Raw genomic sequence first — 72,089 nt, forward strand, 5'->3', positions numbered from 1 at the left:
GACTCGCTGGTGCGCGCAGTTTTTAACACGGCCGCCGTAATCTGAACCAGTCTCGCTCGTACTGTTGTTACGCATTGTCAACCCGGACCATATTATATTTCGTAGGCGCGAATCGCCACTTATTTCATTATTATATTGTGTACGCGCGCGAACCGCCGTATTAATTGTGTTTATGTTAAGACGCTAATCGTCCCAATTATTTATTTGGATTTTATTTTATATTTTATTATTTTCGTGTCGTGTGTGTCAATTTTTCTATAGGCATAGGTAGCGGCTGGCCAGCAGTGCTCCGACAAAACTGTGAGTTATATTTATTTATTTAGTATTATATCATTGTTAGACTTACTCTATTGAGCCAAAGCGGCTATACTTTATTGATGTTTAAATTATATTAATGCAATTGTATACGAGTACAGCTCTAATAGCTGCACTTAATATTATATTTAAATATTCTATTCTGTTGGGCCAAAAAGTCCGCATTTTATTACCTTTGTGATTTATTTATTATTCACATTTTTATTGTTGGGCCAAAAGGGCCGTAATTGTTTATTACTATATTATATTTTGTTTTTTACCAATTCTATACTGCGTTACCATTTTCTTAGAGTTACCTTGTCAATTAGCATTAAGTTTACACACATACACACGCCACCCACATACTAGCACTCACAGGTTTTGCTCGGCGACCCTGTCCAACTCCTGTTGGGTGCAATTTACATTATACACACTTTAAACAGGTCGGCCGGTGTATGCGTGCCGTTACGCGAAGTAGTTAGGTAACCCGGCCCGTACAATATTTATAAATCAAAATGATTGGTTATTACTTATTATAATTGCTCATAATAATTGTTGAATCATTTTATTACAACATTTTTATTTTTATTTTTTATTTGGTTGATAAATATATTAACTTATTTTCATTATATGATGTTAAAAACAGAGAACTTTTTATTTTAAACTTACTTAATTTGTTAAATTATGTTAACCAGTTATCACTTACCTATTTTCTTTTTATATCATTACAAAACAGTGGATTATTTATTTTATGTATATTTAAGTTGTTAGAGTTTCTTTAATCATATTTGTTAAATGGACTAATTATTTTATACTTCCTAAGTTTGTTGAAGTTCCTTTTATTATGTTCATTATTAAATATTTATTTTACAATGTTATAATTTGTACGCAATAAAATATATCATTTATTTTGACATAATGACATACTGTTTTTATTTATTATCACTATTAATATTGTGTTTAGGTAAGTTTTTCGACAAGAAGTCTATGAAGTATTGTGAAAGCAGTTATACTTATTATATCTGATATTGTTGATAGTTTAAAGCGTCTTGTACAATAAAATTTAAAGAATTTGCAAAATAGATATAAAATACTTTAATACTTACGTGGATTCTTCTTTATTATTAATATGATTCGGGCTCGTAACGCCAATGTCAACTCATACAATAACAATAACTTACGTGGCCACACGATACAGTATAAATCACAAGCAATTAAAGATAGCTAACAAAAAATACCACTTTTATCGTCAATGCTGATCCAGTAGACACAAGGTGCCAGAATTATTTGTATACTTATAAATTGACAACCCTTAACTAATAATACAAAATAATTAATAAATACATTAATATACAAGTTAGAGTTGCCGAACCATAATTACCAGACGATATAATACGAGTAAAATAAAAAACCATTGCCGATCACAGCACACAATAAAAGGCTATAACAATTACGCACATGGTCTTATAACAAAGAAAAAAAAACTGCCAACGGTGTCGTCTAGAAAAAATAAGTATTGTCTTTAGAGACTAGTTTTTATACATATAATGCTCTATCGTTGCTGCCCTACTACGTGCTACAAACAGGAGAACAGTGGTGATAGAAACTTAGTACATAATGTGCCAAACACACAAAATATAACATACAGCAAAATATATACAAACCCCGCTATAGTTCAATACAAATCAATATATTACATAACAACAATACATTTTGTATTTAATTGTAACAAACGGATTTTATAATTGTATCATTCATTTGAAATGCTGGCTCTTGTAGTACCTATCCTGACTTAACCGATTTAGATTTTTGTTACTTGTGTTATAATATTTGACTTGTTTATCACAACACTAAAACTGAAGTAATTCATCTTTCAATGTTCTCCTTGCGTTTGTGATTTTTAACGCTTATTAATTTTGTTAATCGTCGACTTTTCGTGAAACTCCATTTTTATCACCCCGTCATTCTAAACCACCATCTCTATGTAGGTTTAACATTTTTTGTCTATTACAAGGATTTTTTGATCCAATACAACAAGGTAAATTCAATTTGGGACCATATTTATTTTTTTTCATTTCGGTCTTCTTTGTCTTTTTCAATGCGCAAACACTTTTATTAACATTTTTCCTGGTCGAAATTCGTTTTTTCTTCGTTAATGTTTGAGATATTTCTACTTTATTGTCCAACTCAGAAAACATTTCATTCATATTGTTATTGCCATCGCTAAAACATAATTATTTTTTTATAGCTTACATACATAGCTTACGCGTTTAATCTGTGTTTACGTGAGTAATTGGAGATTTTCAGCAGACGAATGTTTGTTTAATTTTTCTAATTCCGTTGGTTTTTGATGACTTAATAATTGTTCTTCATAATCTTTCTTACTATTACTTGCAGAAACTACTTGTTTTTGTTCATATTCGATTTTTTTATCCTTGTTTTGTATCGTTTCATTAAGTTTCTCCATTTCCATTTTGAATTGATGTTCTTTTAAATAATTTTAAAATTGTTCATATTATTAAAATTATATTTAAATAAATATTATTTTACCTCGTATTTGAAAGTTTTTCAATTCATATTCTTTATACAGAATTGCTGTTTCATATGTTTCTAATTGAGCGTTAGCGTCATCCAATTGTTGTTGGTATTGCTTCCTTGTGTCATCTAGACATTTTTTTATTATCATATCCTTATTGTAATAAATCTGTTCTGTGTCACATAATTCTTTCTTTGCTGCCTTTTCTTTTTTTTTTAACAGTAGTTTCATTTCATTCAGTTGACATTGAAGATTTTCTTTATCAAATAAAAAACCAAAACATTGTGTTGAGACTTTTGATTTACCAAAACAAGAACAATTATCAGAAGCGCTAACAAGAGATGTTTTCTTGAAATCCATCTGGCATGGATTATTGCCAATTTTATCGGAATCACATGAATTAATACAACTATTACAGTTGTCACACTGTTTAGATTTGCAAGGATTGGAATTATTTGTAATAGAGTGAAATGTTGATGTTATAGGCTGACATATGATCGGACACATATGTGTCTGTGAACCAGCGTCGACTAGGTTTAAATGTATTATTTGTTCACCATCATTAGCATTTCTCGCAATCTTACATGACATCAAATTTGGATTACTGAGTCTGTAATCATAATGTATACCATTATATCATAAATATAGAATAATATAATAAAAATATCATCACAATCCTTATTTTTAATTTCTTAAGTTAAATAAATTAAAGTAAACCTACATTTTACAAAATATTTCGTAGGTTTAATTTTACGACTGTATCGTTGAGAATAATAAGCCAATTTTATTCAGTGATTTTTGAGAAATGATATAAATTTAAAATCACGTATACAGTAAAAACAAATATTTTAAATATATTAAGGAACAAAGCCTAAATAATAAAAAATAACCATTTTCATAAAATCTATAAATTAATAGATACTATGATTTACGAAACCAATAACCTGTTATTATCGACAATCAGACACTTTTCTTGAGGACACGAATAATCATACATTATACTACAATATTTTTCATTTATTTTATCTTTAAGATGCGTTTCATTATTTAATTTTAACTTTATCTCTTCTAGTTCTCGTTCAGTGCGTGTTAGTTTTTCAGTCGTTGTTTCCAATTTCGTGTTAATACATTTTACCTCTAGATCAAAATTACTTATTTCATCATTTGCAATCAATAGTTTCTCGTTGCATGCAGCTAAATCTTTTCGTACGTGATTCTCCGCTTTGTTGACACATATTATGGATTCATTTAATTCGTTGATTTTTTCCAAGAATTTACAGTTTTCACTTTTCAGTTGATCACATTCCTGAGTTAAACTATGGAGTGTCATTTTATATTCTCTCTCGATTTCGTTAATTTTAGTTTCTAACATTTTAATTATCTTTTGAGATTCTGATAGATCTTTATTACTTAACATACATTGATTTGTTAAAATATCATGTTGTACTTTATAACATTGCATTTCTTTTTCATAGTTTTCAATGTTATGTTCTAATTGTTGAATTTTTTGAATCTGGCAATCGTTTTTATTTTTTAGAGATTCTTTAGTATAAGCTAGTTCAGATATGGTAATAGCTAATTTATTTTTTTGTGTATTAATCATACTATTAAATTCCTTTAGTTTTAGTTCTGCTTCATATTTGTCGGTTTTAAGTATAGAAATTTCCTCTGTATACAACACTTTGTGGTCTTCAATACCTTTTATTATAGTTTCCAAATTATATATTTTTTTGCATAAATCATCAATATAAATAGCTTTCTTGCAATTATAATTTTTTTCATTTTGTAAATTATTTTCAAGATTTAAATTTAGTAAAATTAAATCGTTACATTTATTGTTACAAATATTATTTAATTTTTTTGATTCTCCTAACTTTTTTTCCAAATTTCTTAATTTAAATTCCATCTCCTGTTTAATTATTATTCCAGCTTCAATAATTTGACATTTTTCACTTAATTCTCTTTTAATACATTTACTTTCGTCAATCCTCAAGTTTAAACAGTATTCCACGTTGTTTAACTGTTCTTTTAGCTCATCTGATTTTTTCAACAACTCTTTATATTCTATTATTTTAGACAATAAATCTTTTGAAACTTTGTCTATATTACAACTCAAAAAATTATTATGTTTAATGATTTCTTTGAGTTTGTCTGCGAGAATAGATAAATCTGTTTTCATTCTGCATAACTCAGAATCTTTATTCTTAGATATTTCTCGTTCTTCGTTTAATGTTTTAAAACAACATTCAAATTTCTTTTGGTTATATTTTAACGCTGAACTATATATTTCAATTTCCTCGATTAAAGAATAAATATTAATACTTGATTGTTTCAATAGTTTGTTATTTGGATTGCATGGTTCTTTTGAACAAAATTCCTCAATTTCACAAAACAATTGTTGTGCTTTACAAGTAATATTATTTTTATTTATACAGTCTGGTAGTGGTTTGTTTTCATATGAGCATTTAGTAATACAAGAATTTGAACAATAACTTGGCCTTTCCTAAACATTTACAAATTATATCTGAGTTATTTACAATATTTATTAAAAATACACATACCAATTTAATAACTTCATTGTTTTTTTCAGACAACAAAGAACTTAACAAATTTATTTTTTCTAAATCATTTTTTTCGTGGTCATTCCGCATTAGAATTTCATCAATAAAACTATTTATGGTTTAACATGTTTAAATAATAAATAATTTAATATTTTTTAGTTTTAATATTTACTGGTTTCCATTTCCTAAGACTTGTTCATCATTTTTTAAATGTTGGTTTTCCGTTTTTAGATTCGTTTTTTTATTAAATATGGTACAGCTATCAATCAAGTAATTAGAATTATGTATACACTCTGCTCCAATACAATTATCCATACCTTGAATTTGAATAGATATTATTATTATTTTTTTTTTTTATCATGTACGAAATTACTAAAATAATTGAACTTAAACAATTTGTTGTTCATATATTATAATTATAATATCGTTTGTTTCTATGGAAATTATAATTCTAAGAAGTAATCAATTTCTTAAATTATTATGGCTCAGAGATTATAACGAAGAAAAATTAAATTGTAAGAAAATAATTTGAACAATTTAATAATGACTTAGATAAAAATAATGGAATACTTGACATAATCATAGATATAATTTTATTTGAAATTTATAAACTAGGTAATACAACTTTAGCTCTAGAAAATTGAATACAATTTTTTTTTTAAATTTACGATCATAGTTTTAGACCTGTTCAAATTTTGGTAACTAAGGGTCGCTGCAACTCGTTTGCGTACATTTAACATATTTTACCTGAACATCGATGACTGGCTTGCTCATAACGAAGTCGGTCGTTTATCTGTGGATCCGGACATTTCGGCTTGGAGCCATTTCAACATAGCGACTTTAGATTTTTTCATAAAATAAATTTAATCGCGTTTAGATAATATAGGTAATGTTAGCATTAAATCTGTTGTAAGTACTTATATAATTTATCAGTTTTTATCTTACTCTCATCGGTTGCATGCAGGTATACTGTATTAACTGTATATAAGCTTATAAAAGTGGAATTATATATTCTATAATATAGAAATTACTGATTCCCGTTTTCTATTATACCTACTCGTCAAAGAAATCTCGTAGTGTTTGTTTTCAAGTCAATTGACATAATTATTTAATACAAATCAATTTATTGTTCTACTCTTATACTGGATATTTATTGAAATTATAAAAAAATCGTATAATAACCGGATGTTATTCGTGCTGACTTTTATCACTCGTCTCATCAGCAATTATTGATATTTTTTGTTTTCTTATTTTTTCTCTAAACTGATTTATAATGACATTAATAATTAATATATTAGGTAATTTTGGATTAAACTGCTACATTAAGAAGAATTTATTGGTACTGCATCATACTTTGATAAAAGTGTTCCAATATCTTTAAATATTAGTTAAAATTAATATTGTTATAATTTTTACGCAATATTGACGTCCTTCAATATCTAAGCCAAAAGTTATGTTTATTAATTGATTCATTAATTGTCTATTTTTTAATCTTTGTAGTTCTTTCTTTGGTCATATTTGTTATTCTTTTTCATCTAACCTTACGTTATTGGTAAATTTTAAATATGAACTCGTATTACCATGAAACAAATTTTTATATTACTTAGGTATGTTTTGAATGATTATTGAAAAACATGCAAACTCTTAGAAGTCCCTAGCCCTAATTATTATAAATAAAACAATTAATAATAAAACCCTTTATTATGTTGTATTTTAATTAATTGTATAGACTATTAAAGTATTAAGCAATTAAAATAAATTAGAAGAAACTCACAAAACTGGAGACACAACAACAAAATATTACAAGAGCGTCACACGTTAAATGATAAAAATATTAAAATCGTATCGATAATAATAATATTATTACAACGTACGACGTATATAGACATACAATAAATATTTTACCCTGGTCTAAATATTAAGTGGACAAATAGGACTTGTTAGTTTGGTCAAAAACAATTATTTCAATTTTGGACGTGTAATGTTTTAGATAATATTAAATTTGTTAATCTATTAATTATAAAAAATGAATATGTTCGGACGTATTATTTTTTAAAAGAACTATTTTTAATACTTGCCGATTTAATTACTGATGATACTTCGAGACCAGGGTAAAATATTTATTGTATGTCTCATTAATTTAGGACTTTTATAACTAAAGTTAAAGTATTTTACCGATTCAAAAGACGACCCAGTTTAACCCAATAGAATTATTAAACTATTTTGAGAAAAATTGGACATAAAACTTTTGGAATCTTAGCCATCATAATATACAATATGTTCCGGGAAGAAGTGACCGACCGACGTCATATGAAAGTATACCTAAAATGATGAAGAAATGCCCTTTAAAGATGGGATCTATCTTTTTTATTTTTTAAGTTATGGGCAAATCAACTTTTTTAAACAAAACCAAACCTACCACCCATTTTTTTATATTTTCAATATTTTAACATAATTTTTTTTTGTTTTAAAGCAATTTAATTATACTATCAACCAACTTACATAATTAAACCAGAAATTAATTATTATTATTAAGTTGAAAAAGTAAACATTTTTTTATCAAAAGTTAGAATTTTTTTAAATAAATCTCGTATTACTCCAAATAATTCAATATTTAGTATGGATTTTTTTGTTTGTGTATTATTTTACTAAAAAATACCTAGAATACCTTATAATTTTGGTTTTCATATCTTCCATAATTGCAGAGTTATCTTGTCCAGAATTATTACAGTTACTTAACTTTTATATTCCGAAATATCAATCACGTAACTGTCCCACGTTTTAAATTCCTTTTTTATCGTACGTCCTATGGTTTTAAAATCCACTTGACCGTATGGTCAGAGAATGTAGTAAGTTAATACATTTTGATGTGACTAATATGAACAATTTATATCCATCTAACCCTTAAATTTATCCAAATTCTTTTTGTATAATATATCGTTTATTCTACTTAATTGTAATTTACTAATTTGTTGTTTGCAATTCATATTGTATCTGTATTTTTATTTTGTATTTTATTAATGTTATGATAAGAGATATTACCTACTGTACTTGAGCCCTCATGGGCGTTTATGCTAATAAATAAATAAAAATCAGTCCCGAGTGAAGGATCTTATCAAAAGCTGGCTACACCATTTCCGAAAGACGTAATTGATTGTCAACAAAAAACACGGAAATGTTAATATTTTAAACAGTGATTATTAAATAATATTATTTAATTTTTATCCATATAATTATTGTAGGCTTAGCAAGTACTTACCTAAGTTAATTTTGGAAGTTTCAGTTAATTTACTTTATTGTTATTATTATTATTATTATTTTTTTTTTTGATGGTAAAGTAAAGTGATAGTTTTTATACTTGTATTTGTATAATTGCCTATTTCTGCTGAAAATAAATATGTTTTTTTGAATCGGTACTTTTATTATAATTGTACCGATTGGAATAATATTTAACTGTTGTCATTTTTTATTAGGCATTTCAAATGTATATTTATGTTGTAACGTATAATATTGTAAACATAGTGTTTCTGATACATATTTAATTATTTAGAGCTAATTTTTTTCCGAATACAGTCAAATAGGGTTGTATGATGGGCCTAAATATATCGAGTAATTTATAGAGTACAGTGTTAATTCTTATCTAATAGGTCATTCACCGTGATATCAAAATTGCATTTATGATATGTTTTATATTTCTTTACTTTTAATTTAAATATCAATATCAATTTCTGTAATTTTATTAACCATTATTATTATTGTATTATATGGCATATGATTTGTTTTTATATGACCTAAGTTGTATGCTATCTTCTTTTTAAATGTTGACCTTAAACCTTTCTCTACTATCAGTCCATTTCATTATAGGTCCATGGTTTCTAAAACATTTAAATATTATGTAAAAAAACCTTCTTTTTTTTTACTAAATATGAGTTCACCTAACGTTGGATTAACTTTTTATATTTTTTATGTTTTCTATGGTTACAAAACAAGCGGATTTTGTCATATTTTATAATTATTGTTTATGTTAATAAACTTTATTAACTTATTTAAAATGGCTAAAATGCAGTTGTATCCACTAGTTCCGTGTAACTTTGCCATGTTTTGCGGAATTATATACATAATCATCATTATGGTCGGCACATTTTATTTTTCAAGCATTATGTCATCGCAGCAACAATCATGTGAGTGTCCACTATGATACTTTTATATAATAAAATAAATATAATAGTGTAACATAATGTAAACACTAGTTGTTTACTGTTTTACAAGTTTTATCTTTTTATTAATATTAATACTATATCATAACAAAATTGTACAGTTTAATTTTTTACATCATATATATATATATACCATGAATAGGTCTACATTAAAAAATAACATATAAATGATCCAGTTCATAAATAAAATATAATTTTACAAATATAAATATAAATATTATAAACCTGTCCGGCGACTGCTAAGTTGTGGGTCCTCTTGATGGTGATGCGCGAAATAACTCGAAGGGGCCGACACCGTCACCTATACTTGAGAACAATTTAATTACCGTATTGCAACGTACGAGAACGTTGCTGGAACGTTAAGTATTTTAAATATAGGAATTGTGTAAAGATTAGAAACAAACGACGTAAACACTATATTATGATTCGCAATGTTTTAGTGATTCCTGTATTGCAATGAGCTACGACTGCGTTCACGAAAATAATAAACGATAACTGAGTATATGATTTAATTAAACTGTAAAAAAGAATAAAAATAAGCTGGATACACGTTAAAATCAGTGGAAGCGTCGTATTACTTGTATTGCAAAGTGCTAATATTACGTTGCCAACAACTTACGCTTGTGACCTCACCGTATCGCTAGCTTCTAAGTCTAAGAAGGCTGTGATGGTTTACTGGTTTGCAAGATCGTATCGATCTGTACTTCTATACTTGCCGGCGATCGGCTCTCGTTCAGCTGCATTACGGAAGGTTTTAACCTTTAGACTATTTATCGGCTTTTATTTATGAAAGTGGCGGAGATTTGATTGTTGTGTGTATTCATTGATGTGACCGAGGTTATTCTATTGGATGTATATTAATAAGTTTAATGTCTTAACTTGATTTTATTATATGTCCTGCATGATTTTTAACGTGGATGTTCGCCCGCGTGATCTATTGCCCATTTATTCTGATATGTTAGGGTGAGTATTTGGACTATAGAGGGCGGCACTATCATTATGATGTTGAGGTGTAACGGTGTTCCGTTACAATAGGTACCTACAAAAGCTGAAAAAATATATCAGTTTCTATAAAGTATATAATATGGTATAACAACTCATAATATTTTTAAACTGTACATACCATGAAAAAAAAAATATATTTAGTTAAATATTGTAGGTATTTCGTTTATAGATACACATCTACAGCGGGACAACACATTAGTTTATTTCGTGGGGAATCGACGCTTATCCAATGGTCTTAACGAAAATGCAAAAGAGAAGCACTATCACGTTACTGTTGGTCATCCCGGAGGACAGATAAGAAAAATAGAAAACTATTCATGGTTGGTACCCTTATGCTATGTACAATGGCTTTTACCTATATTGCCGTTTTGTGATAATCATCAACAAAAAGACCATTCGTTATTAATGGTACCGGCGAAATCAACGAACAAAATGCAATCAGAAAACGATACATCAACTGGGTCTGACCAGAAAGGTACGTTCATACCTTAAAGGATAATCACATATTATATAATAAAAAATAATAATACAGGCATGACGAACAATAACAATCAATACCTCGCAAGATCCACGGGAAAATACAATATCATAGATCTTCCATTCTCGAGGATGGTGCCTTATGTCTACGTAAGCACTGCGTTGATTTTCGGAATTGGACTTATTATCATATTAGTATTCTCATTATGTGCTTGTGTACGATCATAGAGCACTGATTATAATTGTTAGTGTTTACTTAGCTTTTAATTTCAAATACTAAAATATAATTTAACAAGATGGACTGGCGTATATTACAAAAAAAAAAAATGTTCAGAATAAGCAAATAACTGAATACGGTTCATTGGAAGTGGTATATATACATAATTAGTACCTGATATTGTTCGTTGGAACAGATATTATTATGTTTCCTCAAATAATTACGTCTCTTTAATAAAAATAACAGCTGTATAACAAAAGTACATTCATCGATGTAATAAGAGACGTTGAATAAATAGGGTTCGGCAGAAATACCTCCCGTATTTAGAATAGTGGTACAACAGTAGAAGGGTATCGATGGATAGAAGTATACGTGCCATTTTAGTAGATGTAATGAGAAGAAACAAAAAAAAAATTAAATTTTTTAACATGATCACCTTGTGATTGCATTCTTTGGGGATATTTAAAAGCGCAGTGTATAATCATCGCTCCGAATTTCTGTAAGCACTTAAGAAGGCAATCACCAGTCATTGGCCACCATTACACCAGTAATGACACTAAGAGTTATGGACAACTATCGGGAAAGGCTTCGTGAACGTGTTAACAGCGGAGAACCCTTATTGTTGGGTCTGGCATGTATTACATTGACATTCAACATTATCATCACCAAAACAATCACACCCATAATATACCCAGACCTTGTATACGTGAGTATGTAAGTATACATAATAAAACATGGTGTACAGTTTTGCAATAAAATGCTGTACATTTGATGTACCAGATATTAATTTGTAAGTATAAACATTCACGTTAAATATAATTTTCAACATACTCATTGGTTAAGAATGGAAAACCTATAGATAAAATACATATTATATGCGCATTATTTATACATTTGTACATATAGTATTTGTATAGAATTTGAATAAAAAATACATATTATTTATTATTTATATTTTAATTTATGTTCAAATTGTTTTTCATTTTCAGCTAAACAATAATGTAATCGCTTAAATACTACAATGGATGTAGCTTTTTTTAATATTGAATTTTGAATTTTGTTACAACAATATTTTATTCTTTGTTTAAGTTGCTTTAAACTATTACATTTTTCTTTATACACTTAATTTTTAAGATGACCCAAAAAAAAGAAGTCAAGAACACTTAAATCAGGAAAACGAGGTGGCCATTGAATTATGGGGCTCTAAGTTCCAAACCAGGTATTGTCTCCATACATCTCATTAAAGTATGTACGTACAGCTTAAGTATTATGTGCTGGTGGCACCATCTTGCTATCAAATCAAATTCAAACACTGTTTCAAGTGAAATATTTTCCAATAGCATTGGTATATCATTTTTAGGAAACCAAGATACTTATTGCCACCAAAATTTTCATCAAAAAAATATGGACCAATTAAATGGTCATAATAAATCCCACACCAAACATTCACACTCCAATGAACTTGCTTGTTGGTCTCATTACTCCAGTGGGGATTTTAACCATTCCAATAGTGATTGTTGTAGTGTTGTTTCACTTGTTCATTATTGTGGAATTTCGCTTCATCAGTCCAACGAATATGTGTTAAAATTGAGAATCAATGTGCAATAAAATTTAGTCACCTTTCATTGTCATTAGCTTGACATTGCTGAACAGACTTTGCCAGGTATGCGTGGTACTTGTGTTTTTTGGAAATTCTTTGAACCGAAGAATATGTCATGTTTAATTCATCTAAAATTTAAAAATCAAAATACTTATTTTTTTATTTTTGATGTTTATTTAATAGGATAACCAAATACAATCAATTTGGCCAACACTCAAAAAGAATTATTGACATTGATGACTGTTGAAACTCTACTTTTTGGTTTTGTAAAACATCCATATTCTTGTAAATTTTTGTGCAAAATATAAAATCTTGTATATTCTGGACAAGAACCATGGAAATCGGGTTTTATATAATCTATATTTAATATAATAGATGTATATGTAATATAATTACTCATATTTATTAGTTTTTTTGTAACTGCCCATTTAAAAGAAATCGTATTTTCTGTTTTCGTATATCACATTAGACAAACTTTTTCTTCACCAAGATGCAGAAATATGCAGGGTTGATACATAATTTAATTTTTATTATTTTATAAATCATAGCAACAATGATTACATTTAGTTTACATAATGATTTTAACTTATAGTTTTAAACATCTCAACCCTGGATATTCGTTTAATTTAATAAATCATTTCAAACCTTGCTGCAGCTCTAGTATTTTTTGCCATTTCATTATAGCAATTAAGCATATCAGTTTTTCTTTATTTGAATAATACATAATGTATTAATGTACAACTTTTAAATGTAACTTAACAACAAAACGTTAAAAATAGTCTCGTTCACAATAACCAGAATCGCGGCGGTCGCATAGAAAAAAGGTCTATGTGCTATGTCATAGAGCAGTGGTCGGCAACCGGCAACCGGAAGTCCAAAAAGGTTGCCGACCACTGTCATAGAGTAATGTTATTACTCTAGATATGGTACGGTCGATTATATTGATTATTATTATTGTTATATTATTATTTCTACTGACGTGAGTTTTTGTATATTTTCCACTTTTCACAGGACTTTAAGACAGAGTTTTTCCAACCCGTTCTTTTCGTATGCATCTTTTGAAAGCCGTACGTATACGGCTTTTCCGCCGTTTGCGTTCGTAGCGGTCACGATCACGGTAACGAGTACGACCGCCAATGACGGTCCTCCGAACGTGTTTTCCTTCGTTCTTTTTATTTTCGCACATAAAATCTCGGACACCGATATTCTATGGTTTTTGCTTAAATTTACACTACCTATATTTGATTCGAAGCCCATTTATCGATATACAAAGCTGTTTTATTTTATTGTATTTATATTGGTTTGTTGTTCTCTGTAGCTTTAACGGGTTGTGCTGTATATCATAAAAGTGTTTCTTGACGACGCGCGACGTTTGTGTCGCACAGACGCACAGTACTGTATTCATGTACTTGGGTGTATATTTAATAGTACATGATAGGTTTTTTGTTTGAGAATTGGAAAATTAATAATATTTAATATATATTTGCCGACATTCAAATGAACATTTGAGAAACGTAGGTACACAGTGTATTTTATATAATTTATAATAAATAAATATTTCAAAAAAATATGCTCCCACTAGGTACCATAACAGTATAATGTGACCATAGTCCATACGTATGTATGACAATAATATTTTATGTTTTTGTATACCAAATAATGCAGATGTTCTTACAACATTGATACTGCTGTCAACATTGGGATATTTTTCTTTTTGGAACATTTACCATCACGAATGGAGATAAATTTGTTGATTTCAAGTATTATATTTCACTCATAGTATTATAATATGGAGATTAAGTGCAGATAAATACATTTTGTATGTACATTGCTATGCACACTGCTTAAATTTGTCATTAATTGATTCAATCACAAGTAATACAAGTAACAAAAATCAAGTAGTATTTAACTTTTTAGGATCTGTTCAATTTTTATACTCTTTCATTGAAGGCAGCCCTACTCGACATGCTATTTTTGAAAATATAGCTAAAGAACATGGGTCTAATCTTCAAACGTTAAAGTCATGCTCAACAACAAGGTGGGCATGTCGCTCAGAGGCAGTAAATGCTATTAAACATAACTATAGAGCATTATTAAAAGCGTTAGACGAAATAACAAAAAAGAGTTTGCTGCCAGATGTAAAAATGAAGGGCTTAGGACTTAAAAGTCAAATCAAATCATTCAATTTTATTTTTTGTATGAATATGATGCAACCTATTTTACAACTAGTTTTAAAAGTGAGTTCTTCATTACAAACTCCAAAGTTAGATCTTTTATCTGCAGTTAAACATATTCAATCTCTTAAGTCTTCACTAATTTCAATCAGAGATTCATATGATGAATTTGAATTAATTTTTAAAAATACAGAAAATGTTTGTATTAATCATAATATTATTATACCTCCTATTAAAAATAGGAAAATATCTAAAAAAATAGATAATGCTACCCAAACACAGCATATTTTTAAAACTAAGTTTGATGAAATGAGAGTGAATGTTTACAATACAACTTTAGATACATTAATAAATGGACTGGACTTAAGATTTAAGCAAGAAACATTAGACATAATAAATATAATAGGTAATCTTGTGAATTTGGATATTAAAATGGAAAATTATAACACAGAATTTGACCTATTGAATAAATATTTCCATATTTCTAAAGAATCATTAATTTCTGAGATAACCCTTTTGAAACAATTAGAAGATACTCCTAAAGGTACTTGCTCTGGTTCTGTTTATAAGTGGCTTGATTGGTTAAACAAATGTGATCGATCAAATATTTTTAATAATTTTTTTCTGTGTTTAAAAATGTTTGTTATTATCCCCGTCACGAGTTGTGGTTGCGAGAGGAGTTTTTCTAAACTTACCATTGTTAAAAGCAAACTTAGATCTACCATGACACAAGATAGACTAAATGCATTATTGTTTCTATTTGTTGAACAAGAATTAACTTCTTCTGTAAATATTGAGAGTGTAATTGATGAATTTAAAAATGTATTACCTATAGAGCGTAGATTAGTATTATAAGTTTGTGAAAAAAATGTATATTTATATAAATATATATAAATTAATAAGAGGTTTTATTGTTTTCTTTACAACCATATGTTATTACTTTAATTATTATTTTTTAAATATATACTTTATATTATTATTAATGTTTGTTTATTTTATCATATTATAAATAATATTATTAACTATAGGCTTGTGGAAAAGTTACACCTTAAGTGGCTTAGTACCTTACTGTACAACTGTTTATCCAAATAAACAATGCAACTTTAATTTTGATACCCAATAGCAAGAATAGTAAAACTATGGGCTGGGTTTAATAATGAATTTGAAGAATGGGCCGAATTAATCTCTTGCTGCCCCTGAAACCGGAGTCTGCGCACGCCTATGTTAAGGATATCCAAGACGCTCAGAGTCAGGTCGTAACACCACTCATTGTCTTTTATATCAGTATTAGGAATCAGGTCGTAACACCGCTCACTAACACTTATATTTACTTACATCGTAATTTTGGATCAAATTTAAAACGTATAATAAAGATATTTGTATACTTATACATCAGTATTTCCATTCCTACGTTGATGTATGAATCGACGTCAGTCGGGACGTAACATATTGTTGAAAAAATACTAAATAGGTACCGACCTAATGAAACTCAATATATGCATTAATAATTAAAATATGTATTGAAATTATTTATCAAAGTATGAAATATACTGAATTCTTTGAATACATTGGGTACATTCAAATAGTATATTATAATATATTAGATATTGATATTAGGAATAATACACATAAATCGGTAATTATTGACATATGTATTAAAAAGACAATTAATAAGAATATTCGAGTTTCATTACACACGAATTATACGAATCATGTGAGTGAGACAGTGCTGAACGCAAAATTCGTCGCGACTCAGAAACGATTAAAGTTCTCGAGATTTAGCACTGCAAATTCATACTAATTCAACTATCAAATATTATAATATCAATATGTACGATGTTTTATACACTCCAACAGGTGTTTTTATAGGAACTATCTAGGTACTATTCGCAGTTCGAGTTTATACAAATTTTGATTTCACTTGCTACGCGTACATCATCCGCGATCCGACATAATCTGATTGCCTACCTGATGCGAGGTTTAATTTCGTTTAAATAGTTTTTCCCCGATAATATCTGATAACTGAATTTAAGTCTTAACACGTAATTCGAACATTTTCTCCTACAAAATAGCATCAGACTTTCGACGTCGGGAAGTATAACAATCTGCCGTAGGTGCATTGCCCAGCACAGGTGTCGATTTGCATCGGTTAAGAACTGATAGCTAGACACCCTATTACCATTTTTAGTATTTATTTATTTTTTTATTTATTCAAAAAAGAACCGGGTATGCGACATAATATATAATAGAAATACAATTTCATCCGTGTACCACCCACATCGTCCGCAAAAAATATACATTTTTATTGAGGAATTATTTTAAGTTCGTTCTTCACTTTGTTCTTGATCACAACACCCAATGCAAATATATTTATTATAATATATTTCAAATGGTCTAGATACACTAATTTGAAACAACGTACACATGATTTCCTCGTACTTTTGTTTTAATAAATAATACTAAGTGGGCACCTAAACAATTCACATAATAGTAATAATTAATATAAATAAATATCAACAGTGATCGATAATAGTATAATACGTGATAATAGATACACATGATAGTGTAAATACCACGTAAAATATACAAAATTCACAGAGAATATAAACGTTGAAACATTATTACGTATAATACATTATAAATATTATTGTCAAAATTCAAAAAACCCATTTTATTATTATTTTTACGTTGTTTGATTATGTAATAACTTTAAACTTTTAAGTATACAATCTTAAAACTGTAAAATCAACTTCTACAACGAGATTGATGAACTATTGAAATCATTTGATGCATTTTCATTTTTCAAATAGTCACATTATTATTGTATACATACATTTTGTAAGTGATTATAATTTTACTTTTTTGATATTAGAAATTAATACGTTAGAATATTAGATCATACTGTAAGGGGCAAAACAAAAATTGATCAACTGACTGTAGAAGAAAAACGAAAGGGATAATATTATTATTGCAGATAAATTAACAGATTTCTGATAGTATTGTTCTTGATGTACAGAAAAAAAAATGGTCAACTATAACCTGGACAAAAAATTTAAATAAAAATAAATATGGAAGGTAAACTTTATTTAGATTATAGAAAAACTAAAGAAAAGAAAATATATCACGATATGGATACATCAGCTAAAAAAAATGGTCCTACATGTAATAGCAAGAGTTATGAAAAGTCTTCCAAACGAATGTGTAATACAAATATTTACAAATTTAAATTGGGATGAGAAATAAATTTATGTGTCTTTTTTGTCAAAGAAAATTCCTGTAGAAAGAACTCAAAAGAACTTATACATACAATTTCACCATGAAGTTTTAAATAATAAAGGTATGTATAAGTGTATGTAAAAATATGTTTTTAAACACCAAGTGTGGGTGAATGTCAAATACAGGTTGGTGTCAAGATAGGTATAAGTGAAGAAAAAACTGCATCTAGTGAAAACTTAATTTTACAAATTTTTTGTTAGAATTTTTCTAGATACATTGCCTAAAATGTAGTCTTGATATTGTAGAAAATCTTCATCAAAATTATATCTTGAGCCTCTATTACAATCTCACTTAACAACTGTATAATATGTACACAGAAAAATGTAAGGAAGAGGGTAAACATTGGTATCAAGAACCTAAACACTATTAATGAGAAGAACTTGTCGTTATTTTCACTAAAAAAATGTAAGTTATGTGTTCATAATTTTACTATGTAAAATCTTTCTTCCCGTGAATGTATGTGCTATTGGTGGGATGAAACACAATTTGATCTTTCATCGTCTACATTTACAAGCTGTACAATTGATCAGCTAACCAAGTGTGACTCACTTCACTCAGCCATTGAGAGGAAACTAAAAAATGCAGATATATATATATATATATATGTATATATGTGTATACCTGTAATTATATTATTATTTTTTTACCTATTTCTCTTCCAGAGTTGTATACCTGTCGACTATCTCGGCAATAAATTAAAACCATACAGCAGTGTCATACGCTCTAATATCACGGTTTTTGTCATTTTTACTACTAATTTTACTAGTTTAAAATAGGATAGTAAATTGTTTGTACAATAATTTAACTGGAAGCACTTTCAGCTGTTTATAGTTTTATGCTGTAAAATGTATATATAATAGTCTTCAAACGTTTTACTAAAATATTAATATGAAAATCCCAGCGGAAATTACTATCAATAAATATACCTAAATACTTAACTCTATTTACTCTTAATATCTTTTGGCAATTACAGTTCAAAAGGTCATTATTACTAGAATGAATTTTATTTTCACGGTTGCGATAAGGTGATGTGATTAGATGGGGAATGGCTATCAAAATGATAAAGAAAATGTGGGGGTAGAAGGGCACTCGCAGCTATAAAATTTATATCGTTCAGTTTTACGGTAAAAATAACGATATTGTCGAGTAACATAATATCTATCCAATTTCACATCATGCATCGAACTAAAACTGACGTCAGTAAGTATTGACGCCAATTTGGCATAGTTCGGGTTTTATATGTAGGTACCTACCCAATAAACCAAGGAAATAATAGATTTAGCAAAATGGCGTCGGATTAATTATGGACTCGTGTAGACTTCTTAATTAATATGAAATAAGAATTAATAAAAATTGCACGAATAATAAAACGACGAAAAATGGTAAAATGTTCATATGACGAACGAACGTAGGGCGAGAGAGTGGGTACATATGATAAGAAAGGCCGGTGGAAAAAAATTAGCTGTTAGTATCGGTAGAATTTATGCACGTTAAAAATACTAATGATAACGATAATACTTTCTTACCTATCATCTGCTGCAATGTAATACCATTCCGTCACCATTGGTTTTTTTTACTTGTTTACACTAGGATGTGTATATTTATAATAAATTATTATTTATTTATTTATAAAAAGTATATAACCATGCTATAAAATTTTAAAAATAAAAAAATTGTTTTAACATGAATAACATTACCAACAGCGCAACCCTGACATCCAGAACTATACTGTTTGCGGGGGAGCTATTGGTATGCACGTCGATGGTTACCGGGATAACCGTACTTTTATATTTCTTACTAGCTAGACATCCACGTGCAATTCGGATGGTGACAGCTAACGGTTGGTCATTCGCTGTGTACGTAGCGCCCTATGCAATGAATTTTATGGTGTGTTGGCATCTCCTGTTAGCGTTCGAAAGACTGATCCTGTCCACGCGAATCATAGATTTCACGTCCAGATACTATGTAACATCCAAAGTAACATTGAACGTCACCGCATTCGTCACCAAGCACCATCTTTTCTGGACACGGTCCAACTACTTCTACAAAGCTATGTTGTTTGTCGGCCACTTGGTTCTAGTAGCAACATCAGAAGCTATGTGCTACGAAAAATATGAAAAGACGACAATACACGTAGCTATGCTACTTTTGCTCTGCCTGACCGTACTCATATTGGTGGGTCGCGAATTTATATTTGACATGATTACCTAATTTGTTTCGTTATTGAGATAAGCATGGGGAGTTGTAGAACTGTTACGGTTATATCAGGTTTCGTTTAAACAAAATAACCAGTCATGTTATGTTTTTTTTTTCATCAAAATTAAAGTGTCGTGCAATATATATATTTCGTTTAATACAATTATTAAAATTCTTAACAGTATGATCTATATAAAGTTTTTATAATAAACATATTCAAGTTTTTGACAATGATATACCTATAAAAAAAACTAATTAAATACATTTTTGAGAAAGGTAGGTATATCATATTGTATCATTATCGTATTATCGTATTTAAACAAGTTACGATAATTAAATGAAAAGCTATTTAATTTTTAGTATATATATTATATATATAAGCACGAATGAAATAAGAATAATTAATACTTTAAAGGTTATAAATTGTAAATAATAATTAATTCAGGTGTCGATTTATTTAAAAATTTTATTTTATACTTTAGTTTAACACTTTTCCACTAATCTGCTGCTCTGCTCTTCTCAATCCAAATCACTTAATATCACGATTTAAGATAGTATGGTTGCCCGACGAATTATTATAAAGTATCTACCGAAATCACTATTAAAAACAGCTGGAAATTGCACTACTAGCGCTTGAATGTAATAGTGGCTAATATAGCCTATAAGCTCAAATACCGTGCTGGCGGGCTACTATTCTTAAATTATGATCGGTACACATCATTTTGCAAGCGCTAGTGTACAATATTCCAGCTGTTCTAGTTATTGAATTTGGTTGACGTTTAAAACGTTCTTATCATAGGCAACCATACTATCTCAAATCGTACTTAACATTAAGCGTACCTTTATCAGTTTTGTATTTATTGTTATAACTAATTCTATCCCTTTCGTTGTCATATCATTACATACATATCCTCAACACGTGGTATTGATCTAATATCCCATACGCAGATAGCGCCGGCAAATACATATCAAAGGTTGGTGTTAACTGACCTTCTCACTTGGAAGCGATTCTCACTGGTTTACGGACTAGTGACAAGCGCGTGTCACAATTGGCTTAATTCTGGCAGCAGAGGAGCCGTCGACACATTACTGCTGGTACTTGTGGTGCATGTACAGCTAGTGTTCCTGTGTATCACGTACTTTTCAGACGGCCAGCAAATATTACGCAACATTGTCGGTCTGGGCACGTACAATCCAATGGCAGATTCGCTGGACATATATTTCACAATGGACTCGATAGTGTCAAGAACTGGAGCATATATCGACAACCGAAATTAAGACTATTTAACACAATGATACATCATGGCAGTAAGTTCATGACTACATGAAATCTAATGTGGAAACGTGAAATGTCGTATACTGTTAACACACAAATTAGTTTCACGGCATATAAAATAAATAGAGAGCGTTTTGATAATTTTATCATCAGTTATCAGTTTTGTTTATTTGATACTTTTGCTATTAAATTATTCACTAGGTATATTAGGTAAGGTAAAAATATTTTAGTCAAGTTTTAATTTAAAAACAAATCTATATTCATATGTAATTGCATTATCCATGTTTTTATTTTATTACAAAATGTTATGTTGAGGTACACATTACACGCGTGGCACATGCAATAGTGGCTCGGCGTTTCCGGGTGTCGTAGAGTGTGCGGGTTGATGATGTTGAGGAAGGGCACAAAGAAAAATTAATTGTGGAAAAAAAATCCCCAGTAGCATTATACAGAGAATTGACTAAATATTATTTTATTTTATATTTATAGGAATTATGATATTATTTTATAAATTATAATATATTAAAAATATAATAAATCTATACTAATATATAAAATGATAGCGTTTGTTTGTATGTCGGGAAACTCCGAAACTACTTATTCAATCGTCGTACAGTTTTTTTAAATTAAAGAGGACATCACAGAGAAGGTTTTAGGCATAAATTTAGTCCAATAAAGTTAATAAATAATTAGTTATAATCAGTGGCGTACATTCAAATTTGCTTTGGGGGGGGATTAAAAAAAAAACTAACATAATAACCTTCCCTTTAAAACTATCCATTTCTCTAACAATCAAATACATATAAATATTAATATTTAATATAATGAAACAAATACAAAGGTTAATATAACTTATGGTAGGTTAGTATGCAAAGAATATTATATACAGAATATTATACATTTTATATTATTAGTTATTTATAATAAAAATTCTAGTCTCCTTTTTTTATTGGATAGTTCAACCAGCACTTCATCAGGAGTAATTGAATCGGTTTTGTTGATCGAGAGCATAGCTAGACCATTAAGTCTTCCCTATTAAAATTAATTACAACATTAAATTAAGTTAATTAATACTATTATTTAAATTAAACATACCTCAGAAGTAGAGTTGCGCAAGTAAGTTTTTATTCTTTTAAGAGTTGAAAATGTCCTTTCATTAGTGGCAGAAGAAACCGGTAGAGTTGCTAATATCTTAAGTAACTTAAAAATATTTGGGTACATGGCTTCATTACATATGTAAATAGCTTCCATTGCATTTTTTGGCTTATCTATTTCTAATAGTGATTTAAGTTTTCGTTGCCAAAGTTTGAACTCATTTTTAAATACCTCATCGCGATTTCCAACATCTTCCAGATCTTCACTGTACTGTTTTGTAAGAGATATTAAATCTTCTTCATAACCACTTTCTTTAAATAAGGAATGAAAGTTTGTCAATGTACTTTGGTGATTTGTAAATCTTTCTTCCAATTCATTTATGAATTTGTCAATGTATGGAATAAATACTGATACTCGATAAAATATTTCTGGATCGTCTGTTTGAATGTTACACCTGTTGGTTTGTCTTTTTGATATTCTTGGCATGTTTATCTCAATGTCAATTTTCTCAGCCAATGATTTTACACGTTCAAATATATCTCCAAATTCTTTTTCAGCATTCAATCTAATCTCTTGAAGTTCTTGTCTTGTGTTTTGTGCCAATGACATAGCTTCTTTGAGATCTATACTTGTTTGTTGTAGAACTTTTGATAAGATTAAACCTAATGCAAATACTTTATTCAAAACAAACAAACAAACAATAAATTCTGAATTTAACATACAGAATCTAAGCCGTCTTGCTTTTTCAGATGTATCATTGTCATTCCATTCAGAAATATCTTCCAACGCTTCTTCAACATACTCAAAGAGTTCCAAAAAGTCATGAACGGCATGGTATCTTTCAATCCAGCGAGTCTCGCAACTTCTTTTTAGCGTCTTTTTAGATGATGTTTCTGACGAGTTTTCTATTTTTTGAATTAAAACTGATTTCCTCTTTGGATAAATAAAAAAATCTCTAATTTGACTTATTGTTCCAAGACAATCACGTATGGCTGGTACACTACAGGATTTAGAAACAGCTAAATTTAGCGAGTGAGCTGAACAATGAACATATAGTGCATTTGGGTGAATTTCGTTAATGTGAGCCTGGACACCATTAAATTTTCCGGCCATCGCAGCTGCCCCGTCATATCCTTGCCCACGTAAATATTGAGTATTAATACCAAATTTTTGAAGATTTTCTAGGATTAAATTTGCTATTCCTTTACCAGTCATATCATTAGTTGGTACAAATTGTAAAAATTCTTCAGTAAGTTTTAATGTGTTTGAGTTGATATATCTAACACATAGCGATACTTGTTCCACTCCTGAAATATCCGCCGTTTCATCAGCAAGAATGGAAAAACATTTTGCTGCATTTACTCTAGAAACAACTTTGTTTAATAAAATGTTGTTACAAGCATCAATCATATCATTTTGACTTCTGTGACTAGTATATTTCATTTTTCCCGAGCTTTCCAGATAGGTTTTCATTTCAATATCTCCTTGAGCTCGATATCGTATAATTTCTCTGAAGTTACCTTCGCTCTTATCATTTATAACTTTTGAATCATTGATTTCAATTTTTCCTGAATCACGGTGTCCTCTTAATGCCAAGTTTTGACGGCCACACAATATAACTGCTTCAATTATTGGAATAATGTTTTTTCGATTTTGCAATATTTGTTTAGTTTTTTCGTTATCAATTATTTTATCGATTGCCCTTGACGGATTTTTAAGCATGTTTAAGAAATTATCGGCATCTAGTAAACTTTTTTTGTGATATTCTAAGTTTGAATGATTTTTAAAGTCTTCCAATGCATGTTTCCAATCATCATATTTTTTTAATACAAAGGCCCCCAATTTTTGGTTATTAACACCAGCTTCATTTTTAGTAAAAGCAACACAATATTTGCAATACGCACCATTATTTACTTCTGAATAGGCCAACCAGGGAAAGTTTATTAGCCATTTATATTGAAATTTCAACTTCAAAACTTTTTTTTGTTTACCGACCATTAATATTTTGATAGGAAAATTATAATTAATATTAGGTACCCAAATTTTGGTCAAAATTTCTTCTATTTCACTTTGCGTTAACAATTTATTTGTGTAATGTGCAATATCAAAAATATTATAACTGGTAGATGTACAATTAATATTTGTAGTCGAAGATGTGAGCTGAGTGATAGGCGTATCAGAAGAACTGATAACTATTGAAGTTGGATTCAATGAATTTGACAATGAATTCATTACTGAGGAAGGTTTTGAAAAAAAAGATTGAATTTTCGATTGTTTTTTTTCAGCCATGACTACCTACTATTTATTTTACCTTCAAAACCTAAAATATATCAAATGATAATGATTATGATGTGAAAACAATAATCAAATAATTGTTAGTTAGTAAGCCACTACATTTTGCTCTTCGTTAAAACTAGTGATGGGAATAAAAATATCCGAATAAAAGCAATGTTACTATACCCAAAAAATTATTATAAACATGTATATGAGAGATAAAAAAAAATAAAAAGTAAATTAAATATTGTATAATATTATATAATATTATGTATTTTTAATTCATTTTTATATACATAGTGTTGGTTAATATATTGTAATAATATTCTTGTTCGGTGTTCCGACAAGCACACTCACAACAAAGTTTTGAACCGGCGTTTTACCAGCGTAATAAACAATTTATGAATTTAAAAATTTAAAAATTTACATTTTTTAATTAATTAATTTAAAAATGTTATAAATTCTAACTAATTTTATCTCAATACTTACCAATGGAGTTTAGTAAATAGTTTTGACTTTCTCCAGCCGCAGAATAAAACAGAATGAACAAAAATTTTAACATGGTCATTTACGATAGACGATAATGCTATAAAAATAGAATCTTTTTCGCTGTATTATTGTCGTTCACACGAAATTAAACGATTATATCGTAATCGGTTTTTCTCCATTGTCCAGTCGAGATAATAAAAATTGACAAATGACAATATTATGTATTTATGTCTACAAACAACTGATTGTACAATCGACCGTCTATTCTGATTGATAATATATTGTATACGGCAACCATAATTTCGTTATATTTTTTTTCATTGTTGGTAAAGTATAGTGTATAATCACAGAATAGAATAATCAGAAAGGACACTGATAAGAAATAACACAGTAACCATAGGCTGGTGTGAAAATCAGTCCACCATGTTTTTGGAGGAAAACTCAGTGTGACCAGAAGGAAAAAATAAATTATGCTACTTCATATATGTTCAATTTTAACTGTATTTCAAGTTAGATAATTAATAGTTTTTAAAAGTTCATAATACAAACACAGAATAGTCAATAGAATAATAGATACAAATTTCAAAGTGACATGATTAATAATAATCTTATATTTATAATAATACCACAGAATAGGATAATTCTAATATAAAATTAATACTATGATATAATACATAATAGATAATACTAATATCAAAATATAATAATAATTGTCAAATATAATTTTTACAAAATACTAATATCAAAATATAATAATAATTGTCAAATATAATTTTTACAAAATACTAATATCAAAATATAATAATAATTGTCAAATATAATTTTTACATAATACTAATATGAAAATATAATAATAATTGTCAAATATAATTTTTACAAAATACTAATATCAAAATATAATAATAATTGTCAAATATAATTTTTACATAATTCTAATATGAAAATATAATAATAATTGTCAAATATAATTTTTACATAATACTAATATGAAAATAAAATAATAATTACAATAACAAATGCCAATGTAACGTCCCCTTATATAAAGTTAATAGGTTTTTGATTATAAATGAGAAAGAATGTCCAATTTTCTGTATTTTCTAGGAGCTGATAGTAAATTTTTATTTAATTTTTTAATAGCATGATAGATTCTCAATCGTACAAAAAGGCTTTTAAGAAATTCTATATCAAAATTTGGACATGGATGTGTAAATGGTATATTATCTATTAAATTTTTTATTTTCCATCCTACTTTATCCTCTATAGCAAGTGTAGAAAAGTTTTCTGTAAAAATGTTATCTAATTCATTAATATAATTAAGAAAAGTGTGTGGCGGTACATTTAACTGTCCATAATCTGTTATTATTTCATTTTGATAAGCCTTGAAATGTGTAAATAAAAATGACTCATCAATGTTATTTTGACTTTTGGCAAAATTCAAGCAAGTATAACAAGAATGTTTATCTAGACATTTTTTTATAAAATAACCACTTACATACGAAAGAGCATTTCTATTAGTAAACTCTAGCTCTCTATAATCTGAAGTTCCAACTCTCAAATTATTACAAGAATCCTCATTATTCTCCGGAAATAATAAATTTGAATCGAGTGAAGGTGTTGTTGTATCTCCAATGCTGGCAAATATTTCATCCAAATCTTCCAAACAATTTGCTCCATCAGAGTGTTTAAAATAATTTAAGAAAAAAATTTTCTTAAATGCCCAGTAAAATTGAATTGGGGTTGGATTTACGTTGTTACCGTTTTGATTTCTAAAATTTCCAAAAAGATTTTCCAAGTCATCTTGATTTACTCTGTATGTGCATAATGTATATCCAGGTGTTTGAATATCATCCCATAGCTGCAGCAATGAGTTGATTGTAATTTTCCATCCACTTATAAACTTCATGCGTTTAGAAACATCAATATATGTAATATTTCCATCAACAATTTTTGTACCAAGAACACGCATATTATTAAAAATATCTAACATCATGATTAAATGGTCTCTCTGGTCAGTAGTATTTTTGAATGGTAGGTTTAATTTTTTACTTGCTGCTTTTGTTTTGGAGTTAAGTATATCAAATAGTTTGTCCATATACTCTATGAAATTTACAGTAGTCTCAGCAGCACGAGGTAACGTACCATACTCCACACAGCTACGCATACCTGCTGCAACTGTTGCACTGAAAACTTGAGATGCATAGGATACTTTCATCTTTTGAAAGGGACCTGGATTAATATGTGCATCAGTAAGCTTAGGTGCACAGCGATTAATACCTTGGTCAGCATGGTAAAAATCATTCAAGTATTTTTTATCTGTCAAATTATTTAAAACTTCAAGATTGTATTTAAAAAAATTGTTTCTTGTCGACTTCAATAAATGCGGTGGATCAAACACATAGTAAATTTTATAACCATTCACAAAGAAATATGGTCGTTCACTAGTAACATACACTTTATTAGCAAAACTATAAAAATTTGCTCCCTGGTCAGTAGTAAAAACTCTAATATTAACAGAAATACTTTGTAGACGTGAAATTACAGCAAAAATTGTATTCTGTAAAGGAAGTCCTGTACAACTGTTATTAATGAAATAATATGCCACTGGTTGTTTCCACTTATAATTTAAGCTTTTGACCATAAAACAAAGAACATGTTTTGCTGGTTCGTAAGTTTTTGTTTCATTTGATTGATTGAATCCAATAATAGTGTCCTTTGATAAATTATAAAAAAGATTGGTTTTGATGGACATTTCGTCTACACATAGAACGCAGTCTCTTGCATCTTCTTTTAAATTTTTGAATTTAAGTTCCATAGAATTAAATAAAACATCATTTAATCCTGTCCCAATTTCAATTTTCTGTGTGATTCTTCGCAATGTTCTAGGGGTAGGTAGTTGTAAAATGTTTTTTAAAAATCTGTATGCGATGGGTCCAAAAAAATAAATTGTAAGAGCTAACTGTTTTAGTTTGCTATTATAACGATAACCTTGAGGTTTTCTGTTGGCTAGTTTCACATAATTCTTCATCAACATTCCCAAGTTGGGTGGCAAATGTGTATCAACAACTTCATTGAAATGATCTACAGATGTAATCATTTCTGAAATACGTTTTGTATTTGCATTCAAATTTTCTTCTAACTGCTTGCATTTTATCTCCAATTCACGAACGTGGGTCCTTAAATTTTTCTTCCTTGGAGTATTCACTGATAGCAGCTGAGTTGTTTGGGTGCACATTGAAGTAGAAGAAGAAGTTTGACTACTAAATACTGCCTGTAAAAAACAATTTATTTTACATTTAATGGGTTTCAATAAATACTTCATAATAATATAAACAAAAAATAATAAATAGAACATAGTATTGTATTAAAATATAATATCTAATAGTAATTAATAACCCAGATACTTACAAGTTTCTGATATTGTAGAGTTTGATTTCAATGGTGTGCTTGAACTAACAGGTTTTTCAAGAATAACATAATTTTGACTAGTATTAATTAATTCAGTACTTTGATCCAATTCATTGGCTTCATTATTTGTAGCTGGCTCAAAATGAACAACGGTTGATTCTAAATAAATATTATCAAAGTATGAATAATTGAAAAATAAACAATTCTGACAATAATTATTTGTTTACTAACCAAACTTGGTAGGAACAGCGGTTGGCAATAAAACAGTTTCTTGAGGATTAGCATACATTTTGGAAATAAAATGTTTGCTACAGACACGATAGTTACTAAAAGTTTTTTTCAGAAGATCTAATCGATTACAGTTTGCTAACCATTCTTTACAACTAAAAATATAAATATAACAACCATTTAATTATGATTGATCGACAAGTGAAAACGAAGCAAATTTACTTACAGATATATATCCTTAGGGAACCGGTGCATTTTGTTGCATTTTTCTTTGGTCTTACTTTTGCTATTCACACACGATTTAACGATACACACGAGTACCATGATTACGTACACTAACTATATTCTTATATTAGAAAATAAACGATTAAATTAAACTGAATCAACTGTGAATCAACAAAGCGAAAACACGTGAAAAGATGTGTAATCTGTTAGAAATGTTTGAATATTATTATCACTAAATTGTAAACAAATTTACAAATATGATAACAGTTTCCTCCAAAAACATGGCCGCCTTAATTCGACAATATTATCAAAGTGTCCGACCCCTGGTATAATATTCAATACTGTATATTATTATAACGTGTGTCCGTGTATACACGAATAATTAATAATTGCTATAAATAGATATTATTTTGTTCAAGTTTTTTAACAATTTACAGTTTACTTTTACAATACAGTAAATTAGTAGCTAAATAGGAATATAAAAACAGCATAATTAACAAAACTTTTCAAACACCTATACTTATATCAATATAATTATTTCAATATTATAATATTTGTATAGTATACTTTAAGTTCAAAGCATAACTATGAAACTACGAATATACTACAATTCATCAATAATATCACAATTTTTTTTTGGCCCTGGGGGGGGTTTGAACCCGAAAACCCCCCCCGTATGTACGCCACTGGTTATAATTAGAGCACGGATTTTTATGCTCTTAAAAATATCGAAATATGCCATATAATATGCAGTAAAAATCCTGAAAATATGCAATTTTATTTATTTAAAATTTACAATAAAAGTTATAATAATTAATTACTTAATACTTAGTAAAAAAAATTTAGGGGATTTTCTGAACTTAGTTTATTTTTAAAATGTTATTTATTATTAAAATGAATGATCATAAGCTTTGTTTTCTTCTGTGTAGCTGTGTCGTTTATCGATTAACATATTTTTAAAGACTGAGTTAGTGATGGGAATAATCGAATGAAATAATCGTTCGAATAATAAAATAATCGAATAAAACATTCAAATGAGAGAATTAGTTGTAAAAAATAAAAATCATGATAAAATCTTATCTAAGGATAAAAATATAAAATAAACATGTTATGGTAAAAATAATCGAATGCTTTTCTTATCTCACTTTTACATTTAGTTCTCTTACCCGTATACTACTGACTACTGTATAAAAAATATATATATTATATTATAATATGGTTTATTTGTAAGAAATGCAATACATTTTTTTTTTATTTAAGGAACGTTCAGTATATAACTATTTAGCTCGAAAATTGTAAAGCAATAAAATATCTAAATAATGATAAATACAAACTTATAAATAGTTTGTTATTACAATTCGAATTGTATAAGTATCATGCAATACGATTATTTCCAAAAATAGTTTTGGACTAATAGTAAGTGCTGGATCAGACTAGCGTTTATTCGGCTGCCGATAATACGCAACCGATCGGCAAACGACCGAGACATCTATAATTAACATACAAACCGCGTTGTCGCGTCTAGACTAGACCGTTTCTCCGAACCGTCCGAAATCGGTCTGGAATAATCAGCGCGCTGTTGCGGTTTGGTGGCGACAATGCGTTTCCGCCGTACACAACATTACATTCATTTATACGGGTCGTCTACACTGAGCGTTTTTCGGTTACTGTTATTTTTTGAATAGAGTACTTAGCAGTTTTTTTAAATATTAAAAAATATTTTTTATTAAAAAACAATAAACATGTATTCAACCGAAAAACTTATAACTAAGGTTCAAAACTATCCGTGTATTTGAGATATGACCTCAAATGATTATATGAATAGGGACCTAAAAATCGCATCTTGGTTGAAAGTAGCGGTATTCGTTTAGTATGTGACCTACTAGATGAAAATCGAATTTAGTATGTGACCTACCTGTATTACTGGGTTGAGTGTGTGACCTACCTAGACGATTATCTATATTATAGGTATAGACAATCTATGCTTGCTTATCTTTATAGTTATATTATATTATATTTACTGGTTTTTACCAATAGATATTTTGTCATTCTAACATTATCGACAATATTGTCAGTACCTGTTCTGTCGTCAATCCGATATCGCGTGTTTAAAACTTTAAAATATTGGCAGTCGAATTGTATGCGATTATTTCTTCTGAAAAAACAGTATTAGAATTTTTACAAAAGAATAAACTATTACCACAAAATAACGAAACTAATTTATGCCATAAATGTCATGGTGAAACAAAGATGTACATGAGGAAAAAAAGATTGGCTACGGATGAAATTCGAGAGATCAGCACTATACGATGTATCACAAAAGGATGTCAGACATATAAATCAATTCGATCAACAAATGGATTTTTTACATACACTGATCTTAATGCACGATGCAATTCTAATCTCAGTTTGGGCCAAATACTAGAACTTATTTATTATTGGTCACAAGATTTACCCATAAAAACTGTTTCTGATTTGACGGGCCGTTCAAATGCAACCATTGTTGACTGGTTTAATTTGTGTAGAGACGTGTGTTGTTCATTATTTGAAAAACGTGAAAAGATGGGAGGACAAAATATAGTGGTACAAATTGATGAATCGTTATTGAGAGGAAGAAGAAAGTATAACCGAGAAAGACTGCTGCTAGGTGATCTGCGTCATGAACAAGTACAATATAACTCAGCAGACTTCCATTCTGACAGTGATCAAGAAAATCAAATAAACCTAGCTAATTCACCTACATCAAACAGAAATTATGGTCGTCGACTAGAAGGACCCTAGGTATCCGGATTATGTAGTAAAATCGGAGATAATTTGGAACGAAGATTTTTTGTTGTAGAAAAACGTGATAGAGAAACTTTAATTCCGATTATCGAAAAAGAAATATTACCTGGTTCTATTATAATGTCAGATGAATGGAGAGCATATTCTTGTTTAAAAAATATAGGCTATGATCATAGAACAGTAAACCATTCAAAAAATTTTGTTGATCCAACTACTGGAGCTCACACACAAGCAATTGAATGTTCATGGGGAGTATTAAAAACTAAAATCCTTCGAAAAATGCATGGAACATCAGCTGAAATGTTGCCACGTCATTTAATTGAGGCATAGTATCGATCTATCAACAGGCAAGATACAATTTTTTTTAAATTTTTAAGCGATGTACAAAAAGTGTATTGCCAAACATAATTTAATTTTATGCATTTTTTTTTATACTGATATTCTGTAATAGTGAAATAACCTAATTATATAATTTTTAATTGTAACTATTATTAAATTAATTTTGACTGATATTAAATATAATCCGTAATTTGTAATAATAATATATTTTGACTGATATTGAATATAATCCGTTATTTGTAATAATAAAATAACGCCTAATTATATAATTTTTAGTTTGTATGTTTTTAAATTAATTACCGGACCAATAGGTCACGCATACAAAACGATCACCCTATACGGTAGGTCACATACTAAACGAATACCAAAGTAGCCGAAGCAGTATACAATTTGGAATGGGATAACTTAGAAGCTGCTGAAAAAAAAGAAAAAGGTAAGACAAGACAATTAATCATATGATTATAAATAGATTAAATAGGTATAAATAAATAAATTAAGTAATACTATTGAACAAATTAGTAAAAGTAAGTATTCAAAATTCAAATAAATAATAAAAGATCGTAAGTAATAATAGTATTATTATTATTTATATATTTTTATACAACTAAACTAATATACTATACCTTATGTTATAATGTATCATGTACTGTATAATATAATATAAATAATATAATATAATACTGTGGTATAATATGACATTTTATTAGACAAAATATAATAATATTATTTAATGCATATTATAATGTATACAATTAAATTCAAATAAATGGTGATATTATAAGTACAAAAAAAAAATAATATGTATAGGTTAAAATAAAATAAATTATGTCATTATTTTTTTAAAGAATTCTGTATTGGAAAGGTACCGCTCCATCAGCCATAAAATAATCAGCAAAATTATCCCTTACGTCTATTCCACTTCTATTAATATTTCTTCCACGTGTTGTCAAATTTTCCAAATTATGCACATCAGTTTCTTCATCGTAATTATACCCATCTCTCTTTCGGACAAAATTATGGAGAACACAACATGCTTTTATAATATCATCACAAAAATCTGGTTCCACTAAAATGGTCGTGTGCAAAACTCGCCATTTATTGGCCAAAACTCCAAAAGCACATTCCACGGTACGTCTAGCTCTTGATAAGCTGTAGTTAAACACCTGACGAGTGCTATTAAGTCCACGACCTGGAAATGGTCGTAATAAATTTGCGTGCAGACCAAACGCTTCATCAGCGACAAAAACATAAGGCTGAATATTGTTTTCAGTTAAAGACAATACGTCTGAGGCCGGAATTTGAAGTTGTCGCGAGTATAACATTTTTCCAAACACACTCTGACGAAAAACGCTAGAATCGGCTTCACGACCGTATGCACCTACGTCAATGTATATGAAGTTTAAATTAGCATCGACCACTGCCATTAATATTATTGAAAAATATTTTTTATAATTATATAACAGAGAACCAGAGTTTTCTGGATTTTTGCATCTGACGTGCTTTCCATCAATAGCTCCAAGACAGTTTGGGAAATTTGTTTTTGAAATATCTATCCACCTTCCTTTATTTGGTTTTGGTATTTCTGTGGGTTGTAGAACTGACCATAAAGCCTGACATGTTTCTCTTACAATTCCGTTAAACGTACTTTTTCCAATACGAAAGTCAAAATGCAACACAGCGAAATGCGTCCCAGTTGCCAAGTATCTGTTAAAGTTTAACAAAAACCTATTTTTAGTAGGTCATAAAATGTTTAGATATTATTCAATTAATTATATAATATGCATTATGCAATAATTATTGGAATGGTTGTATTAAGATTTTAAGGTATTTTTGCAAAACATATTTTTTTTTAAACATTTATTGGAATATATAATTATATAAATCTATAGTATATTTACGTAATATATTATACAAAGGTCAGGGCCTACAATCAGGGTAAGTTATATTTTATCTATTTAACTTTTAAGTGTAATTTTTGGTATTTTTTAGTACTACAACATCCGTGTTCTACTAATTAATAATTTTCAGTAATCAATATTGAATATTAATCATATAAAAATTTATAAAATCTAAAAAAATACTGCACATTTATTATTAGCTACTGCACTATGACTTCAGTGCTACTCGTCATTCATTAGGCAGTGGATATGCTAAATTTGAATTCTATGATAAATAACGATAAAAAGAACTAACATATCATTGTAAAATCAGAATCTAAAAATTACATTATAATTCATGATAGCGTTAATACGTAATATAAAATAAAATTCACAATAATAATTGCTGAATACTATTTTTTATTTAGTAAATGAGTTAAAGAATAAAAAATGGAAACATGTTCGTGATGCATATTTAAAATATATGTCCGAGGAAAAAAATGTTAGAAGTGGTTCAGAAGGAACACAAAAAAAACCGTACGCATACGCACAAATTATGTCATTTTTAAATACAACTACTAAAAAAAGGAAGTAAGTGAATGTATTACTTTTAATTTTTTATTATAACTACTTACTTACAATAATTAAAAATTAAATATTCATCTACTCACATTAACCATAATAAAACACCAAAAAAACCAAAAAAAAATTCAAATTACTCCATTTCAAAGCAATTTACTTGAACAATTAAAAAAAAATCAAGAAATGACATCAAGTCCAGACATAAGCATTGTAATGTCGTTTCTTCCCTATTTGAAATTATTAAATGACGAGCAAAAATTAGAATTTCACCTTAACAGCCTTCAATACTTAAAAAATATTATAAAATATCAATATCCACCCGTACAGCAAAATGTACTCCATGAACCACAACATCAGTATCCCGTTCCAACTACTCCTATACATCTTAATAATTATAATACAATGAACCAAAACCTATCGTCTAACATGAATTACAATTCCAGTTCTTATTCAAGTACTCAGATTTTCCCATATTCATATCCAGCTTATACACAACCTAACTATACTCATCATCCATCATCCTCTACTCATTCAGACAACAATATTTCAACCACACTTACGCCCACGTCACAACCATTACCATCAAACCATAAACATTAAAATTTGTTTTGATTGACTATTTATAATAAATAATATAATTATAAGGTATAAAACACAACCAGGTAGGTTATAATATATTAATATATGCATGGTTTTTATTTTTCTTATTTTCTTGTTATTAATTTTTTGCATATTGAAAGTTATACAATAATGTTTTGTATTATGTTCTTGTTATTATTTTTATAAATTTAAAGATATTGTGATTGTAAGAAAAGATGATCTCAATTTTGTAATGATATTTAAAATAAATAATAAACTTTTATTTCAAATAACTGTTTTATTATAAGTACCTAGGTATCCAATAATAATAAGTATCGCTGTCCATTTTTATAATATTATAACATGGTTTTGGGTACATATCGTCACCGAGCGAAGCAAAGTTTTATTAGTTTTACAACTGAGTGTTTTAAAAAAAAAAAACATTTGTTAAAATTACGAAAACCTATTGCGTTACAACCAGGTTCTATGTTTGGAATTGAATTATTCGTCTGTAAACTCAAAAGACAAATCCGCGCTGTATTATCTACTTCTATAGGTGGAAAAATATCGCATGACAATTCACTAGAGTTTCCGTTTAACGTTATCGTGTACATGATAAAAATTTTAAACACAAGTGTCCACAGTTTATAGTGTTATATTTTTGCTCTCTACTGTAATTGAAATGTACGTCGCATCCTTGAAAATATTGTTGTACTTCTAGTGGAGGTGGTAAATTTCCAAAACTATCGTAATAGTCGACTTTTTTTCCGATTTTTCTATACGCTACCCAATGCGTTCCTGTACCGTTTTCCGCGTCCAAGTTAATTATCGCTGATTCTTGACGCTTAGGACGTGTAGATAACCTATCTCTGGTAAACACGCCGATGAAATGAGGTATTTTCATTAAGCGAGCGATTTTTATAAGTTCGAAATCGTACAACGCTCTTCTGGGTAACGTAGATATTAGTTTTTTTTCGCTTTTACACCTCCACCACTTTTAAATGGCGCTATACCAATTTTGTATGAGTTGCCTTTATATGGTGCGAGATATAACCCGTTGCCCAAATGCGATGGTGTGTTTCTATTAAATTCATTAGCAACCTTCACAACGTTGGCCACACCACCAGTCAGGGCTCCCAGAGCTGACAACCCGGCGAAAATTGGTATAAGTGGGAGCACACCGCCTTTTTTCGGAATCAATATTGTTCTTGGAACTTTTGTCTTCTTAGTTTTGAATGTTTTTCGCGCGACGGCTAAACATTTTTTAGTCAATTTCATCAAGTTTTTTTCACCGACATTTTTGTTTAAAACTTTATTAGTGGCTTTAAGTGCCGCTTTAAACCCACAGCCACCGCCAACTTTACGTTTTGCTTTCATGGCAGTAGTCACACCCCAAGCCACAGCTTTTTCTTTTAAACTCGAATCTTTTGACTTGAACCTATCCCAGGCTCGCTGCTCTAATATAAAATCGGCTTTGTTACGATCTGCGATAGAGTTGCTATTCTCGTACGCAATATCGTGGTCTCTACAAGCAGAGTCTAGTGGGTTTATACCTTTATCGCCACGAGCTAATCGTTTTCCTAAATTTGTACCAGGTCCACAGTATTGATAACCTGCAAAGAAATATTATTATTATTATTATGGATAATATCGGATTTATTATTTTAGACTTACCAGGCACGTGAAGCTCGATTGGCAATTTGTTTATAAGCGTGTTGATAAGCCCAGCGCCCTTATTCTTGCTGCTTCTTCGAACGAGTGACATTGTGTACTGATAACTTTATTATCGTTCCTCTGTTATTTATACAAAAATGAAATTTATCAAACAAGAAATAAGACTATCAGTTGAAAATGTGGACCCGTCTACATCGTTTAAGAAGCAAAGACACGGATCGCTTCTACCAAATACGATTAGAGCACTTATCGTTGGCCCTTCCGGCTATGGAAAAACTAATTTAATATTTACCTTATTAACACACATAAACGGGATACGATTTCACAACGTTTACATATATTCAAAAACATTGGATCAACCGAAATATAAAATGTTGAGTGATATTTTATCGGACACTGATGTTGGATTATTTAAATTCTATGAAAACGAACAAGTTATTGAATCTGAAAAAGCTTTACCAAACTCCGTGTTTGTTTTTGACGATATTACTTCGGAAAACCAAAAGATTGCAAGAACTTACTTCTCCAGAGGTCGACATAATTTAATAGATGTATGTTACCTGGCTCAGAGTTATTCAAAAGTACCAAAACAACTTTTACGTGATAACGCTAATTTTATTGTATTATTTAAACAAGATGAAACCAATTTAAAGCACGTATATAATGAGCATTGCTCCGGTGATATGACATACTTTGAGTTTAAAAATGTTTGCACATCGTGTTGGCGTAAGGGGAGATTCGAGTTTATCGTAATAAACAAAGACTGTGAACGTGACAACGGGCGATATTGTCATGGATTCGATACATTTGTCGTTATATAAGTAGCTGTTTTTATGAAAATCCATCATTTGCAAACATGTATGCTGATGGTGAAGTACTCGGCGATCTGATTAAAGCCAAAGAAAATATTAAACACAAGTATATAGCATTAAAACACGGAAAAGCAGATATTCATTCACTAGTATCGGAAACTCTAGGTCCGATAATCGAACCATTGAACGAAATAAAAAAATATAAGCCTTTGCCATTGCCGCCCTCAGAGGACAAGTTTATTCAAGATTTTCAAGATTTTGAAATAAACGACTGGTTTAAATCTTACGATATAGACAAGACGTACGGCCCCAAAATACACACAAGTGGGAATGTACATTTAGGTAAAAAAGAAATTAAATTCATCGATAATACGTTGAATATTGAGGATACTTCATACCCACTAACACAAGGACTAGGTAATTTAATATTTTCGAAATCTCCAAAATTATACACCAAAAACGATTTAGAAGCATATAAGTCTATATCAATTCAAACATCGGCCCACCTAACAGCAAACGAGAAAAAAATTAAAAAAGGTGGAAATAAATATCATGATATAATACAAAATCTGTTTCCATCTGGAAGTGGGCTATCTATGAAATTACAAAAACATAATTTAGTTTACTGGAACGACCCCAACGAGTTATTCGAGCGATTGCAGTTACTACTGGCGTCAAAAGCAGCTGATAATACAGGCGTTTCCAACGAAATACTCTCGATTTTTTAAGAACTGCGTGAAGCAGGGTTAATAAAACATATTCCAAATGTCTAAACGTGAAATCGCTATCGAACTACACAAACCGGCTAGAAAAAATTATACACGGCGTAGAGTTAATGTTTATGGCAAAAACGACCTATGGCAAGCTGACTTGGTCGAAATGATACCATATTCGAAAAAAAATAAAGGCTATAAATATATTCTATTTGTCATTGATTGTTTTACAATGTTTGCTTGGGCGATACCGTTAAAGTCTAAAACTGCTAAAGAAGTTTCCAGCTCAATGTCTAAAATACTGCATAAACGCACACCAAAGCTATTACAGCTCGATAATGGTAAAGAATTTTACAATTCTACATTTGACGCGTTGATGAAGAAGCACAACATACATAAATATTCGACTTATAGTACTATGAAAGCGTGTATTGTGGAACGTTTCAACCGCACATTGAAAGAAAAAATGTTTAGAGAATTTACGGCACGAGGTTCGCATGAATGGATTTCTATTTTACCTTCATTGATTAACGAATACAATAATTCAAAACATAGGACAATAGGAATGACACCAGTGCAAGCTGATGCTAATCCTACGTCAGTGGAAATAAAGCAACGAAAAATTATTGATGGAAAAAATAAATTTAACATAGGCGATAACGTCCGTAATAGCACATATAAAGGTGTGTTTACAAAAGGTTATTTACCGAGCTGGTCTACAGAAATATTTAAAATTGTTAAAATCAACAACACATTACCTGCTACTTATCAGCTACAAGATTATAGTGGAAAACCGATTGCTGGCTGCTTCTATTCAGAGGAAATATCGAAAACAAATTATCCAAATGACTTTTTAGTAGAGAAAATTATACGCAAGAAGGGGAAGCAAATTTTTGTGAAATGGCTCGGGTTCGATAATACACACAATAGTTGGATAAATACATGTGACATTAGAAAATAGTGTCAGTCGAGTTATAGACATGAACGTGTTTGGTAGTTCTCAGTCTAGTGAAACAAACAAAATTATTTCAAACCCCGAACAGTCGAACAAATCGTTTTTGTCTAAATTAGATAAAATCGAGCATTTACTCGAAGAAAACCATAAATCTGTACAAATTCAAGAAGAACAAGTAGAAGCGATACAATTGGCATGTATACAAATAACTGAGCATATGACAAGAGGTGAAGTATCATTAAAATCAATCAAAGAAAGTATAGAAGGATTGAAAAACATAATACCAGCTATACTCAGTCAACTAAATACTATTGAAACTTATTATAAAGACAAGCCATAATGTCTTCGGCCATCTTGGACATGCAATGTGTACTTGGCGTCAACAATAAATACATGATTAAAGAAATGTCTATAGTAGACACAGAAACATGGGCGACCCAGCACTGGATTTTTAAACATTCAAACTCAATGCAGGACAATAAGAGTCAAAAAACCAACAAGTGGCTGGAGCGTAATTACCATCAACTAACTATAGAATACGGTGATATCGAGTATGAAGAACTCGGAAAAATATTAAATTCATTAAAGTTTGGCTGCATTTACATCAAAGGCGAACAGAAAAAACAAATTCTTATGGAGTATATACCACACGTCGCACTCATCAACATTGAAGACTTGGGCTGCCCTCGTTTGGATCAAATATGTGATGACGAAACTTTACCTTGTTGTATTTTTCATATGGAATTTAATCCAAAACAATGTACATTTTACAAAATATTTGCTATAAGAAAATGGTTTATAAATAATTCTTAATTGTGCTTACGCAAATAAATTTAATAAACATAATAATATTTTAACAAAGAGTTTTCTTTATACATGCTAACATTTACAAGGTAAACATTTTAATACAAAGTATATACAAATATCTGGTATAAAATTTAAACTATTTATGTCAAAGTATTTACAAATTAAAATATATACAATTATATGTCATGAAATTGTTTTCATTTTACACTATTTATGTACAGAGTATTTTAAAAATTTTACACAAGGCCTAAAATTCGTTTTCGACCATAATTTCAGCCAACTCTGCGTCCCTGTAAAATTTATAAATAATATAATTTTGATAATTTAAAAACAATTTAAAAAACTTACTCTATTCTAAAATGACCGTGAGCTAGGGTATGGATTTTATCTTCTAGTATCACCCTCTTATCATCATAATTGTTGTATATTATTTTATTGGTCTGGACAGTCGTCAATTGATGTTTGAATGAACGTATACACATATTCAGCTGTCTATTATTGACACCCGGCTCCATACCTTCAAACAAACATGCCCGATGACCCTCAAATGTCATATGGTTCTTAACCACATGACCCCTCACGCCTTTTGCACGGATCTGCTCCTTCACATTCATATCATCCAATCCTTGGATTTTATAAGCGTAGGATTTAGCACGGAGTGCGCAAAACTCCGTCATAATATGGCCGTCAGTCTCATCTGAAAATAGACCCGGGATCTTTTTCCTCTCAGCAATATAACACGGATGGTTTCGTGGTAAATTAGAAGTATCCATACGGTCGAGTAGATTGGCGTTCCTTGCAAGATCTTCGTAAAAGTCATCAGTGTGGATATAATATACCAGTGAATCTATAATAACAATTATTTAATTATGTATGAAACAAATATATATTAATTTATTAATTTACCGGTGTCAGTGTACATCAGCTCGATTTGATCACCATAATGCCTCTTCATCACGTTGTAGTGATAGTCGTACATTTTTGTCTTTGATATATCCAACACTGCTAAGCCTGTAGGAAGAATTATTAAATATCTATAAGAATGTAATATACATGCTATGATACATACCAATATAAATAGGTTTGTCGAATTTTATAATTTTTTTCTCCATTGTTACAGCACTCAGGTTTTCGTTGTATGGTGTCGCATATTTAAATGTGGTCAAGTTGATAAGTTTCTGCACTCTATCTTCGTTTGAAACAAGCTCCATTAGTATCCTTCGTCTAACTTGTTCCATAGTCTTACCTATCGATTTTAAAAAGGATTAGTATAAAATTGAATAAACACAAAAATTATAAAAAATACCAAAAATACTATTATTCATAAGCTTGAAGAAGTCTTTCTCAAAATCGTTCAAAGCTTTTTTTCTCATTTCGGTGTTTAAATTTATAAATTCGGCAAGCCAGGGATTGGTTGAATTGTAGGACCCCCTATGCACCTAGAATAAAATTAATCATGTCAAAAATAAATAAATTTACATTTTATTTTAAATAAATTTACTTTTTCAACTATCAACCCGTTTTTAATGGCTTGCTGGAGATTACGGTAATGTACGACATAATTTTTTTTTGACTCGAAGGTCGCCATCAGTTTTTTTACTTTCGAGCCATCGGGTATTCCGTTTTGAGGCAGAAATGGTAGATCATTATGCTGATCATGCAGTTCTGCTGGATACGTTACATCAACCTCATACATCCGTCCGATCGGCGAGTTGTGGTCCAAGTCGTTAAGACCATCGAGCTTGGCTTCAACCCACTTAAAACCTCCATAGGGCATACATTCTGCCATAGCCCAGCCATAAAGGTTATTACAGTCTTGATAGACAAGCCATGATTTCGGTTTAGTTTCGTCATAATCAGGCACCTTATGGTTATTAGCCTTAGCATACCGCATGCTAGCCTGCACCAATCCACCGCGTATACCTGTAATATAATTATTTCTATAACATTTAAAAAATTAATTTTTCATCAGTTACAAACCTTTTTCTATACATAGTAGCATGTCATAATCGGTCAACAGTTCCAATTTCACCGATGTATATTTCAACATCGAATCGAAGCTGAATCCTGAGGCCGTATAATAAAATGCCGGATCTAAATTGTACGTTTTCATGCATAGATCGCGGAAATTTTCAAAAACATCCGCGAGCAACAAAACGTCAATTTTGAAATACAAATCGCTGTATTCGCCCAGCGTTCTGCATTCAAAGTGCCTCCATACCTCCATAGCATGTTCGTAGTGTACATCCTTAATACCCTCCTCCTTGAGCGTGCTATAAAATTCTTCTTTTGGTGGTAGACTCGGCTCGTCCAACTTATCCCAGCCATCCGTATACTCGTATGGATATACACCCTTACGGGTGACTAGTGGCATATCCCGGGCATCAAAAAATTTTGCTGTCTCGCGGAATTTCGAAAAATCTCGAGTTAAAAGGTTTTTGGATAGAGTATCCAACTTTGATGCCATAAACCTGCATGTGTCTACGAATCGTATAGTAAACGTCCTACTGATATATTTTGAAAATGAAATACATTTTTCTTCGCTATTAGCAATAACTTTTATACTATTAGCGTCATAGCCTAATTCAGTTACAATAAAGTGGGCGTCATAATTAGATAAATTGTGGAAAAAACAGGGGACAAATTTCGGTTGTTTTAATTTTAAATTACATCGAGAGCATAAAGATTGTCTAAATCTACCAGTAAGATGACAATGGTCGCGGACTTTCTCGTTTGTGTCGAAACTGCGTTTACAAAAGTTACAATTTTTATTTTCATTGTGTTTTCGCGTATCTCGGTCATTCATAACTATAGGGACATTCGTCTTTAGCAATTCTTCAATTTTACGACCTACATCAACTATATTTTCGAGAAAATGCCTGGCAACATCCTCCCGACTATCACTACCGCGATAAACAACTGGCGCGGTTGGTATATTGAATTGCTGGATAAGCTCTAGTGGAACTTCTTCGGACGCTTTAACTAAAAACCCATAACTCATAGGTTTGTGGTTATGTATTACAGTCGTGTGTTCCCCCCTTTTCTCATTAGTTTTCACCAGTAAAGATAAATTTTAAGATAAATATTTTCTGTTCAAATTTTTTATCCTGGAGTAATGGGACTCATCATAACTTGGAAATTTTTTGATATATTCTTTTATTATATATCTACACTAGCTGTCCCGTCACGGCGTTGCCCGCGTATTAGTTGGTTTTTTGGCATTTTCGTAGGCCATGTATTAGTGTTATTATGTATGAGAAAATTTAAAAGTAATAAGGTAAAGTATCTAAATGTTTTAATTGACAAACAAATATATATATTTTCTGAATTTACATTTTATTCATCTTATATTAAATTATTGTTTATAATCAGTGACCTACTTACAAAATATACTATATACATTAAAAACATACAAAAATAAATTAAATTATTAAAACTAAAAATTATCTAAGTACTACTTTGTGTACAACATTTCTGGTTAATCTGTCTTTCGCTAACACGAAGAGATTTGATGGTTTTCCTCGTTTTTATTAACTTGTTTATATTATTATCACTCATTTAATTCTTGATTGATTTTTTAGCTGCCAAAACCATCTGTTTAAAGCTGTAACCAGCACTAATCTTACGTTTAGCTTCATTGCTGTAGTAACCAACCAAGACGCTGCTTTTTCCTTAGTACCAGTATTTTTAGATTTAAACACTTCCCAAGCTTGATTTTCTAATATTTTGTCAGCTCTATGTCTATCGGTTAGCGAATTGCTTTCTTCGTATGCGATATCGTGAGCTCTGGCCAACTCGTCTAGTCTGTTTATACCTCGTTCACCACCTGCTACTCTTTCTTTTAATTTAGTACCAGGAACTGCAAATCTGAAAAAAAAAATATAGATATGATTTTATTATGTAATGAGTATAGTCACTATACCTATAGCCAGGTAGATGAAACTCCACTGGTAGATGATTTATAACCGAGTTAATAAGGCCAGAACCCTTATTGTTGTTTCGCTTACGAACGCGAGATATCCTGTGACGCTTTCCCTAATATAGCATTAGTATTTATGGTGAAAAAATGCGGTTTATCGAGCAAGAGAAAAAACTACAAATTTATAACATTGACACTACAGATACAATACAGTTAAGACGTGGTGAGGTATTTCCAAACACTATACGTTCGTTGGTGTTGGGTAGCTCTGGATGTGGTAAAACAAATTTGATATATTTTCTTCTAGTTGACGAAAACGGTTTACGATTTGAAAACGTTTACACATACTCTAAAACGTTGGAACAACCAAAATACAAATTATTGATACGTATAATCGACGATATTGACGGTATTTAACATTTTTACTTTTTTCGAGAATGATAAAGTCATTCAACCTGAGCAAGTCTTACCAAACTCTAAATTTCTCATGGATGACGCCATAGGTGAACAGCAAAACGTAATAAGAACTTTCTTCTCCAGGGTCGTCACAATAAAATAGATATATTTTATCTGGTTCAGAGTTATTCAAAAGTACCAAAGCAGTTGATACGCGACAATGCTAATTTAAAAGTATTATTCAAACAAGATGAGACCAATTTAAAACATGTATACAACGAACACAGTTCGGGTGATATGACATATATACAATTTAAACATTTTTGTGTTACGTGTTGGAACCGTGATAGAAACATGGGCGACTCAATACTGGATTTTTAAAAATTCAAAATTATTACAAGACAACAAGAGTCGACAGTTCGTGTTCAACCACCGTCCGTGCAACACGTGTGCTTATCTTCGGTTACGTTTTATAGCTTCCGATAGCACGTTAGTTTTTATCGACGTCTAACAGGTAATATGGTTTAATTAATATATAACCTTATTCGCCGCGGTATTTCTAAATGAATAACAACGCAATGGACAATATGTCCAAAAAACCTATAACCAATCGTTCATCACTTAATACTACGCAAAAAAAAATAAATCCTACACCTATATCAAAAAATACCTCCCCATATACGCCAACTCAATCATCACCAAACAATCCAAAACCAAACATCAAATCATCGATTCCTCAGTCGGCCACAGCCAGCAATTCTTCACCACGCGTCGTTATCAAGACCCCTCCACCTCCACCTCGCACCATATCTACTGCACTTCGTACCGACAACACGCAAGCCTCAACCACTATCGCTAATCACTCTGATTACGATGTCTCTACGATTTCTCATACACAAATATCGCACACATTAAGTAATACAAACAACATAAACTTCGCATCTGCCGCCGCTATGGAAAAGACCCCGAGTCGGGAACAGGCAATAGTATTTAACTCGATTGACGGCATACCTCAAAAAGAGTATATACTAGCAATCGGAAAAATAGTCCTACCCAAAAACATAACATTTGTATCGAGAATATCGAATAACCGTTTTTGTATATTCCTATCCAGTAAAAAAATATTAGATAACCTAATTCAAACAACACAAGTTATAAACATTAATGACCAGATTATCCAAATTCGAAGACTCATTAACCCGGCTAAAAGATTTATCATCTCCAACGTATGTCCATCCATACCAAACCTAACAATTGAAGACGCCTTAAGAAATATAGGTATAACTCCCATATCAAAAATTAACCACCTCAAAGCTGGCATAAATGTTGAAGGTTACGAACACATTTTGAGTTTCCGCCGTCAAATGTTCCTTAACCACGAAGATATCCCTAAGCTCCCGAGCTCGTTATTAATTTATTCGAATGAAAATCAATTCAGAATATTCTTTACTGATGACAAAATAACCTGTTTTCTCTGCAAATCTGTTGGACACACAACATCCAACTGCAAAACAAACACTAAAAATAAACTGGAAAATGATGACCCAATTATCATAAATGAAACAAACACACCTGATCATATCACCGTAGAACAAATTGAAAAAGTCCTCCTTCCTACAACGCCAAACGAAAAACTACAATTAGACCAATCCACTATGGATTGGTCCGAAGAAATCGAACTTTCTTCGCAAACGCAGAGCACATTCGACGAAACTCTTAATTTTCCACCAATCGAAACATATAAAAGACCTCTGTCCGATTCTTCGTCATTGAAAACACCCGTTTCACCGAATATTTTAACTTCACCTACAACCACTCCAATAAAAGGAAAAATCACAAAAAAAATCAAAGTACGATCGTGCTCTAACTCAGCAAACAGACAAGAAAAAATCCCTGAAGAAGAACTAAAACCAGTTGTGGATTTTTTCACAGTCAATGAGTCCCTACCTATCACATTCCTTCAATTCAAACACATTCTCAATAACTTCACAAATAAATCTTTGAATATTCACTCTCTGACGGAACATGTAAAAATCGACATTCCGTCACTTATGAACCTGTTAGATCAAATTCGAAAAATAGCAAAAGACAGATCACTCAAAGCGCGGCTAACAAAGTTGGCAAATCTCCTTTTCCAAGCACTACCTCCCCAATAAAACACTAAAAAAAAAAAAAAAAAAAAAAACCAAACCCTCACTCAATCACCTTTAAAATCATTTTATTATGGAATCTATCATCCAATGGAACATAAATGGCCTCCTAAAGCACTACACAGACATCCATCGAGCCAAATTTGCCATCAAACCTATTGCTTTTTGTTTCCAAGAAACAAACCTAAAGCCCAACACTACCTTTCCAATACGTGGGTTCAATGGTTTTTTCAAAAACCGCCAAACTAATCTCCGAGCAAGTGGAGGCGTTGCTATCTACGTAAATAACCTCGTTGAAAGCAAGGAAATTCCTATACAATCACCCCTTGAAGTTATAGCAGTTTCTATACTCCTTAAAAACCCAATTTGTATTTGCAACATCTACTTGCCAGACAGTTCCAACTTATTACTTAACGACCTAAACAACATAATCAGTCAATTACCGAAACCATTTCTTTTATTAGGCGACTTTAACAGCCGCAATCCTATTTGGGGATCAAACTACACCGATGCCAGAGGGAAAATTGTAGAAACTTTTCTTGACAACGACCAAATCATTCTCCTAAACACCGGAGAACCTACCAGACATAATGTAGCAAACAACTCCTTCTCAGCCATCGATCTATCAATAGCTAGCACCACTCTCGCACCTAAAACAAAATGGAAAGTTCTCATCGACTACAATTGCAGCGACCACTGGCCGATATCTATTCAATTACTAGACCAATCTCCCCTTATACCTTTCCCACCCAAATGGAACACCAAAAAACCTAATTGGGTCCTATACAGTGACCTTTTAAGTCAATCGACCATGGAAAATCCAATACAAACAGAATCTATTACCAATCAAACCTCAATCAATTCCATAACCGAGAACTTTACAGACCTAATTTTAGAGGCCGCTTCTAAAGCAATCGGCAAAACGAACAATAATATCAAAAGAAAATTAGTACCCTGGTGGAACCACGAATGTAATGAGTCGATAAAGTCATACAAAAAATGTCTCAACAAATTCAAAAAATCCAAATCCACACTCGATAATATCCAACTTAAAAAAGCCAGGGCATACTCCAGATATATCACCAAAAGAAGCAAAACAGAATCATGGCAAAAATATACTAATTCTATCAATATCAATACCTCCTCGACCGAAATCTGGAACAAAATCAAAGCAATTAAAGGCACCCCATACAATCGTTTACCCCCGGTTCTTCAACATAACAATACTTCTCTCTCAACACCATCGGACATAACCAAAGCCTTTGCGGAAGTCTTCCAAAAAAATAGCAGTGACTTAAATTTTGATCCCGATTTTGCCACATTCAAAAACAATTATGAAAATAATATCACCAATGAACCAGAGCTTGATCCTCACCCCCATAATAATTTCTTAAACATACCCTTTAGCATCTCCGAAATGTTGGATGCCATGTCAAACTGCAATAGCAAAAGCCCTGGACCAGACGATATACCATACTGCTTCATTAAAAACCTCCCTAACAATAGTCTGAATCAACTCCTCCTAATATACAACCTTATTTGGGAAAAAGGCTTTTACCCAGACTCATGGCGCAAAGCAATAATCATACCTATTCCAAAACCAGGAAAAAGTAGTTTTAACCTATCCAATTACAGACCCATATCTCTCATAAGCACACTAAGCAAACTCTTGGAAAAAATGGTCAACAAACGGCTAATCTGGCATCTTGAAGTATCTAAACTCCTACCAAACAACCAATGTGGTTTCCGGCGAAACCACTCAACCCTAGATCACCTTGCATACTTACATACGGACATCTGCAACGCAATAAATACCAAACAACATCTTATTCTTATAGCACTTGACCTCGAAAAAGCCTACGATATGGTGTGGCGCAACAGAGTTCTTCAAATTATTAAAAAGTGGGGCATAACTGGAAAAATCTTCACGTTCCTCAAAAATTTTCTTACAGATCGCTCAATACAAGTAAAAGCTCACAATTACCTCTCCAACGTATATCCCATTGAAAACGGACTTCCCCAAGGATCGGTCCTTAGTGTAACTCTGTTTCTAGTTGCTATACATGACATCTTTCACCAAATTCAAAAACCCACTAAACATCTAATATTCGCTGACGATTGCTACATCTACTGCAGCGGAAACAACATCAGTACCACCATGGAAATCCTCAACAACGCACTTCACTCCCTACAAGATTGGGCTGACAAATCGGGATTCATTTTTTCCCCCTCTAAAAGTAAATGCATAAAATATAACCTCAATTCAAACAGCATTCATAAACTCTACCTTAATGATATTCAAATTCCGTTTCACAACTCTATCCGAATACTTGGAATGATATTTGATAGCAAACTAAACTGGAATATGCATCTTAAACATCTAAAAACCACATGCAAGACTAAAATGAATATTATAAAAACTCTCGCCCACCATACATGGGGAGCAGACCAAACGTCCTTGATCAACATATACAAATCATTAATTTTATCACAAATTAACTACGGATCCCAAATTTACAACACAGCCAAGTCTAGACACCTCAGAATCTTAGACCCTATACATCATGAGGGAATACGCCTCTCTATAGGCGCCTTCAGAACAAGCCCCACAGAAAGCATTTTATGTTTTTCGGGAGAAATGCCTCTCCAATTCATAAGAGACAAAAACACACTTTTATTCTGTATAAAAAGAAAAACTACTCCTGAGCACATAGGCCATACAGCTCTTTTCAAAAATAAAAACCCAATTATCAACCGCAATGTAACGAAAAAACTCACTACAATACAGGACATATACTCAAACCTATGCATTAAAATGAATATTTATACCTCGGTCGAAGAAAAAATCATCTTCCAAAAAACTCCTCCATGGATATGGAACTTTAAGCTCTCGACAGAATTACTCACACTCAAAAAACAAGAAACTAACCACAAAATAATAATGTCTAATTTTTATGAAATTATCCAAAACAGATTCCCTACTCACATTCAAATCTACACTGATGCTTCAAAATCTGAGCACGGAGTCGGTTTCTCAATTATCCACAACCAAACGATAATTCAACACAAGCTCCCTGAAATAACAAATATATTTACCGCTGAAAACTTTGCAATTCTTGAAGCAATCAAATTAGCAAACTCACTTCAAACAAATAACTTTTTGATTATTAGCGATTCCCTCAGCGTCCTAACAGCTCTAAAAAACCCGTGGCCTAAAAATGAAATCACCCAAAAAACTCAATCGGAACTAATAAACACCCAAAAAAACATAGAATTCATGTGGGTACCTTCCCATGTAGGCATAAAAGGAAACGAAATGGCCGACGACGCAGCCTCACTAGCTAGTAAAAATATAATCAATAACACCATTGATAAAATATCTTCCATGGACATCTTCACTTCAGTTAGACATAAAACCCTCAAGTCATGGCAACATCACTGGGATTCCATTCCTCCAACCAACAAACTTAAGCACATTAAAAGTTCAGTGAAACAGTGGTACACTCCCCCGGAACTCAGCCGTCGACAAAACATTGCCATCAACCGCATAAGAATCGGCCACACATTTCTTACACATTCCTTCCTCATCAGTAAAGAACAACACCCTATATGCAACATATGCCAAACTCGCATCACTATAAAACATATCTTCGAAGAATGCCCAATGTGTGAACCAACCCGCACTCTTCTCAACCTCCCACGCAACATCAAAGAAGCTCTCAACGAAGAATCAACTTATAAAATCATCAAATTCATCACTATAAACAACCTTATAAACAAAATCTAATTTTAATTCAAACCCAATGTAAAGTCATTAATATTATTAAGCATTGTTAGTATTTATATATTGTAAACATATTTCATAATTGTTCATATTCTTAAGCAGCTTAAAAAATGTTGGCTAATAACCCTAGCAGTTGAAGCCTGTAAATCTTTAAATAAAAAAAAAAAAAAAACAAGAGTCGAAAAACTAACAAGTGGCTAGAACGTAATTATCATCAGCTATCTATAGATTATGGTGACATCGAATATGAGGAGCTAAGTAGAATATTGAATTCTTTAAAGTCTACATGCATTTACATTAATGGTGAACAGAAAAAACAACTTATTATGGAGTTTATACTTCACGTTACAATCATCAATATTGAAGACTTGGGCTGTTCTCGACAGGAACAAATTTGTGATGAAGAAACTCCTTCTGAAAACCTTGCTGTATTTTTCATAAGGATTTAAATCCTAAACAATGTACATTTTATAAAGTATTTGTTATAAGAAAATGGTTTATAAATAATTCTTAACATTTATATTTATAAACTATATATTTATTTAATAAACATGGAAACATTATTTTTTAACAATGTTTTTTTTTTTGACAATATTTTACATAGGTTATTTATTAAAATATTTAGGTTTCCGTGTATCTCACCCATCATTAAATACAATAATTTTCATAAAACTTAATATCCGATATCATTCATCATAGCAATCATCTCTGCTTCGACCCGCTCAAGTTCCTCGGCTTCTCTGTAAAAAAAAAAAAAAATAATTAATATACACATATATAAATTCATTTTTTATTTAACTCACTTTATACGATAATGTCCATAAGCGAGGGAATGAACCTTATCTTCTAAGACACACCTCTTATCGTCATAACTATTATAAGTTAGTTTCGTGGTCTTAATCATCATCAGATTATAATTAAATGAACGGATAGAGACATTTTCTCTATAAACATTCAAACTAGCGTCCCCGAACAAACACCGCCGGTGATCTTCGAATGTCATATGATTCCTTACCACATGTCCTCGGATACCTTTGGCTTTGATATTCTCCTTGCCATCGATTTTGTAAGTATAAGACTTGGCCCTCAAGGCACAAAACTCGGTCATTATCTGACCATCTGTTTCGTCGGAAAAGAAACCGGGGACCTTATTGCGCTCGTTTATATGACAAGGGTGGTCTTGCGGTAAGTTAGCCGTATCCATTCGATCGAGGAGGATGGGGTTGTTAAGCAAGTCCTCGTAAAAATCATCAGTATATATATATGATACACCAGCGAATCTAAAACATAAATAAATATAATTTATAAATATGAATGAAGCTTATATATGTATAAATAAATATATTTCTATATTTTTTTTTATGTGTGTGTGTGTGTGTGTGTGGTGGATATATATATATATTTACCCGTGTCGGTATACATAAGGTTGATTTTTTCTCCATAATGTTTTTGCATCACGGTGTAATGATAATCATACATTAAATACTTAGATATATCGAGGACTGCAAAACCTAAATTAAAATAATAATAAATAAATATGTATATTTAATGTAAAATACTAAATATAAGTTAAAATAAATACCTATATATATATAGGTTTACAAAAATTGATGATTTTATTTTCCAATGAGACTGCGAAAAGATTGTCGTTGTATGTTGTACAATCTTTGAAAATACTTTTATTGATCAGTTTTTGTAAACGTTTATCACCCACCACTAACTCCATTTTCATCCTCCTCCTCATAGATTCCATCGTCTTTCCTATAAAACAATAATAAATAAATAGTATTTTTCAAAAAAAAAAAAAAAAATGTCAAATTTTTAAACTTTTATTAAGTAACATACCAAAGACAGCGTTGTTCATGAGTTTGAAGAACTCCCTCTCAAAGGTATTTTTTGCTTTCTTCCTCATCTCGGTATTCATGGTAATATACTCGCCTAACCATGGAGACTGTTTGAATTGTACAACTCTATGCACTGTTATGAACCCCTGTCTGTATGCTATACCCAGAATAAGATATAGTTATAATATAATATAATATAGTATAGTGTGTAAGCATATTAACATGTGAACCGATAGAGTGACACGGTTTTAGGGAATTCGCTGTGTGGACAGTTTTGAGCCCGAGCGAGCCCCTACCGTGTCTCGCTGTCTGTGTAAAATTTTGTGTAGTCCTGGCGGACCATCGAGCAGAGCCTCTGTTATTTTCTTAAGTCTAACAATTATTCTGTGTAACTAATTTCTTTTAAAATTGATTATATTAATAAAGTATTAGTGATAACTTAAACACCGCGTATTTATTACTAACGAACAAACTCGGTTGTGGAGACGTCCATAACATTTTTGGTGGCAGCGGTTGGATCCGTAGATTCCAGTTCGTTAAACAATAAGTTAGTAAATGCCGTGTAATTTTGAGTTAAAGTAAATCTATGCTTATAATATAATTAAATACAAGAAGAAATTCTGAAGAAGAAAATCCGAAGTGTCTAGAAAATCCAAAACATCGAAGTATACAGAAACTCCAGTTTACAAGACGACAAGGAAGTGAGCTCGCAGTACCGCTGTACACGTAGCGCCGCCCAAACTAATGGTTAGTAGCGCATGCACTCACACGAACGCGAATCCGAAATACGAGCATCACAGCCGCCGCGTCCGTTGTTCGTGGTACCGCTGAAATTTATAAGCGCGCACACACACACGCAAACGACGCATAATACACGCACCGCCGCCGCCGTGTCGATAGTGCCGCCCGAACCGAACGACACTCACTTACGCACGCACGCATTTGCCGTGTATGCTAGTTACGAAAACGGACGTCTGTGCTGCCGCCGAATATATATATATATATATATATATTATAATATAGTACCAGCAGCTGATAGCCGCTGAAAACACTGATATCCAGTGCACGACGCTCGTAATCAGCGCCGCCGTGAAGTGTAAATAAACAACACGACTCGCGTTAGCGGTTCGAATTCGTGATAAGCGTTAAATTTAAAAAATACGCGATCGTCGTTATCAAATAAATACGCGACCGTTGTTTATTAACGACAAGTCGTAAGCAAGCAGAGAAACCCACTACAGGGTGTAGTGGTCCCCGCGCCAGCAGTTTCGGGGCTAGCGAACGTCGATTCCACAAGCACAGTCGAAGAGGAAAGTCGTCGTTAACATCCAAGGAATTCGAGCCAAGCCAAGCAGAACATCAGTGCAGATCATTTGAGAATCCAGTAGAAGTGTTAAAAAATCAGTAAATATAAAAAAAAAACTTGGCAAGGATCATTTTAACTGCACTTCTATGAGAGTCTATACTTGTAGATTCTCTACCAAATCTATTGCATCAAATCCTCCAATAACTGAAGGAAACCCGGATCAATCAAGTGTCCGATATTCATTCGGACCCAGAGAAGAGACAATAGGATTGGAGGCTGCTCTAAAACTCTTGCCAGGCTCGTTCAGTGGAGACAAGCAGGAGGAGTTAGAGATATTTTTGGAAAAATGCGAGTTTGCGTTAGCATGCGCGCATGACCATGTACAGGCTCGACTACTCCAAGGAATACAAGTTAGACTGACAGGGAAAGCCCGTCAGGCAGTCAAGTTTAAGGAGATAAGACACTGGGCTGAACTAAAGGAAGCGTTAAAGTCTGCATTGGAACCGCAGAGGATGACCACATATCTGTTCTCGGAGTTGTATTCGACGAGACAGAAAATCGGAGAAGACGTAACAAACTACGCCAACAGAATTGCGCTAGGAACAAGCATCAAGAAGCAAAGCATCCAAGTCTTTGTAGAGGGACTAGGACCTTTAAAGAACTTCATAAAGGCGAGGAATCCATTAACATAAGACAGGGCCATACAAGCAGCAAGGGAAGAAGAACGGGTCAGAAACTCGCAAGAGGCAACAAAGAAGTTATATGGGCGCCTCACCAATCCACGAAGAAACCCACTTGTTTTCACTGCAATAAAGTCGGTCATATGGCGAAGGACTGTAGGAGCAAACCGACGACGACAAACTCAAAATCTTTTTCCGCAACGGCAGCAGTTAGAAGTATTCAATGTAACTACTGTAAAAAACCAGGGCACATGCTGAAAGATTGCCGTAAAAAGAATTATGTAAACTCCAAAAAGGAAGGCAACCAGCAGGAAAACCAGCAGCAACCGGCCGCCAGCGGTGGGCGCCCGGTGAGCGAGTTAAAAAACACCGGCAACGACAGATCCTCTACTTCAAAGCAGAATTAGATGAAGATCATCTAACCTGCCACATTCAACAGACCATCAGCAAAAAATCGAAGCTACACTTAGACTCTGGGAGTGAGCTTAATTTAATAAAAATATCTTCCCTCGCAGATCAGACTATCGTGTATGAAGACGTCATATATCAGCTGAAGGGCATTTATGACCAGATAGTACACACAATGGTACAAACACAATTGGAACTATTTATCGAGGATAAAACTATAGTTGCAATGTTCCAAGTAGTTCATTCTGCATTCCCAATCCCAAACGATGGTATCCTTGGACGGCCATTTATGGTGGAAAACAAAATCATTCTGAATTACCAGACTAATGAAGTCATTATTCCTGACGGGGCTGAAATAGTGCTACAACCTCGCACTGAAACCCTCGTAGGAATAGAAGCAGGGAATCACGCGGAAGACAAAATCATCATCATTGAATGTCAAGAAATCACGAAATCAGTCTTGTGCAGTAACGCTGTAACCAGAGTACAAAACAAAAGGGTGTTAGACACACTCATCAACCCAACCGAAGAAACGATAAGGCTAAAGACGCCCAATTTAAAGGAATTGGTCCACGAGGAGTTCAGGGATGCTCTGATCCATTGGGTACAAGTCATGGATCAACAAGAAGAACCGATCATCTAAATTCAGAGGAAAAGGGATCATTAGTGGCTATCTATCAAGATTACTCTGACATATTCTTCTTAGAAGGAGTTCGGGTGACAGCAACTACAGCAAATACACACGGAATCAAAACCTCAGAAGCGGTATCGCCAATTCACGTGAAGCCCTACTGTTTACCATAAAGGCATAGACACGAAATTACGGACCAAATGGAGACCCTTGAACGGGAAGGTGTGATTACAGCTAGTGAATTGCCTTGGAACGCTCCACTCCTAGTAGTCCCGAAGAAACCCGACGTCAATGGCCAGGTTAAATACCGTGTCTGCGTGGATTTTCGCCGACTTAATGAGGTTACGATAGGGGATGCTTTTCCACTTCCGAACATCGTGGATATTTTGGACCAACTAGGGAGGTCAAAATATTACAGTACCTTGGATTTAGCCCATGGGTACCACCAAATCCCGATGGATCCCTCCGACCATAGCAAAACGGTGTTTTCTACAGACCAGGGACACTTCGAATTTCAGCGAATGCCATTTGGTTTGAAGGGAGCTCCAGGGACATTCCAGAGGCTCATGAATAAAGTACTAATCGGTATAAATGGAATCAAAGCATTCGTATATCTAGATGACATAATCATCTATGCAAAAGATCTAAATGATCATTCACAGAAAATCACAGAGATTTTTCAGAGACTCCGCAAATACAATCTCAAACTTCAACTACTGAAATGCGAATTTCTCCGAAAAGAAGTCAATTATCTCGGACATCAAATCACTGACGAAGGAGTCAAGCCAGATCCTTAGAAGATAAGTTGTGTGAAACAATTTCCAATTCCAAGAAATGTGAAAGAGGTTAAGTCATTTTTAGGACTTTCAGGCTACTACAGAAGTATTATTAGAAACTATGGGCAGATCGCTAAGCCACTGATCTCATTGTTAAAAAAGGACACAACGTTCAGTTGGAGTGACCTTTGCCAAAAATCTTTTGAACAGTTAAAAGACCTCTTGACACAGGCACCAATATTACAATATCCGGACTTCTCTAAACCATTTAACTTGACTTGTGATGCAAGTGACTACGCGATCGGATGTGTACTGTCGCAAGGGCCGATAGGAAAGGATTTGCCGATAGCGTTTGCATCTCGTACTCTAAATAGAAATCAATTACAACACAACCGAGAAGGAGCTAACCAGCATAGTATGGGGAATTAAGATATATAGACCTTATCTATTAGGGCAAAAGTTTAATATAATTACCGATCATCGAGCACTAGTATGGTTGTTTAATATTACCGATCCAGGATCAAGACTCACTCGTTGGCGCCTCAAGCTGGAAGAGTATCAGTACACTATCCATTTCAAACCAGGAGTGAACAACACAAATGCTGACGCACTGAGTCGTATTCAAACGGTAACTACGAGAGCTCAGACCTCATTGAGTCATTACAACCAGTCAGAACCTCCAGAAACTCAAGGAACCTCTTTAAAATCAGTAGACAACGAACACCTAGACCTAGAATCGAAAAGGGAAGGTGATACTGGTTATCAAGCATTTCTAGAAGCAGATGAAATTAAACTGGGTCCTACGAAGAAAATTGCCGAGCTAACAGGAGATCTGTTTTCCGTAGAGGCTGGAATCTCATTAGCACATTGTGTATCAGCAGATTTTAAAGCAAGGAAAGGAATTGCATTTGAATTCCGAACCCGATTTGGAAAAGTTAATGAACTTCGTCGACAAAAATGCCAAATAACAGAGATTGCAACAATCAATGTGAACAATCATCAGGTGTTTTATATAATCACAAAAGAATTTTTCTGGCAAAAATCAAGTTATGAAATTCTCTTCCAAAGTCTACAGAACCTCAAGTCAATCTGCGTCAAGTATAAAGTTACGCTGCTCGCTTGTCCACGTCTAGGCTGCGACCTAGATGGACTGAAGTGGGAAGTCGTACGAAATATGTTAAGGTATACCTTCCGTGACTCTCCTGTGTATATTCAGATATACACTCGCGATGAGTTAACGACAGATAACAAACTACAGATCATAAAGGAATTTCACGAAAATCCACTTGGTGGACATCAAGGTGTAACGCGCACATACAATAAAATTTCTTAGCAGTACAAATGGCAGGGTATGAGGGCACAAATCCGGAAATACATCAAGAAATGTCCTGCATGTCAAATCAACAAAACTCCAAACCGGACCATCAAAGAACCTATGGTAATAACAACTACTGCTTCGAAACCATTCGAAAAAGTATTCATGGACATCGTAGGGCCACTCAACAAGTCCTACCACGGGAATTCGTATATTTTAACTCTAATCGATGATTTTTCGAAATTCACTTGGGCGTGTGCCATGAAGAATCATGAAGCAAACACCGTCGCACAGCATTTTGTCACTCAATTTGTATGTCTGCATGGGCAACCTGAATCTCTAGTGACGGACTGTGGAACTGAATTCCTTAGTAAGGTTTTCAAGGAAGTATGCAAACTCTTAAATATCTCTCAAACATCGACCACCCCGTATCATCCGCAGAGTAACGGTAGTTTGGAGAGGAGTCACCGCAACTTAGGTGAATATTTAAGGAACTACTCTGGAAAAAATCCACAAAACTGGGATGTACATGTCCCTTATGCAATGTACTGTCATAATTCTTCAGTACACACAGCCACAGGGTTTCAACCACATGAAATCGTATACGGATATCCATTATCAATACCAAATTCGTTAAGTCGTAAGCCAGAACTTCAGTATAACTATCAAGATTATCAATGAAACTTCTTATGCAAGAAACGCACCAGATGGTAACAGAGCAACAGATGAAATCAAAACAGAAATCGCAGGAGCGATATGATCGTACAGCTGTGCCTTTGCAAATCAATGAAGGTGATAAAGTCATAGTGCAAGAAAACAACAAGTAAAGGAAAATTATCACCTAAGTGGTTAGGACCATTCACAGTGGTGGAAACTAATGCGGACTCTCCGAATGTGACCATCTTAAAAAAAATAAACATGTAAAATTACACAAAAATCTCTTGAAGAAATTTCATGAATGAAATCTAAATTGTGTTTCAGAACCTCAATGGTATGTCGTGGGCTTTCAAACTCTCAGAGCGGAAGTTTCTAAGTTACTTCATTTCCGAACTCATCGGGCTTATACTTTGAAGCAATGGGACCTCTTCGCATTTCCTACACCAATTGGGATTTCATCACTTACGTGAATCTGACAACTTATTACATGAAGTACCAAATACTCCAGAAATTCCATGATCAAACGGGCGACATTTGTATTCAATTGAAAAAAAGAGAGGGTTCGATCTTAACTAGTGCGTGTACGGATTTCATACAATCCACGGTTTTGTTCATGCAAGAAATTGAATCAAATCTCAATTCTGTCATATAAATCCTTGGGTCAGACCACAGAACCTCTGAACATCTGAACCGACAACCTCGTTGGTTGATAAATGCAGTAGGAAGGCTAGCAAACATTCTTTTTGGAGTTTGCTCCGATCAGGATGCAGAATTCTTTTACAAAAACATTGAACATCTAGCTCGTTCCGAGGATAAACATGTTCATCTATCACAGGAACAGATACGCATAGTCTCTTCAGTCATAAATAACGTAAATTCCACCATGCATGAACTGCTAACAGATGATCAGAAATTGCAGCAGAATATAAACAGAATAGAAGAACAATCAAGGCGTTCTGAGGCAACAATCAATGTATTGGAAATACAATACACCTTCCTGGAGCACACTGCAATATTGACAGTTTTCCTAAACCAATTCGCTTGGGAAACTCAAAACCTCCAATCCATTGTCAACTCAGCATTAAATGGATTGATGCATACAAATGTCTACCCCCCATCTCAATTGATTCACGAACTTAAACAAATACAACTGACATTACCTTCTACACTAGAGCTACCTATAACTGAATCTCATTTATCTATCCCGGAATTATTCCGTACATCCAAGTTAAGCGTAGTGTACATCCAACAGAATCTCGTATTTGTAACCCGTATACCCTTATTGTCAAACCTTCGGTTTTACCTGTTTCATAATATTCCACTTCCGATACTTACAAATAAAGGTAATATATTATTCATTGAACCACAAGCTCAGTACTTGGCAATAAGCGATACTAACGAATATCATTTCAGTCTAACCGACGATCAGTATGAAAAATGTGAAACATTGTTCTCTTTTAAGTTATGTGTAAATCCTGAGGCTATTAGTAAATCTAAACACCAGGATAATTGTAAGGTATCTTTGTACGATTCCCCGTATCAAACGATAGGAGCTTGTAATTTCAAATATCTGAACCTAAGTACTACAATCTGGCATAAGCTTTATCTACAAAACGCGTGGTTATATTATTGCATTTCTCAGGCAGTTACAGTAACATGCGCACAAAACTCTAGCAGAATCCTACTCAACGGTACAGGAAAAATTTAAATTTCCGATAATTGTGTTATATATAAAGAAAATCTGATTTTAACACCATCAAGAACCCTATCATCAGAAATTCATAGAGATTTCGTTCCAGAAAATCCGAATCTGCACGCAATATTAAAAATGCCAAAAATAATTAACAGCCGTGTTCCCGAGCAAATAGATACACATAAATATTTTAAAAATTTTAATCAGTTAGCTGAAGATGCTAAAAAACTGAAAGAATTATCTAAAATGTACAACGATACCAACATATTTGTAAATCCAGATCATCATTTTATTATAGTTTATTGTATTGTCATTTTAATAATAGTAATAATTCTGTACATGTTGATCAAATATAAGTGTAATCTACCTCGACTCTACAGACCGGAAATAGCAGAACCTCAGAATGTAGCAGAGTATGTACAATCCACACACTCCCTTACAAAATTCTAAAACTTCAGAGCATCAGAACTCACGGATGAAGTGAAACATGGTGATCATTAGACCCCCATGTCTCATGTAGTCCGGGGGGTGTTGTGAACCTCTGTCTGTATGCTATACCCAGAATAAGATATAGTTATAATATAATATAATATAGTATAGTGTGTAAGCATATTAACATGTGAACCGATAGAGTGACACGGATTTAGGGAATTCGCTGTGTGGACAGTTTTGAGCCCGAGCGAGCCCCTACCGTGTCTCGCCGTCTGTGTAATATTTAGTGTAGTCCTGGCGGACCATCGAGCAGAGCCTCTGTTATTTTCTTAAGTCTAACAATTATTCTGTGTAACTAATTTCTTTTAAAATTGATTATATTAATAAAGTATTAGTGATAACTTAAACACCGCGTATTTATTACTAACGAACAAACTCGGTTGTGGAGACGTCCATAACAGCACCTATAATAATAAATATTATAAAACATACGATATTTGTTTATTTTTAAAAAATATTGTTACTTTTTCAACTATTAAACCGTTTTTAATAGCTTGCTGGAGGTTCCTGTAATGGACTATATAATTTTTTTTCGACTCTAGAGTCGCCATCAGCTTTTGAACTTTCGAGCCTGTAGGTATAGCGTTTTGAGGGAGAAAAGGTAGGTCATTATGTTTATCATGTAATTCCTTTGGGTATACTATATCCACTTCATAAATCCTTCCTATAGGGCAGCGGTTCCCAATTGGTGGTCCGCGGACCCCCAGGGGTCCGCGTGTTGGTTTTAGGGGGTCCGCGGTTATGTGGTTTTGTAGTAATATTTTTATTTTATTTTAGTGAAATTATTAACTTTGTAGTAATATGAAATTCCGAGTATTTATGGACTATTGAAACTCGATTATCGCGAAAAAAATAGATAAGCAATTTCATAGAAATAAATATCATTATTATCTTCACTATTACACTATTATTACTATAATTCAGAACGTGAAACCATACTGATTATTTTCTTTCCATTAACCCAGTAGTTTTCAACCTGTGCGTCGCGGCTCCCAGGGGCGTCGTTGGTTATTATTAAAGGAGCCGCGTCCGTAGTATAAACTAATAATAACATTGTAAACAATATGTTTTTATTATTATCATTATTTGTATGGGAGCCGTATATTTGATTCCAAAATCAAAAGGAGCCGTGGACCCAAAAAGGTTGAAAACCACTGCATTAACCAATAAAATATATTTCGGACATATAATTTAAAGTAAATAATCAACATTAGTATTAGTTAGTAGTCTCAGTCATTACTGGTCAGCGATTAGTGCCGTGTGTCCTTTTTTATACATTGTATTTCAAAATTAAACGAATAACCATAATGTATCAGTGGTTAAAATCTGGTTCACTTAAAAGGCCTATATGTGAAATAGAAGAAGATAATACTGTGAATGATATGAATAAAGTTCAGGTAAATAACTCATTCATTTATTTATCAAAAGAACTTTTTTACTTATTAATCTGTCGTTAAATGCGTGCATATTATGTATTGCGCAAATTATATTTTATAATTTTACACTTTATCTGTATTTTTATTGATTCAATAATAAATTTATTTTAGTGTACTGATCAACATAGTAGTTCAGACTCAAATCGCCGTAATGTAAACTCGAAGAGTACCGTAGGAACTAAAGTGAGAAAGTATAACACTGAATATTTACAATTAGGATTTACATTTGCTGGGACTGAAGATGAACCAAAACCACAGTGTATTATTTGCTTGGAGATCTTGTCAAATGAAAGTATGAAACCTTCCAAACTACGACGCCATTTTGAGACTAAACATGGCGAATTTACTAGTAAGTCGTTGGATTTTTTTGTAGTCAAGTTAGGAGAATTTAAAAAATCACAAAAAGTGATGAAATCTTCGACAAGTTTAAGTGGTAATAAAAATGCCACTTTAGCTTCATACGAAGTCGCTCAACTTGTTGCAAAATCTGGTAAGGCTCATACCATAGCCGAAGAACTAATTCTTCCTGCTGCAATTGTCCTGTGCAAAAAAATGTTAGGTGAATCAACAGCAAAGTTGATTAGTTTTGTCCCCCTATCTAATAATACTATTCAAAGAAGAATTACTGATATGTCTGCAAATATTGAAGAAACACTATTTACAAGGCTATCTACAAGTGACAAGTTTGCATTGCAACTAGATGAAAGTACTGACATAGCAAGTAAGTCATCTATGTTGGTTTTAGTCCGTTTTATATGGGAAAAACAGTTATTTGAAGATTTTTTGTTTTCATGCGAGCTCCTATATACTTCGGCAAAAGATATATTTGAAGCTATTGATAAGTTTTTTACAAATCATGGCATTAGGTGGGAAAAATGCGTTGGAATAACCACTGATGGTGCAGCAGCAATGTCAGGTTACAAAACTGGATTGTTGGGTCGTGTGAAAGAAGTTGCACCTCAAGTAAAGTGGACTCACTGTTGTATTCATAGGGAAGCGTTGGTTGCTAAACGCCTATCAGAACACATGAAAACAACTTTAGAGGAAGTAGTGAAAATTATAAACTTTATTAAATCACGACCTCTACAATCAAGGCTTTTTGAAGTCCTTTGTAAAGACATGGGAAGTGACCACGTACAGCTTATTTTGCACACTGAAATTCGATGGCTCTCACGTGGAAAAATTCTTTAGCGTTTTTTTGAGCTAAGAGACGAAGTTCGAGTATTTCTTCTCGAAACCAGGTGTGTAGGCTTGTTAACTGATTTTTCTTGGCTGTCTCGGATAGCTTACTTGGCTGATGTGTTTGAAAACTTGAATACACTAAATTTGAGTTTACAAGGAATTTATATTGACGTTTTTCACGTTGAGAATAAGATCGAAGCAACTATAAAAAAGTTTGAAATTTGGGCAATACGTGTTGAAAAGAACTCTTTCAGTAACTTTCCGACATTACAATCTTTTTTGGAATCTTCGTGTAAATGTCTATCACAGGAGTTAAAGAGTGAAATATCTGAACACTTGTTGAGCATGGCCAAAATATTAAGAAAATATTTTCATCAACCTGACCCAAATAATACGTGGATAAGAAATCCATTTCACTGTGATATTGAAAAAATAGAAAATCTCTCTGAACAGGAACAAGATGTATTAATTGATTTGGTAACTAATGGAGAGATGAAAAATATTTTCGACGATAAAAAACTAATTGATTTTTGGTTAATTGTTCAAAATGATCAAAAGCAACTGGCTGAGAAAGCTTTAAGACATTTCATCCCCTTTTGCACAACATATAGATGTGAACAAACTTTTTCTACCTACTGTTACATGAAAAACAAATATCGTAATAGGGGTACTTGTTTGTTATCGCCCCGCCAGTACGCCGTATAAAATTTATCGCCCCGCCACTCTTGTTTGTTATCGCCCCTCCAGTACATCGCATACAATTTATTGCTATTGCTAATCGTTTGTGAGCTATTTTAGAAAATGAGAAAACTACATTTTATCATTTTTATGATATAGGATATTCGTTCGTTGCTGGCATTCGTTTACCAATTCATTTACTTATTACCTACTACTGAGAAATGATGTCAGAAAAGAAGTTGCCGAAAGGAAAAAGGATTAATAATTAATAATTGGCTAACTGGTTCTAGACTACCAATACACACAATTGTCCATTTCATATACTACTGGGCCCGAGAAATGTCTTCGGTAACATTTTGTAAACGTGAACTAAATATGGGACAAAATGCTGTGGTTGATTGGAGTAATTATCTACGTGAGGTATGTGTATGGAAGCTTGAAAATAATCAAAATAAAGAAAATGGTGGTCCTGGTCTTTTTTGTGGAAATAGATGAAAGTTTATTTGTGCGTAGAAAAAATAATGCTGGGCGTATTCTGCCACAACAATGGATTTTTGGTGGAATATGTCGGGAAACTAAAGCGTGTTTTATAATCAGTGTACCAGATCGATCGGAAAAAACATTGTTACCTATAATACAAAGATATATAAGACCAGGCTCAATAATTTTGTCAGATTGTTGGAAAGCTTACAATAATTTGCAGCAAGTGGGATTCAAACATAATACGGTAAACCACACGTATAATTTTGTCGATCCGGACACAGGGGCTCACACCCAACATATTGAAAGGTTGTGGGGTTCTGCTAAATGGGGCAATAAAAAGCGTCGTGGAACTAACAGAAATTTTCTAGAATCATATTTGGCAGAGTTTATGTGGAGAACACGTCTCGGAGAACAAGACGCATTTGAAACTATCCTCAAAGATATTTCCGAATTCTGGCCTCCATTATAACTATAGATTCATAATATATTTTCTACATTTTTATACATATTTTATATTTTATACATTTTTTAATTTAAATTTTATACTATACATTTATATATTTAAAACTATTAAAATAAAATAATATTATACATTGAAATATTTTTTTTTATTTATAGAGGGGCGATAACAAACAAGAGTGGCGGGGCGATAAATTTTATACGGCGTACTGGCGGGGCGATAACAAACAAGTACCACAAAAAAGAAATATTTCACTTGTCTCATAAAGTTTGAAGGTGTTTAATCAAATAATTTTTTTTATAAATATATATTTTTTTTTTTGACAAAATTTGTTTCTATTATATTAAGAAAATGTTTATAAAATTAAAAATTAAATCATATTGAAAATAAATCGTATAAATTTATTTCTCATTTTCATAATAAAATAAAATTGAAAAGTAAGTATTTACAAAAAAGGGGTCCGCGGACCAATTAAAGTTATAGCTAGGGGTCCGTGGCTTCACACTAATTGGGAACCACTGCTATAGGGGAAGTATCGTCCAAGCCATTCAACCCCAAAAGTGACGGTTTAACCCATTAAAAACCACCAATTGGCATATATTCCCCCATCGAATAACCATACAGATTATTACCTATGAATATTTAATATTAATATTAATAAGATAGAAATTAATAAAATAGAAAAAATAATATTAATTATTATATTAAATATTTATACTTAAAATCTTGGTAAACCAACCACGATTTTTCTTTCTCAACATCATAATCGTGGACTTTCTCATGATTCGCCTTTGCGTATCACTTACTAGCTTGCACCAATCCCCCACGAATACCTATAAAATTAGAATAATTATAAAATAAAAAAATTAATAAATAAAACTTATAAATTTTTTTTTGTTTTTACCTTTTTCAAACATTAATAACATCTCATAGTCTGTCAATAGCTCCAATTTTACCATAGTCTTCTTCAACATGCAATCAAAAGACATTCCAGGGGCTGTATAGTAAAATGCGGGGTCTATGGTATAAACTTTCAAGCATACATCCCGAAAGGTTTCGAAAACGTCCGCGAGTAATAGCACATCGATTTTTAAGTAAAGATCAGAATATTCCACTAGTGTCGAACAACCAAAGTGTCGCCATACCTCCGCAGCATGGATATACTCGTCTTCTTCAATATCGCTCTCCTTTAGCGTACTAGATATACTCGTCTTCTTCAATATCGCTCTCCTTTAGCGTACTATAAAAATCCTCTTTTCTTGGTAACCTATCTTCCTCTATTTTTCTCCAACTATCCATATACTCGTATGGATACACCCCCTTCCGAGTGACGAGCGGCATATCCCCGGCGAAAAAATGTTTCTCCGTCTCACGAAATTTCTCTAGGTCCGGTGTCACGAGATTTTCAGCCAATCTGTCTAAGCTCGACGCCATGAACCTCATTGTATCGATAAATCGAATAGTGAAGGTACTACTTAAATATTTTGAAAAAGATATAAATTTCTCCTCACTATTCGGAATAACAAAAATAGTCTTAGAGTCAAAAGCGAGTTCGGTGATAATAAAATTAGAGTCGTCTTAACAACTTAAGTTGTGAAAAAAACATGGTATAAATTTAGGTTGTTTTAAAGTTAGATTGCATTTAAAACAAAGTGTCTGCCTAAATTTTCCGCTCAAATGACAATGATCTCTAACTTTATCATGTTCGGCTAAATAGCATTTACACAAATTACAATTTACATTACACTTGAAGTCTAGTAATGTTTCTTTGGCAGGCATCATGGGTAAAATCGCTTTATGCGCCCCACAAATTTTTAAATGCGCCTCAAGTCCTGCTTGTCCGTCCTTTCTATATTTACGTGTCCTATCGTCGAATGATGTGAAGCACCGTTTACAGAACACTCGACTTTCATTATGTCCAGATGATTGCGAACGAATAAGACGAGAAAAATTACTTATATAAATGTAATGGAAAATATTACCCTCAGTTATAAAAAGTAGATCGAAATGATCCACTTTCTCTTCTTCGACGACTTTGAGTGGAAACACGGTAAACGTTTTTAAGCGGTGGTTCATTATTTTTTCTAACCCGTAAACATTTATACTGACATTCGGATTATTAAGTTCAAAAATTCTTACTTCACTCAGCGGTGTTGGAGACGACAAGCCTTCAAAGTTATATTTTCCCGCGTGTTGGTGGTAGTTATTAGCGATACGACATTTATTTCTACCGGTGACATGTTTTGCCAGAACACTCCATTTAAAACAATTGTTATCGCTATTCCGTGGGTTAATCGTCCCCCGTTTGTTTTGAATACTACTCGGCAACGCTATATATGATGTACCAATTTTTGTCAAAAATGCTACATTATCTTCATTGTCATTCTCCTCGTCATCGTTTCCATCACTTTCACTTTCATTATTAATAACATTCTCACCCTCATTGGCACCCGTTACTTCCCCATCATTTTGTATGTTAAATCTATTTAAATTATTTTCTTCTTCACTCTCATAATTATTTTCGTCATTATCATCACCATCATCATTATCACCCTTACACTCGCGGAGAACTGAATAAGAACCCCCTACCATAGGCGTATACCTGTATACACTCAATAAAATTCCGTCGATGCATTGCAGCGTAAAGCCGCTACCGCGTGTTACATATACGTCCTCCTCCTCTAATAACTTAATAAATGCCTATTCTATAAAATCATCTATATTAGAATCTACAAAAATCGCCCTGGCTGATGTTTTAAACGATCTATTCTCGGACGACATTTCATCGTTGACCCTGTAGTATGTAGCCTCCAGTTTTAAATTGAATTTAATAGGATTTTTTTGTACCGCTGATTTTAAAATTGTATTTAAATCCGATTTAATTGAAGCGAGATAGGTTATATAATCATTTATATTCTGTAAATTTTTAGCGAAATAATTTACTACTATTCTACTACGCGAAGAACTTATTTCTTTAAAACCCGCTTCCTGAACTAACTCCATTCGTATCTTTTTCGAATTGTTTGTACTATCTACACGCGTACGCTTACCCCCTTTCTCAGTTATACAAAAATCTAAATAATTAAAAAAAAAAACCCAATTAATCTTCCTCACTTCTATATCTTAAATATTAATATATAATTTAATATAATTTAATATATATAAATCTTACCTTGCTCATCGCATAGTCCAGCATTCTCGACATTTTTCGAAACTTCCAAGCATATATCGTCACTTAATTTATCATCATACCACTGCTCATTTGTTTGTACAGGAGGAATAGCAGTACTTCGCATGACTTGGCGGCTATTAGACGGACCAGCTGGAGTGTTCTCCACAAATATTTGTGGTGTAATTTCTATGTACCCAGATTGATTTTGATGCCGGTGGCTAGAAGGTTCGACTTGGTTGTCTGACTCACTGACTTGTGGGGCGACCATTACCTCTGTGCATTGAACTGTGTGACGATTAGATTTACCTTAAATAAAAAGTAAAATAAAATAAATGATTATTAAAATTAAATTAACTTGTAATAAAAAAAAAAAAAAAAAAAAAATATACATATAATATTTGTAATGTACTGTACTTACCATGAATGTTTTTCTTATGACGTGATAAGTTGGACTTGTCACTGAAAGTTGATTTACACATTGAGCAAGGAATGCGCCTTTCATGCGTTTTTACATGTCTATCCAAATTATCTTTGCGGTTAAAAACCGCTGTATACTTAGCACAGTTAAGCATATTATATATTTTATTTATTTAAATTAAAATACAACAAGAATACTTGTTAAAATAAAAATAATAAAACACTTTAAAAAAATCACCGAGTTAAATATATATAATAAAAATAAATGCTAAAATGTATGTGTGTATAAGGTCAGAAGACTGTAGCACACTGACCGGGCATAGGCACTTGACAGACCAAGGTGCTGAGTATCCGTTGAGGTCAAGCATTTTTAGGGTGGTGGTAATATTTAAAACCATGGTATAGTAAAATATTATTTGGTCATTTACTATGATAAATCCGTGATCCGTATTATATGTCCGATTATTTTGGGTGATATTTTTTCTGGGAGAAATAGTTGTTATGTTTTTAAAGATTACGAACCCATAATTCTCCTTACAACATGGGTTGATACAATTCGACCAGCTAACAATAGGTAATGTTCATCATCTAATGTACCGTCAACAATAAATAACGATCGCCGTCTAAAAGGGTTCTACAAATATGTGTCATCAACAATAGACAATGATCACCGTCTAACTGGATTCTCAAGGCAACTAGTGGTATATTTATAAATAATATTATAGATCGAAAATAAGACAAGTATATTACAGGAAAAAAAAATATATATTACCAAAAATAATATTTAAATTATAACATAGTAAGTTGTTGAGACCCCTTTCCCACCTCAACCTTCATACTCATCCATAGCCTTATTAAGTTCAACATTATAACCGTCATCACTCCATCCTCTCTCGTATACATCCATATGACGATTTAACTCATCTTCGTCTCCATCTTCACCCCAATCAGAGCCTGTTGGGGTACGATTTATTGACCGTTGACTTAACGGAATAATTTCCCCGGCCATAAAAATATTATTTAAATTTATCGGGTTAAGTCTTCGTGGCTGGTTTGCCCGAAATAGGTCATTTCTTACCCACACGCGTAGCGCTGGTGGTGATGATGGAGAAGGGGCGAAAATATCCGGTGAAACATTTTGAGGTTGAGAAAAAGCCTGATGCCAATTATCCAACTGTGAATGGCGGTTAGACGAGTAACCGCTATCTTCAGATGGAGTCTAAATAATAATAATAATAATAATAACAATAATAACTTTATTTTATATTTTATTCTCTTAAAAGTATAATCTCACCATGGCACCATATCCATCTACTAGGTGTAATAGGGGAGACTGGCTTAATATGACATATTAGGGTAATATGACACATTGATGTTTTGATTAGAATTATTGACATTTAGGAACCAAAGACTCTTTAAATACTTGACATATAACCTCCTACTTATGATTGTATACAGTGACCACATGTTTTGATCTTATCAGAGAATTTGTTTACAAAAATGTGTTTTGTGTCTTATCAACTTTTTTTTTTATCATTTTTAAAAATTAATATAAAAATACAAATTTTTATGTTCCTTCATTTTTTTTTGCTAGAAGTTGAACATAAAAAGGTAAGCTATACTACTATTATTTTATAATTACGCTTATTATAATACTTTTACCATAAAAACTTTGAAAAAAACTTGTATGGTATCAGGCAAAATGACATAGCTGTGTGTCATTTTACCTATAGTATAATATATTATGACTATAGGTACATTTTTACCTATTATTTATATTTTAATTTTATTATAGCTCTTATAGATTATTATGGTTATAGGTATTATCATATTAATTAATTGTTTTTTAATTTATTCACTGTAGTTGAGAATGGTATCCCACTATGCAAGAAAAACTAAACGACAAACATGGTCGGAAGAAAGTATGAAGAAAGCTATATTGGCTGTACAAAATAAAGAAATGGGGTGGCTTAAAGCTTCCAAATATTTCAATATACCTCAAGCTACACTTCGTCGTCATTTTCATAATACAAATAAAATAGCAAAAGGAATAGTGAAACATCTTGGTCGACCAAGTTGTTTGCCATCTATGGTAGAAAAAAAATTGATTGACCATATTTTAAACTTGGAGTCTAGATTTTTTGGAATGACTGTCCAAGAAGTAAAGAAAATGGCTTATGATTTTGCCGAAGAAGCTCATATTCCACATAACTTTAATAAAGAAAAGAGAGAAGCAGGGTGGGACTGGTTAGCTGGGTTTCGTAAAAGAAATCCACAGCTATCATTACGTTCTCCGGAACCAACATCAGCTGCCAGAGCACAAGCTTTTAACAAGCCACAGGTACACAAATTTTTTAATCTTTTTTTTGACACTATGCGCAATGAAAACATATCAGTTGAAAAAATATATAATATGGATGAATCTGCATTGACAACGGTACAAAAGCCATCAAAGATATTTGCTCAAAAGGGCAAAAAACAAGTAGGTGTATTAACAAGTGCCGAACGTGGGCAGCATGTTACAGTGGTTTGTTGTATAGGTTCATCTGGGCAATGTGTACCCCCTGCTCTCATTTTTCCCAGAAAAACATTTAATGCTAATTTGTACGATGGAGCCCCTCCAGGTACTTTGAAAATGTATCAGGACACAGGTTATATGACTGGGGAATTATTTATTGAATGGATGAACCACTTTATAAGGAATGTTAAACCTAGTCTTGAAGAAAAAGTGTTATTACTTCTAGATGGCCATTCAAGTCACAAAACAGTAGATGCACTTGAACTTGCTAAAAAGTCAGGTGTTGTTTTACTTTGTCTACCTCCTCATTGCACGCACCGACTTCAACCTTTGGATGTTGGTATTTTTGGTCCTCTTGATGTATATTTTAACCAAGAAATAGAAATTTGGTTAAAGGCTAATGCAGGCCGAACAGTTGGACTCTATCAAATATCTAACATTTTTGGTCGTGCTTTTGTAAAAACAGTTACAATGAAGAATATTTTGTCATCATTTCAAGCCTGCGGTTTAAATCCATATAACCCAGATATCTTTCCAGATCATTTATTTGCTCCAAGTTTGACAACAAATAATTTGAATTTTGAAGAACCTACTAATAATACAAATATACTTTCTAAAGAACAAAATGAAGTCATTTTTCCAAGTACTGAAGATACTGAAGATAATGTGAATAATGTGACTGTTGTAGACATAGATACAAATTTTCAGACTTCTCCATTACTTTTGCCAATGCCTGCTTGTTCAAACACAGAAACAAACCTAAATACTGAAAATATTTCTAAAATAATACAAAAAATTTCACCTTTGCCTAGCTGTTCCTTTGCTGGCCCTAGAAAATCAAATAAAAATAGATCTACAGGAACTCAAGTGCTTACAAAAAGTCCACTCATAAAACAATTAAAAGAAAAACAAAATGAGAAAAAAGATAAAGAATTAAAAAAGTCTATGAAAATCAAATCTAAAAACACTCAGGCAGTTATGAAGAATCCACATATTAAGAATATAAAAAAGAAACAAGAAAAAGT

The 72,089-nt window shown here is 32.0% G+C and overlaps 8 protein-coding genes and 1 pseudogene across 8 annotated transcripts in view; 2 read left to right on the forward strand and 7 right to left on the reverse strand.

Annotated features, from left to right (window-relative positions):
* Nucleotides 1-1,985: 1,985 nt before the first annotated feature.
* LOC132923985 (putative leucine-rich repeat-containing protein DDB_G0290503) lies at nt 1,986-5,706 on the reverse strand. Its single transcript, XM_060988024.1, has 6 exons — nt 5,564-5,706; nt 5,392-5,500; nt 3,775-5,333; nt 2,845-3,440; nt 2,580-2,781; nt 1,986-2,517 (listed from the first exon to the last, which is right to left on the reverse strand). The coding sequence occupies exons 1-6, from the start codon at nt 5,704-5,706 to the stop codon at nt 2,256-2,258; spliced, it is 2,871 nt and encodes a 956-aa protein (XP_060844007.1). The 3' UTR covers nt 1,986-2,255.
* A 14,334-nt stretch (nt 5,707-20,040) lies between these two features.
* LOC132923988 (uncharacterized) lies at nt 20,041-21,831 on the forward strand. Its single transcript, XM_060988026.1, has 2 exons — nt 20,041-20,532; nt 21,502-21,831. The coding sequence occupies exons 1-2, from the start codon at nt 20,041-20,043 to the stop codon at nt 21,829-21,831; spliced, it is 822 nt and encodes a 273-aa protein (XP_060844009.1).
* An 816-nt stretch (nt 21,832-22,647) lies between these two features.
* LOC132927616 (52 kDa repressor of the inhibitor of the protein kinase-like) lies at nt 22,648-23,455 on the reverse strand. The gene is made up of 2 exons (XM_060992183.1): nt 22,925-23,455; nt 22,648-22,861 (listed from the first exon to the last, which is right to left on the reverse strand). The coding sequence occupies exons 1-2, from the start codon at nt 23,408-23,410 to the stop codon at nt 22,748-22,750; spliced, it is 600 nt and encodes a 199-aa protein (XP_060848166.1). The 5' UTR covers nt 23,411-23,455; the 3' UTR covers nt 22,648-22,747.
* A 34-nt stretch (nt 23,456-23,489) lies between these two features.
* LOC132923989 (zinc finger MYM-type protein 1-like) lies at nt 23,490-25,760 on the reverse strand. The gene is made up of 3 exons (XM_060988027.1): nt 25,688-25,760; nt 23,658-24,840; nt 23,490-23,586 (listed from the first exon to the last, which is right to left on the reverse strand). Exons 1-3 carry the CDS (start codon nt 25,758-25,760, stop codon nt 23,490-23,492), a joined length of 1,353 nt encoding a protein of 450 aa, XP_060844010.1.
* A 7,747-nt stretch (nt 25,761-33,507) lies between these two features.
* Nucleotides 33,508-36,610, reverse strand: LOC132923991 (uncharacterized). Its single transcript, XM_060988030.1, has 2 exons — nt 36,372-36,610; nt 33,508-34,372 (listed from the first exon to the last, which is right to left on the reverse strand). Exons 1-2 carry the CDS (start codon nt 36,608-36,610, stop codon nt 33,508-33,510), a joined length of 1,104 nt encoding a protein of 367 aa, XP_060844013.1.
* Nucleotides 36,611-40,745: 4,135 nt separating this feature from the next.
* Nucleotides 40,746-44,048, reverse strand: LOC132927929 (uncharacterized). Its single transcript, XM_060992496.1, has 7 exons — nt 42,648-44,048; nt 42,169-42,590; nt 41,974-42,106; nt 41,737-41,913; nt 41,574-41,678; nt 41,016-41,514; nt 40,746-40,957 (listed from the first exon to the last, which is right to left on the reverse strand). Exons 1-7 carry the CDS (start codon nt 43,666-43,668, stop codon nt 40,915-40,917), a joined length of 2,400 nt encoding a protein of 799 aa, XP_060848479.1. The 5' UTR covers nt 43,669-44,048; the 3' UTR covers nt 40,746-40,914.
* A 7,478-nt stretch (nt 44,049-51,526) lies between these two features.
* LOC132926644 (uncharacterized) lies at nt 51,527-65,566 on the reverse strand (annotated as a pseudogene).
* A 3,806-nt stretch (nt 65,567-69,372) lies between these two features.
* On the reverse strand, nt 69,373-70,411 carry LOC132923994 (uncharacterized). Its single transcript, XM_060988042.1, has 2 exons — nt 69,841-70,411; nt 69,373-69,765 (listed from the first exon to the last, which is right to left on the reverse strand). Exons 1-2 carry the CDS (start codon nt 69,841-69,843, stop codon nt 69,373-69,375), a joined length of 396 nt encoding a protein of 131 aa, XP_060844025.1. The 5' UTR covers nt 69,844-70,411.
* Nucleotides 70,057-72,089, forward strand: part of LOC132923995 (uncharacterized) — a 2,295-nt gene continuing 262 nt past the window's right edge. Inside the window, exons 1-3 of the mRNA XM_060988043.1 lie at nt 70,057-70,157; nt 70,411-71,931; nt 72,037-72,089. The exon at nt 72,037-72,089 is cut by the window's right edge and continues 262 nt beyond it. Of these exons, the coding sequence (XP_060844026.1) occupies nt 70,116-70,157; nt 70,411-71,931; nt 72,037-72,089 (1,616 nt within the window). The 5' untranslated portion in view covers nt 70,057-70,115. The remainder of the gene's footprint in view (nt 70,158-70,410; nt 71,932-72,036) is intronic.

Source organism: Rhopalosiphum padi, chromosome 3 (genome assembly GCF_020882245.1).
Source record: "Rhopalosiphum padi isolate XX-2018 chromosome 3, ASM2088224v1, whole genome shotgun sequence".
In the NCBI taxonomy this organism is placed as follows: Eukaryota; Metazoa; Arthropoda; class Insecta; order Hemiptera; family Aphididae; genus Rhopalosiphum; species Rhopalosiphum padi.

Excerpts from the sequence above, each read along its gene's own strand:
- LOC132927616 (XM_060992183.1), bottom strand. The coding sequence starts at position 23,410 with ATGCCAAGAATATCAAAAAGACAAACCAACAGGTGTAACATTCAAACA. Across the intron at positions 22,862-22,924 it reads TGCGCAACTCTACTTCTGAG|GGAAGACTTAATGGTCTAGC; the intron begins GTATGTTTAATT and ends TAATTTTAATAG.
- LOC132927929 (XM_060992496.1), bottom strand. The coding sequence starts at position 43,668 with ATGAGTTATGGGTTTTTAGTTAAAGCGTCCGAAGAAGTTCCACTAGAG. Across the intron at positions 42,591-42,647 it reads GCTACTATGTATAGAAAAAG|GTATACGCGGTGGATTGGTG; the intron begins GTTTGTAACTGA and ends ATTATATTACAG. Across the intron at positions 40,958-41,015 it reads CACGGTCATTTTAGAATAGA|GGACGCAGAGTTGGCTGAAA; the intron begins GTAAGTTTTTTA and ends TAAATTTTACAG.
- LOC132923991 (XM_060988030.1), bottom strand. The coding sequence starts at position 36,610 with ATGAAAATACCTCATTTCATCGGCGTGTTTACCAGAGATAGGTTATCT. Across the intron at positions 34,373-36,371 it reads CATTTCAATTACAGTAGAGA|ATACTTGGCAACTGGGACGC; the intron begins GCAAAAATATAA and ends AAACTTTAACAG.
- LOC132923989 (XM_060988027.1), bottom strand. The coding sequence starts at position 25,760 with ATGTTAAAATTTTTGTTCATTCTGTTTTATTCTGCGGCTGGAGAAAGT. Across the intron at positions 24,841-25,687 it reads CTATTTACTAAACTCCATTG|AAGTAAATAATGGTGCGTAT; the intron begins GTAAGTATTGAG and ends TGGCCTATTCAG. Across the intron at positions 23,587-23,657 it reads ACATCTGAAAAAGCAAGACG|GTTTAATCTTATCAAAAGTT; the intron begins GCTTAGATTCTG and ends TATTTGCATTAG.
- LOC132923988 (XM_060988026.1), top strand. The coding sequence starts at position 20,041 with ATGAATAACATTACCAACAGCGCAACCCTGACATCCAGAACTATACTG. Across the intron at positions 20,533-21,501 it reads GCCTGACCGTACTCATATTG|ATAGCGCCGGCAAATACATA; the intron begins GTGGGTCGCGAA and ends TCCCATACGCAG.
- LOC132923985 (XM_060988024.1), bottom strand. The coding sequence starts at position 5,706 with ATGGATAATTGTATTGGAGCAGAGTGTATACATAATTCTAATTACTTG. Across the intron at positions 5,501-5,563 it reads GTCTTAGGAAATGGAAACCA|TTTTATTGATGAAATTCTAA; the intron begins GTAAATATTAAA and ends AACCATAAATAG. Across the intron at positions 2,782-2,844 it reads GAAAAACTTTCAAATACGAG|AACATCAATTCAAAATGGAA; the intron begins GTAAAATAATAT and ends ATTATTTAAAAG.